At 44.7% G+C, this 65,000-nt stretch overlaps 1 protein-coding gene across 2 annotated transcripts; it reads right to left on the bottom strand.

Moving 5' to 3' along the window:
- Positions 1 to 6,393: 6,393 nt before the first annotated feature.
- Positions 6,394 to 42,639, bottom strand: LOC311235087 (tripartite motif-containing protein 16-like). 2 transcript variants are annotated; one of them, XM_084322433.1, is made up of 7 exons: positions 42,253 to 42,639; positions 32,828 to 32,923; positions 24,070 to 24,183; positions 17,171 to 17,254; positions 7,886 to 8,027; positions 7,088 to 7,147; positions 6,394 to 6,961 (listed from the first exon to the last, which is right to left on the bottom strand). In XM_084322433.1, the coding sequence occupies exons 1-7, from the start codon at positions 42,604 to 42,606 to the stop codon at positions 6,435 to 6,437; spliced, it is 1,377 nt and encodes a 458-aa protein (XP_084178559.1). In that variant the 5' UTR covers positions 42,607 to 42,639; the 3' UTR covers positions 6,394 to 6,434. The 2 variants fall into 2 exon arrangements, with proteins under 2 accessions (XP_084178559.1, XP_084178560.1); XM_084322434.1 differs by having other exon boundaries at positions 32,828 to 32,917.
- Between the last annotated feature and the right edge of the window lie 22,361 nt (positions 42,640 to 65,000).

Here is a 65,000-nt window from a genome sequence, read left to right as displayed (position 1 = left end):
CTGTATCTACTTAATTATCTTAAGTTGTACTTAAGTTATGCTTTTACATTATACTTACTTAATAAGTGAATAGTTCCAAGTCAATCAAAAACTATGAGTTTTATTTACTCAAAACATAATGCGGTTTACAGTCTGTATCTACTTAATTATCTTAAGTTGTACTTAAGTTATGCTTTTACATTATACTTACTTAATAAGTGAATAATTCCAAGTCAATCAAAAACTATGAGTTTTATTTACTCAAAACATAATGCGGTTTTCAGTCTGTATCTACTTAATTATCTTAAGTTGTACTTAAGTTATGCTTTTACATTATACTTACTTAATAAGTGAATAATTCCAAGTCAATCAAAAACTATGAGTTTTATTTACTCAAAACATAATGCGGTTTTCAGTCTGTATCTACTTAATTATCTTAAGTTGTACTTAAGTTATGCTTTTACATTATACTTACTTAATAAGTGAATAGTTCAAAGTCAATCAAAAACTATGAGTTTTATTTACTCAAAACATAATGCGGTTTACAGTCTGTATCTACTTAATTATCTTAAGTTGTACTTAAGTTATGCTTTTACATTATACTTACTTAATAAGTGAATAATTCCAAGTCAATCAAAAACTATGAGTTTTATTTACTCAAAACATAATGCGGTTTAGAGTCTGTATCTACTTAATTATCTTAAGTTGTACTTAAGTTATGCTTTTACATTATACTTACTTAATAAGTGAATAGTTCCAAGTCAATCAAAAACTATGAGTTTTATTTACTCAAAACATAAGAACACGTCACACGAACTCAAGACATTCAAGTTAGTAGAACTTTCATAGAATATTGAGTATACCCTACTCAAACTAATTGATTATTTTGAACGTGCGGGTTTACAGTGTGCTCTGTTACCCTGAACACTGAGTCTCCATCAGCAGACCCCCCCCCCCCCCCCCATTGCCGTGGTTTGTAGGCTGGTGTTTTTATTCACAGCCTCAAACCTCGCATAGAAGGAATTGAGATCATTTGCTAAGGAGATGTCACTGTTCAGTTTGAGGGAGGTGCCTTTGTAATCTGTCATTGTTCTGAGGCCCTGCCACATGCCTCTAGAGTCAGCCTGTTCAAACTGAAGTTCAACTTTATCCCTGTAACGCCGTTTTGCCTCTATTACTGCTCTCCTGACGTTGTATCTTGCCATCTTGTGTTCTTCCATGTTGCTTCTGATTTGGTCTCATTTATCTTATAACCCGACAGTTCGCCGTAATTTCTTAAATCCATCATTATGTTTGGAATTGATTCTAAGGGATTTTTGATATAAAGTAAAATGTCATCAGCAAATAACGAGATCTTGTGTGTAATGCCTTTTTGGTCATCTATTTTCCCTGTATCTGAGGGTTTGATCTAATCATCTCCGCTAGTGGCTCTATGCCAATCGCAAATAGTAACGGAGACAAAACGTCTCCTTGGCGTGTCCCTCTCTGTATCTCAAAGAAGTGAGAGCAGTGACCATTCACCCTTACTCTAGATTTAGGATTTTTATATAAACATTTTATCCAATCTATAAATGTGTTATTGAATCCCATACCTTTCAATGTTAGTTCAAGGTACAGCCAATCAACTCTATCAAATGCCTTCTCGGCATCTAAGCCGAGAAGCATTGATGGTTCTTTTCGAGATCCAGCCACTGTTTGCAGATTTAAAGTTCTTCTGATGTTGTTAGTACCCTGTCGACCAGTGATAAAGCCAGTCTGGTCTGGGTGGATCAGTTTTATTATATGTTTCTGTATTCTTTTTTTAAGTATAGATGTCAATATCTTGAAATCGTTGCAAAGGAGACTTATGGGCCTATAGGAACTACATCTTGTGGGGTCTTTACCTTCTTTATGTAAGGGCTTCCACGCCCTTATATGGGCAGCTTCCTGTCACTGTGTCCACACGCTGTCAGCCAGGATCTACCTGCACACCTGAGACTCGTCAGGTCGTCACCAGCTCTGATATGAGCCCTGCGGGTCCTGCCACTCACCGTCCGAGGGGTGCTACACCGACCCAGGGTCATCTGCCGCCCGGTCTACGCTGTCTCTCATAGACACCACCCGCCAGGACCTTCCTGTACTTCGCGAGGAGTGCTCCTGCTCTCACCTGTCACGCACATTCAATAACCTGTCTGCTCGGTACCTATATTAATCAATAACCTGTCTGCTTGGTACCTATATTAATAACCTAATCAATAACCTGTCTGCTTGGTACCTATATTAATAACCTAATCAATAACCTGTCTGCTTGGTACCTATATTAATCAACCTAATCAATAACCTGTCTGCTTGGTACCTATATTAATCAACCTATATCAATAACCTGTCTGCTTGGTACCTATATTAATCAACCTAATCAATAACCTGTCTGCTTGGTACCTATATTAATCAACCTAATCAATAACCTGTCTGCTTGGTACCTATATTAATCAATAACCTGTCTGCTTGGTACCTATATTAATCAACCTAATCAATAACCTGTCTGCTTGGTACCTATATTAATCAACCTAATCAATAACCTGTCTGCTTGGTACCTATATTAATCAATAACCTGTCTGCTTGGTACCTATATTAATCAACCTAATCAATAACCTGTCTGCTTGGTACCTATATTAATCAATAACCTGTCTGCTTGGTACCTATATTAATATTAATCAACCTAAACCGCCTCATTCTCCTCTCCCTGTGTTCTGCTCTTGGGCTCAAACTAAACGCTACCCTAACAGCCCTGTCCTATAGTCTATTCTAGTTTATTTCTAATCTATATTCCATTACATTTTATTCTATTTTAGATTTTTTTATTTACAATTATGTGTGTTTACTCTTACTTGCTTTGTAAGTGTTGATATTGATGTTGATATTCATTAATGACCAAGACAAATTCCTTGTATGTGCAAGCTTACTTAATACTTTTCTGATTTCTGACTGATTCTGAAGTGTAATTCTATCCAATCTACAGTACATCTTTGAATGAAGAATAAAAATATATATTTTGATGTGCTATTGAATGACAATTAACATTGTCACAAGATAAATAATAATAATAATAATAATAATAATAATAATAATAATAATAATAATAATAATAATAATAATAATAATAATAATAATAATAATAATAATAATAATAATAATAATAATAATAATAATAATAATAATAATAATAATAATAATAATAATAATAATAATAATAATAATAATAATAATAATAATAATAATAATAATAATAATAATAATAATAATAATAATAATAATAATAATAATAATAATAATAATAATAATAATAATAATAATAATAATAATAATAATAATAATAATAATAATAATAATAATAATAATAATAATAATAATAACAATAATAACAATAATAACAATAATAACAATAATAATAATAATAATAATAATAATAATAATAATAATAATAATAATAATAATAATAATAATAATAATAATAATAATAATAATAATAATAATAATAATAATAATAATAATAATAATAATAATAATAATAATAAATAATAATAATAATAATAATCTTCATTTATATAGCACCTTTCATACACGGAGTGCAACTCAAAGTGCTTAACAGAGACACGTCTTCTTTAAACAAGCCAAGAAGAAAAAACACAGTAAATCAAGAAAAAACAAGAATACCATAAGGTCCATAAACTCCAAATAAATCATAAATGCATGCATGCATGCAACACTCCCAGACGTACCCCACGTGAAAGTAAGGAAAAACTCACTAAAACCTAACAATAGGAAAAAATGCACCACAGGCAATGTGGAGGAGAGAAACCTTAGAAGGGCCAATTCAAGGGGGGATCTCCCTTCTTAGATGTCGGTGATAGTAGTGTTGCATGTTGCATTAAAAAGAGGCGAACAGCTGGTAAGCATGCACCCATGTGTGTAGTGAAACACAGATGAGTGCATGCGATAGCAACTGAACATTTTGAAAAATGTAATATAGAGCTGATAGTGATAACATCTGAACATTTTATAAGATAGAGCTGATAGCGGCTCTAGTTGAGGCACAGCGGTGCGTCCTCCCGGGACGTTCTACACTCTGGTCATCACTCCGAGACAGCCGAAGACAGGGAAGATGAGTGCTACTGGACGAGTATCGTCTTACTCCATTCCAATTCACTGGCTATCAAGACACGTTTCATGGTCTCATCATGAACCCACATCACACTGGTACAGTGTTTTATCAGCATTTCCAACCTGCAAACTATAGTTACTTCAGTGTGCACCCTTAATCTGCACCCTCAAAGTTCATAATTTACGACTTGAATTTTACTGTAGTTCAAGTGAACCTGCCTGCCAGTGCAGTGATCATTTACATTTAGATTTAGTCATTTAGCTGAACGCTTTTATCCAAAGCAACTTACAAATCCTGTACAACAAGTCAGCAGGAAGGGTACAACTCTGGCAGCTAAAGGTAAGTAAGCTTGTTCGTCAAAAAGTGCCGAACTTAAGTGCTACAGTCTTGAGTGCATAGTAGTATAGACATATTAGCATAGTAGGTAGTAATGTAGGCAAGGTAGATTCCTTCCTAGCAAAGTGCACAATAGTAAAAGACAGTACGAAGGTTAGTAGTTTTTTTTTTATCCACTTTTTCTCCCATTTTCTATTTTTTCTCCCATCCCAATTTCATATCATCCAATTCAACCCTCTCCTGTCACGGACGCTGTTTCTTGCCTCCCACAAGCCGGCTGCAATGTGGACTAAGTCATACATAGCACAAGTCCCCTCCGGTACTTGAGGTAACAGCAGTCGCATCTTTTCACCTGCGCAGCTCGATCTCTCAGTGGCGAGGTGTAACGCGTGGGAGGCTCACGCTGCCCCCGACACTTCCTGATTCTACTGTGCAGGCGCACCAACCGACCTGTAGGAGTCGCTGTCCACAACGCCCGATCCCCACCCATCAGTTTCCCACCCCCTAATACGGCCAATGTGTATTAGTACGGACGACCAGCTAAACTGAAAGCAAATGTGGAGCGCTGGGCTCGAACTGACGAGCCCAGCGTCTCCAGCATTTCGTGGCGAGCGCCCCACGAAGGTTAGTAGTTTTACATTTTTTATATTTCAGATATTAATTGAAGAAGTGTGTTTTTAGTCGATGGCGGAAGATTGGGTGGGTTTCAACCGTCTCTGACTATATGGTGGGAAGTTCTCGCCACCATTGTGGAGCGAGGACCGAGAATAGCCTGCTTCGCTTTGATGAACACACTTTGGATGGAGAAGGGTTTCCGATGGAAGAATGAACCCCAGTGAATAGAAGAGGATGAATTTCACTGCTAAGATTAGATCACACAACATGACACTAGAGAATGGAAACATGCCTGCGTTCCAATTTGTAGCTTTGGTGGTGGGGCTACTCATTTGTTTATGTTTAGATCATGGATTATGTCTTTAACACAAGATTAAAAATCCAGGATCAAGAGACTTCATAAGCACATTTTGTTGCCCTCCGTGGAAGAGAGTCATGGTGTCCGAGAAGCGGTACAAGGACAGAATGCATACATATTGAGTCCATCCTCACCTCCTCCATCACAGTATGGTGCGCTGCAGCCATGGGCCAAGGACAAAGGCAGGCTGCAGCGTGTCATCCACTCTGCTGAGAAGGTGATCGGCTGCAATCTGCCATCCCTCCAGGACCTGTACGCCTCCAGAACTCTGAAACGTGCAGGTAAGATTCTGGTCGACCCCTACCACCAGATTCTGAGTCACTCCCCTCTGGCAGGAGGCTGCAGTTCATCAGGGCCAAAACCTCACGCCACAAGAACAGTTTCTGCCCCTCTGCAGTGAGCCTCATCAACAAGGCTCGGAACCCTCACTGGCACCCCCCACTGTGTTACATTAACACACCCCTACTGGACTATATACTTGCCCACTGTATTGTTACTTCATTCTAACTAGTGTATATAATTGTATAATTGACCACATCTGCACAGTTGCACAGCCCTGGCCTACTCCTATTTTATTTGTACTTATAATTGTACTATATCTATTGAGCTATATTTAATTTAGTTTATATCCCACATCATTTTATTCAACCTCTTATACAGTCGTACAGCCCTGGCCTATATTTTATTTCATAAATATATTATTCTATTGTGCTTAACTTAGCTCATATGTCATTTTATTTTACTCCATCACTTTATTGTATTATCTGTCTGTTGATGTCTGTCCACTAATGTCGCACCAGTAACGTCCAAAGCAAATTCCTTGTATGTGAAAAGTATACTTGGCAATAAAGACCTTTCTGATTCTGATTCTGATATGAAGTCATGTAAAGAAATCCTAATACAAAATAGATAATCTCGTAATCAAATCCTATGAGAAAACATATTACATATTGGTATTAATTATATTTATTTATTTATTATCAATAGATACAATGGGCTCATGGTCTACCATATCTTCATCAATTCTGCTGTTGCATTATCAGGAACAAATATCCCTGGATAGAGGGCCTGTGTGAACGTGGTTTGAACTGTATGGAGGAGGGTCATGGTGTCAGAGACACTGTAGAAGGACAGAGTACCTGCCTTGTGATCCAGGTACATTCCTATCCTGGAGGACTGAGGGCCTGACACTAGAGTGTAAACACGATTGTGAATGAAAACGTAGCCTCCATTGTAGAACCATAAACACCAGGACTTGTCATTGTTTTGAAAGAGTGACTCATCACCAGCTGTTCTTTGGATGTCTTTGTAAGAGACTGCTGTCAGAACATTGGAGCCGGTCCACTCTACTTCCCAGTAACAGCGTGCAGACTGAGCCTCTCTGCACAACACCTGACTATATAGACTATAGAATCTCTCAGGATGGTCAGTGTAGCCGTGGTCGTTTAGTGAACCAGTCACCTTCCTGTTCTCCACTGACAGGGACAGGTCGTTGCTCACTGTGTTTGGGTCCAGTGAGAGGGGACAGGCATCTGGGAGAAAAATACATGACATCAAATCAGAGAAAATTAAACACACAACCTCTATTATGTCAGAGTCTGTCCGTCAGCCAACACACAACATTACAAGTGATAGAAAGAGGTCATCATGGAACTCACGTTGTAAAAAGTACTCTCTCGTTGCGGGCTCTGGTGGAAGTAGAACAGCCACTGGAGAAACTAGAGACACAACATATCAGTCACAGCATGTTATCAACATGAATGATGGCATGGATGAAACAATAGAACTTATCACTTATTTCTGATTTGCTCCTTGAGCTGCTCCTTGAGCTATTCCAATGGTCCTGACCACAAGGAGGCTTATTCTGGGTTTCTATTGTGATGTCTTTATTTATTTGTCTTTGTATGCATCTATCTCTCACTCTTTAGTTCTGTTATCTGTTGCTATTTGATTGGATTTATGTATTGGTTGATTGATTCATTCAGTTATTGGTTGATTAATTAGTTGATTGAATCATTCATTCATCCATTGATTACAATTTATATTAGATTGTCATTACATTTTTTATTAAATTCCATTTCACACAAACAAAACATTTGTTTTGTGCCTTTCCTAAAACATACTTTCATGATCATCTAAACAAAAGAAATGAGAAGAAATAGATAACATCTTACTGAAATATTGTTTGTATGTTATCATAGAACCTGCTGGAGTGTAGCCAGCATTGACAGTCATGTTTTACAACCGTGTATATATTCATCTTACCTTCTGCTGATATCTTCATGTTTACAACAGTCTATATATTCATCACCTTCTCCTGATATCTTCATGTTTTACAACAGTGTATATATTCATCTCACCTTCTCCTGATATCTTCATGTTTTACAAGAGTGTATATATTCATCACCTTCTCCTGATATCTTCATGTTTTACAACAGTCTATATATTCATCTCACCTTCTCCTGATATCTTCGGCCACGTATCCTTCAGGATGTTCTTCAGTTTGTCTCTCAGCTCAGAAACGGTCAGGATTGGGGGGTGTAGGAGACCCACGCAGACACACACAAAAAGGAGAATCTTAAAGTAACCCCAGAATCGCTGAGAGAGGGTGGGGGAAAACACAAGAATAAAATAAATATAAATACAAGCTGTAGGAAACACAAAACACCAGCAGGGGTGTAAAAGTACAGATAAATTATACTTAAGTGAAAGTATGGGTACGGCTCAAAATATTACTCAAGTAAAAGTCAGAGTGTCTGGCTTAAAACACACTTGAATAAAAGTCAAAAAGTGTCTACTTTGGAATGTACTTAAGTACTAAAAAGTCAAAGTCAAAACTCTTTTTATTGCAAGGGATAGACCAGGGCCCTCGTTTATCAACAATACGTAGAAAGTGTTCTGTTTTCGTTCTTAAGCACAGAATTTTGAATGTGTGTACGCACAGAAAAATCGGGATTTATCAAACGTGCGTACACAGGTTCTACGCACACTCTGTGTTGATAAATACCATTAAGTTCTACGCTCCTCGCTCGTGCACGATTTGAAGTATTTGCATATAGAACCGCCCGTAATTAACCATATACGGTCATGAAACACCCCCATGAAATGTGGAAAAGTGGACTAAGCCGAGCGAAGCGTGTTATGGGAGAAATACGCGACAGGCTGACAGACATGTACACGTACGGTGATGTCGGATATGATATCTATTAACCATTGCTGCCTGGGCAGCGCAAACACTAATAAAGACCGTGCTGGAATATGACTGCCTTTTCCAGTTTCGTTCGATTAATACCCAGAGATTAAAGTTCTCCTCAATTGTATTCCAAATCGCAATGGATTTTCCTTAAATTTTCTACCTGCATATGATTTGTAGAGGCATACAATCTATTTTGATGTCGGTATTAGGTAGCCTAAACAATAATACGAGAGCATACAGTATACAAGAACAATGAATCTCACTGCCATGTATGATGTAGCCTACCTATATGTGATCAATACAAACTTGAACTTGAATTCCATCATCATATTTATATGTTGTGTCTGTCCACTATGTTTGTTACTTTGTTATTCCCCCCCCTATCTATGTAAAGCGACCTTGGGTCTCTTGAAAGGCGCTATATAAAATGAAGCTATTATTATTATCATTATTATTATTATTATCACGTCTGTGCGGGAGCTCACAAATAGACTGTTAGTCTCAGAGAAGTTTCAACGGAGATCATCTATTCTAACCAACAAATTGAAGTAGAAAGCATTTCGTTGTGACCAATCTTATTTGGAAACATGACACACAAAATAATAGTATTTTGCTTTTTATTTTAAACAATATTTAATCGCGTTTGGAGGTGGGTGTTCTGCGTCAGCCCCCCCCCCCCCCCCCCCCCCCCCCCGGGCCAAACAAGCAGGCCAACCTCTTGTTCGCGCGTGAGCACGTTATAATGACACTACTGTCGCTATTTTACAATGAACTATAATGAATTACGGTTCATACAGAACACGCGCCAGTGTTGGAAGTAATGCACGGAAGCTTATTTCCGCGTTGCAATAATAATATTCTACCGCTGGGTGCCAGGTACACACTGTCGGAGCTGTGCGTAAATATATGCACAAAGTCAAGCACACGTTCAAATTTATAAGTCACACACTTTGCTTAGAAATGATCGTACGCACGGGTTACGCACATATCTGTGCGTACGCACCGTTGATAAATGAGGGCCCAGGGGTCTCAAACTCCATCGTGGGCCAAGTTTTCATTTTAACTACAGATTGCACCAGGTGAGTTAGTTGAAGAGGTGAGCCAATTAGTGAAATCATCAGCTGGTATTTAGGCAAGGCTAGAATGAAACCAAGCATACACTCACACAAGGACCAATTAGCATGGGTATGGGCGGGTTAATTTTCCATTGATGGGGATTTGATTGGCTGTTTTTAAATAAAGTGCGGCCACATGATTAATACGTTAACGTTAGTTCAGCCAGATAAACAAATATACTAATTAAAATTGTTGGACCTGCGAGATTTGTACGTTGTACTTTGTAGGTCTGCATTTTAAATGTAAGAATAGAATAGAATAGAATAGAATAGAAATACTTTTATTATCCCGTGGGAAATTAGACACTGCAAATCGCTCAACATTTAAACATTTAGACAGGACAGGTCACAAATTAGAATAATAACACAAATCAAATCAAGTTGCCTAGTATAAGAGTAGAGTAAAATAAAATAGGATAAAATGAAATGAAATAATATATACAGAAATAAATACAGTAAGAATATACTGAGCATACTGAGCATGGGGTAAACAATTTGGTCAATATAATTATAATTATAATTTAAATCTAAATCTAACTAAATGAAATATGAACTATATATTCCAGTATTCAGTGTAACTAGGTGCAGTATGCTTTAGGTAGTGTATTGTCCTCCTTGGGTTCCAATAAGACTTAGATCAATGTCTGGCAGCCGTCGCTGCCCCCTGTTGTGGAGCCTGGAGGCCACTAGTCGCATCCTCCTGCCACTATTGAGCTGCCGCTCTGTGCTCAGTGATGCAGTGAGGCACAGTGATGCATTATATAGTCTGATGGCTGTTGGAATGAAGGACTTCCTGTGCCGTTCAGTGCTGCATTTGGGTAGTGTGAGCCTAGCACTGAACATGCTCCTCCTGTCAGCCAAGTCTGTGTATAGTGGATGGGTGGGGTTTTCCCTGATGGCCTGGAGCTTAGCGAGGCTCCTCCTCTCCGCCACCCTCGCTAGAGAGTCCAGCTCAACCCCAACCATGCTGCTGGCCTTCCTGACCAGCTTGTCCAGCCTGTTTGTGTCCCCTGCTCTCAGTCCGCTGCCCCAGCAGGTCACAGCGTACAAGAAGGCGCCCGCCACCACCGACTCATAGAACATCCTCAACAAGGAGTAAAAGGTTTTTTTTCTTTCTGAAATGTAATTGAGTAAAAGGTACAAGTATACAAACCTAATAATACTTGAATAAAGTACAAATCCCCAAAAACAGTACTTAAGTATTGTAACGAAGTACAATTACTCAAGTACTGTACACCCCTAAACACCAGTATAAAATAACTGGGGGAAAAACCCAAAGTAACCACCACTGCCTACAGTTGAAAACAACAACAAAAAAACAGCACTAGAGACAGAGAAAACCCTAGAAGCATGAGCTTGGGACACTCCTCTACTATTGAGGGAAAACATGAAATGGACGAGCATCCGGGGAGCTCCAGTAGCTCACCGCGTACCTCGAGCGCTATTTCGGCGCCGGGGACAACCGTGCTCGTCACGGATCTGGGGTTTAGCAAGTTCGAATCCCGGACTGCAGCCGTGCCTTTCCCAGAGTGTCTTCCCCCCCATCTGTACCCCTTCAGCCTGTTTCTGTCGGTCATTCTTGACCAGAGTAAATGCGATAAACGCAAAAAAGAGCCAGCGGAATGGCCAAAGTTTAAAAAAAGAAATGGACGAGCATCCAAACACAGTCAACCAAACCTACTTAAAGGCGCTGCACACCTGACACCAATCAGGAGGCAATCAGGCCCACACACCTGCCATGCTGCATGGCAATTAACGATAGGTTATGTATATAACCTAGTTATATAACCTAGTTATATGAGTACTGGCTGAGCGTCTCGCTCTTTCGCCATATTGAGATATACCTCATCTCCAGTACCTACTGTACTTCTTTAACGAAAACAAAGCACCCATGCACTTGACCAGGCCCCGCCCCAGTGTCCCCCTATAAGGCACCAGGCATGGTCACACTCGCCCTTCCTCAGGAAAAAGTTTTCCATCAAGAAAAACCCCACCAAGGGACCTCAGGGCGCGCTAAGAGCAAGACGCTCAGCCAGTACTCATATAACTATGAGTATAATATAATATAATCGTTATATATTTGTACTGGCGAATCGCGTCTCGCTCTTTCGCCATATTGAGATATGGGACAGAGCAGACGCGTGGCGCGACAAATGTACCCCCTGAGGACCCGCAAGCCCTACCACCAGGGGGGAGGGGAGTGCCGTCACCCCCCCTTCCTAGTGATGAGGGAGCGGCAGTCAACTCTACCAAAGTGCGAAAAAGGGGGAACTAGAGGCCCCTAAAAACGCACAGCACAGGCGGGACCACGTGTGACACATCACCTCGTGGCACACACCCACACACCCCTGCTAACCCACCGAAGGGCGGGACGCAGGGGAGGTCCCAGACCTCAGAACCGCCTGGGAGACAGAACCCCCAGTCATGTCCATGAGGTAAAACCTAATGAAGGGACCCGGGGAGGACCAGGAGGCCGCAGCACAGATGTCCTCCATGAGGCCCCCCCTAACAAGGCGGCAGAGGACACCACCCCAGGGGGGGGCCAGCCCAGCCAACGTGTAGCAAAGGGCAATGCCCTCGCACAACCAATGTGACAGGCGCTGTTTTGACAGTGCCTTACCAGCGCGAGAGCCACCGTAACAAACAAAGAGCTGATCGGTAGCCCTGAGGTCCCGAGTCCGGCTGAGGTAAACCCCCAAAGCCCGGACTGGACACGACAGGTCAAGGCTCGCCTCTAACTCACCAGCGTGAGGAGGCGGATGAAACGCCTGAACCACAATATCCCTGGAGCGAAAAGAGCTCCGGATATTTTTTGGCACGAAGACTGGATTAGGCCTCAGAGTCGCACCACTATTGACACGAATAGACAAGCACTCAGGCCGCACCGAGAGAGCACAAAGCTCACCCACGTGCTTAGCGGAGGTGATGGCCAGCAGGAAAATGCAGTCTTGAAGACAGCTGTTCCAAAGACGCCTGCTCAAGAGGCTCAAACGGGGCCTCAGACAACCGGCCGAGGACCAGTTGGAGGTCCCAACTCGGAGACAGAGAACGTTTCACCGGCTTAAGGCGCCGAGCGCCAAGCAGGAAACTCTTCACAAGAGGGCGGCTGAACAACGTAACGCCCTCAAACCCCACATGACAAGAGGATATAGCCGCGGCATATACCCTCACCATCGAAGCCGACAGTCTATCCAAAATAGACTGAAGGAAGTAAAGGACAGCGTCCAGGGGGCAGGACCCCGGGTCCAAGCCCCCCATTCTACACCACTCTTGGAAAATACGCCACCTACCCGCGTAAACCGCGATAGTGGAGGGAGCATGCACGTTCCGGATGGTCTCGACCACAGAAGGGTCCATTCCCTCCAGACTCACCCTCTCAACAGCCAAACCATCAGCGGCTGGCCCAGCACAGGGAACTGCCACAGAGACCCGTGCACCTGAGAGAGGGCCCGTGACGACCAAGGAACATCCAGCTATCAAGAGCTGGATCAGGACCGGGAACCACACAGCTGTGCCCCGGTCCGGCGCGATCAGGACCAAGGTCCTGCGCTCCCGACGTATCCGCACCAACAACTGACCTATCAGATGTATGGGGGGAAAAACTTACAGAATCCCGGGCGGCCACGGAATCGGTCCCAGACCTGCCCGACTATGTCCGGACGTAATCCCCACTCGTCAGGGTGAGGACCGCCCCGCGACATCACACCTGCACCCACATTCACCCTGCCGGGGATGTGGAGAGCCCTCAGGCTGCGCAGATGGAGAACGCCCATAGCCAGCCGACCGTCGCCCGGTGCAGACGGGGGGAGTGTACTCCTCCCTGTCTGTCGATATACGACGCTGACGTCGTATTGTCCGTCCTGATCAAAACACCGTTTGAGGACCAGAAGGACTGCCTTCAATTCCAACACATTAAATGTAGCACAGACCGGGCAGCATGGTCTTGCCAGCTGCCCCCTACTGCGTTGGCCCGACGCGTCCCCGTCCCCCAGTGAGGGAGGCATCGGTGAAGACCGTGATGTGTGACAGCCTACTGCCCATGGAGACCCCAGAGGGCAGTAGGGCGAGACCCCAGAGGGCGAGGTCCCCCAGTACTGACACAGGAACCTTAGCCGCTTCCACTTGCCTCTCACCGGGTCTATTTCCATACTGGAAAACCACCTCCGTATCCTCCTCATGAGGTGAAGAGGAGGCCAAGAGGGACCACGGAATGAGCAGAAGCCATCATACCGAGCAGGCGCATCACGGACAGCGCCATAACTGCCCTAGGACGGAACCTCCCGAAGACGGAACCTAACATGCTCTGAGAGGGATGCCCATATAGACCTTGAGCTTAGAATAAGCCCAAGTACTCCACCCGTTGACTGGGAAGAGGAGTACTCTACTTCCAGTCTACAGCAAACCCCAGGCTGGTGAGGAATTCCACCACCTGCCTGGTATGAGACCTGACGATCTACCTTGACCGCCAAGGACCAGAACGTCGTCAGGGCAGAACACACTTCGTAACCCCTGACGACGCAGAGGCCCCAGTGCGGCCTCCACGCACTTGGTGAAGATGCGGGGAGCCAGAGAATAGCCGAACGGCAGTCTCTGGTAGTCATACGCTAAACCCTGCAAAGGAAGCGTAGGTAAGCCCTAGGATGGAAGATCGGGGATGCGAATACGCATCCTACAGGTCTATGGAGGAGAACCAGGCCCCCACCTGACAGTGTTCAACAGGTGGGAGACAGTCCAAAATGCTCAACCTTCCATGGGACAGGTCCAGCATGGGTCTGACACCCCCCCCTCCCGATTTCTCGGGCACTAGAGAATACCGGGAGGAAACGCCACGACGATGGCTTGCTTCGCCCACAGAGATTGGATCTTGTTGACCAGAGCTGTCACTGCTGGTGACCCTGACAATAGGGTCTGTACCAAACCTGAAAACGGGTGGGGTTGTGTAAACACAAGTCCCCGCCTCAGCGTTCTCTCCATCCACCTCGACATATGGTACTGCTGTATCATATGTGATGATACTCCCAAAACGCACCCGCCGCCATTTGGCACTGGTCCGCTAGGAACTGTAGATAGGCGGCCCGGTCCCACCCGCTGTGCGAAGCCAACCCTGGACCCGCTAACCGTGCGAGCAGAGCGTTCTGTGGAGTCGGGACATCGGACCCTGAGACTACCCACGAGGCAATCGCACCCAAGGGGGGGACCCTGACAGAAAGGGCCGGTTTGATACGGGGGAAGCTGACATCATACTAGGTGACAAAAGCTCCCCCACTGAACACCCCTCCAGCATGGACCGCTGAGGAGCTATTCTGCAGCTGGACATGCAAGGTGTGAGGCCCCCATGGGTTCCTACACACCGTAGCCCTGCAGTGATATTACTACCACCCAAATCACGCGTGCCTGCCAGACCACTGCGGGCTCTCCGGAGTGGGAGGCATCAACGTGATACCCGGCCTGGCGAAGGTGAGGTTGGGGGAAGCCTGCACTGTTTGCCTCAAGAGGTCTCGAGCCCCCCTGCTGACAACCCTTGTAGTTGACAGACGTAACACCAGGCTCAACCAAACACAGGTGGCGTGGGAGCCGCTTGACATCACAACATTCTCACGGACAGACCCAGTCTCAGCCATCAACTGGGTGTCAGCCCCTGTCCCCATGAGAAGCGAACGCGGGGCCGCTTGTGCTTCATTGAAGACACGCGGCCTGCAGCCAAAGGAAACAAATCAGAGCCCCTTTTCCGCTGGTGGTGGGGGAGGGAGTGACCGGAGAGCGGGCTGCACACAGCTGGACGGCAAAGTTTTTTTAGGGCGTGCTCATCCAATGTAGCCGATCCCTCGGCCGCCAAGGCTGTCGGCCTTGTGGACACCTGTTGACGTTGAGCCCAGGGTACCTCAGGCGGGGGAAACATGGCCGCTGGTCGAGGGCCTCGCCACAGCCGCTGGCAAGGCCGTGCTCTCACCTCTGTCTGCGCGGCGTGAGGCGGTGTGGGGCCTAGGTCAAATACCTCCCGCGCTCCAGCGGAAAGACCAAAGTCCCTCTGCGGAGAGGGGAGCCCTGAGGAGGGAAAAAATTATTTTTAACTTCTCACCCCCTCAAAGGGAGACAAGCGTTGACAGCATCCTAGCCCTCCCTGCGGTTATAGCTTGCGGCTAGGTCAAAGCTAATAACGTCAAAACCTGACAGAAAAACACAGCAATTTGAACAAAGTTACTAATCGCTGCTAATTCTATACCGTGGCGGTATAGGCTTAACAGCCCACCAGCTACCCGCCGGGCCGACTCACCTCATGGCGTCGGCCGGGCGGGGCACTGTTCCAACATGCCAGAGGCAAAGGACTGATGCCACCTGCTTCACAAACACGGACCACCAGTGGTGGTTGCAACCAGCAACCTCCACTGTGGTGTGCACCCATGAAGGGGTTAATGAATAAATGAACTAAAACACCACCAACACACTGCAGAATGGGCTAGCCCATACACACAACTTTAAGGGGATGCAGACCAGAGAACACCAGTCCCGCACACAATTCATAGATTCACAAAAAGCACACCAGCCCTAGGCCTCAGCCCATTCACCCATGAAAAAGGTAAACAAGCCCCCGTCAATACTCCCAACAGTAGACACCGATTGACCGTCAGCATGAATGGTTAAGAGGAGGGAAGACCTTTTTTAAAAAGACAGCCCTCAGCGGGGAATCAAACAGAAACAGTAACCCAGCATCATAGCATAGCGTCAGCCGCGCGCTCCAGGATAGCCGGGAAAACAACAACGTTTACCCAGATAAATGGCTGCCCCTTGCGCCAATACACAACTCGGTTGTCTCCCGGGACAACTCGAGCAGCATCACTAATGCCAGCATTGTTATGCCTAGTGGCGCAGATCCTACCTGGGCGCGACCTAGCCACGACAACTAGCCACCGCGCGACGTCCCTCGATCCGCTGTCAGAAGACGAGGAAACCCCAGGACAGGCCCGATGCGCTGTCAGAACGTGCCAAGAAGATTCCAGGGGCTGGCAAATCTCTGGCGAAAACCCAACATTGTTCAATTTCTCTTTGCATTTCATCAACAGCTAGTTACATGGGATGCAATGCACGTCCATGATGGAAAACGGAAAAGAGGAAGGGCGAGTGTGACCATGCCTGGTGCCTTATAGGGGGACACTGGGGCGGGGCCTGCTTTGTTTTCGTTAATGAAGTACAGTAGGTACTGGAGATGAGGTATATCTCAATATGGCGAAAGAGCGAGACGCGATTTGCCAGTACGAATATATAACTGGTGTCTGGTGATTGACAGCTCACCAGAGAAACCCAAAAATAACCGGTGTCTGGTGATTGACAGCTCACTAGAGAAAACAAAAAATACATCCAAAGCACACTAGAATAAACTAAAATAAAAACCCACATAAACCGTGATCCATCACAGAAACAGCATCACTCACATTCCTGAAGTCACGTCGTAGAGGATGGACAGCGATACTGGGTAAATCTGGAGATACACTGGGACTGGAGAAGGACTGGAACCCCTGGATAGAGAGACATTATATTAAACAGTCAGACTCATTCGGAAATCACCTACAGTAGAACTGTATTATTTCTGTGGTTTTGTTTCAGATGCACACATGGCTGTAGAAATACTATAGTGAATCACTATAGAAATAACCATATACATAGTATTTCTATGGTAAAACCACAGGAATACTACAGTGATTAATCATACATTTTTATTGACTTTCCTACTGCAAATAGTACATGGGCAGTCACAGAAATGTAAAAGTAGATCTATATGGTTTAAATTAGTGCTGGCAGGCGATTAAAATAATTTATCTAATTCATTACAGGATTTGTAATTAATTAATCTAATTAATCGCATTTTAATCACATAACCATTTTAGGCCTGATATTTTATATTCTATAATCATATTTCAAATGGCATGTGTCCGGATGGCAGAATTCAGTACTGTATCTACAAAACCTTCTGTTTAATCATCTTCCCTTTATTCATTTGCTTAGATTTTTCAGGTCTGGTCAATTTGAGCACGGTGTTATTCACAGTCAAAAAAAAGTATTGAATTGATATTCTCATCTGGTTCATTACAATTTCCTCAAGCCTAGTAACAGACACAGTATTTCTGACATGGGAATACATTCCCTGAAATCCATAGATGTCCCTAGAATCAGATACCAAGAACATGCAAATGGACCATTTAAAAAAAAAGTTTGTAAATATTTATTGTACGTTCTTATGGAATGAATGAGATAAAAAAATGTATTACATTTATTTATTTTTAAATTAATTTTGAGTTAATTTTCATAACGCAATAATTTGCTGTGTAATTAATTAATCTAATTAACGCAATAAACTGACAGCCCTAGTTTAAATATGAAAGGCATATTCAGTAGAAACAGTTAAAGTTTAATGTTTGTGGTTTTATATTTAATTTTAACAATTTTTGTGTGTGTTTGTATTTTTAATGTTTGGACCCCAGGAAGAGTAGTCTCACTTTGGTGTAGTCCAAACAAAAAAAAAAAAAAAAAAAAAAGTTAGTCCTAATGCTATCTATACGACTGAGGCTGCGGTTACACTAGGCCCGGTTTTCGTTTCAGTTTTCAGTTTCAGTTTCGTTTTTCAGAATGCTACGTAATGGCAGGCAAGTTAGACATCGTTTTGCCACCTGAGCACAGTGATGTATATACATGTAGTACAATGCCAAAGCAGTAGGTGGCAGTAGGTGGCGATGTAGTTCAAACATGAAGGCCATTTTCAACCAATCAGAAAAGTTGAACATGCCAATACACTTCCTGCTAAAAATCAACAATCCACCATCTTTAAATGCCTCGCGTGAGCCATTTAGCCAACGTAGCATTTATTTTTCAACAAAGAAAGTGCAATAAAAGTGCAATAAACAAAACGGATACATTCACTGTGTGTTCTGCCTCTCATTTGTTGATGAAACAAAACCAACATCAACACAATTTACCACCATGAGCGGATAGTTTCACAAAAAGATCTCCGATGTTGTTAGCTACATGCTAATGTGAATGGCATTCTCCATGTATATAGTTAGCATTGAGGCTATTAACACTTTGACTGCCTAAAAACGATTTACAACGTCTTTGCTGGCGATGCTAAAGTTGCCGGGGGACGCTGTACGTCGTCTTTATATCAATATTTCAAAAATCTGCGATCTGATCCATAATGTCCCTCCGCTGGCCTGAGAACCACCAGCAGGACCCACTGAGCTCTCTGGCGGTTCAGGAGCGCCATCTGGTGGCCGATCGCGCAACCGCTTAACAGGAAGCACAGTGGAGGTTGTGCTAGATGTCCGTATTGCTTCCGGCCACTCGGGATAGGTTCCGGCACTCTAGCTCGTCACACTACATAACGATCGATTGCCAATAACTCGATAAACAACATGATTTGGACGTATATACCATTATACAAGCTGGAGATGGACCGGGTAATAATATATCCCATAATGATAAAATTTCTACTCGACGATGATCGCCCAACGGCGCGCGGACACTGGGGTGAGTTTCAGCGTGTAACGTTACCGTCTTCGATAATAACTGATATTATCAACATTTGACCCACATTAGATGATTGGTATAACGCTGCCCACGGAATTATAAACGCCCCCTCGCCCATCCGGTCAACATCAGATGACGTGTAGTAACTTCTAGAAGTACGTCTAGTTGGAATTTTTTATATCGCGCGGATTGCCATCAAACTGTATTTCATCATCAATATAATGCATTTGGGGCTATATATCACGTTCTGGAGAAAGCTGCAGAAAGAGATGAAAACATACTTATACATTAGACCATACTTTACTATGAATATGTGAATGAAAAAGTTTAACGTTGCTACACAATGAACAATACATATAGGACTTTGAATGGGCCCTAATAATGGCAATGTAGCAATAGAATTTAAAAAGTTATAGCCCTGCAAAGAAGGGGACTTTCTCCATAGACAAATAGCGCTGGCAATCTATGGTATATCATTAATTTAACCCATGGCAGCCAAAGTGTTAACGTAGTAATGTTTTTTTTTTTTTTATCCACTTTTTCTCCCATCCCAATTTCGTATCGTCCAATTCAACCCTCCCCTGTCTCGAACGCTGTTTCTTGCCTCCCACAAGCCGGCTGCAATGTGGACGAAGTCATACATAGCAGGAGTCCCCTCCGATACTCGAGGTAACAGCCGTCGCATCTTTTCACCTGCGCGGCGCGATCTTTCAGCGTCAGGGGTCTGCGCTTTGGAGGGGCGCCGCCCCCATCGCTTCCTGATTCTACTGCGCAGGCGCACCAACCGACCTGTAGGAGTCGCTGTCCACAACGCCCGATCCCCACCCATCAGTTTCCCACCCCCTAATACTGCTAATGTGTATTAGTACGGACGACCAGCTAAACTGAAAGCAATGTGGAGCACTGGGCTCGAACAGGCGAACCCAGCGTCTCCAGCATTCGTGGTGAGCGCCTGGCCCACTGCAGAACGTAGCCGCCCATTAACGTAGTAACGTTAACGCTATTAGAAATGGATGAAAACTTTATTTAACAGATTGCAGAATGGGTACAATACAATACGGCTCAATACACACAATTGTTAAGTGCAGACTGTTGTAGTTTTGGACTGGGCTCCTTATAACAATAACTTGACAACACATGGTAGCTACTTGGGACAGCTCTGCTGTAAACACTGGAAATAACCGTGCGGGTCTCTACTGCGCATGGGCATTGGGCAGAACGGCTCCGTATCCGGCTCGCGCAAATTACATGGCACCATTGTCGGCGAGTGTCGGCGAGTTTCCAAAACGAAAACACCTTTTCAGCGTTCCCGCTAGGGGAACGCGTTTTCCTGCCAAAACTGCGTTTCTTTTTAACTTGGACATGCAAACGTAATCATTCAGCAACAAAAACAAAAACCCCAGTGTAACCATGGCCTGAATAGCTAGTGAGGTCGGAGCTCCCGTGCACGGGAGAACAATAGGTTGTGCACGGGAGAACAATAGGCTCCAAAAGGTGTGAAAACGTCCTCATCTCTGCTGAGAGGATTTTTCATGAATGCCGAAAATGTTGCGCGATTCAAAATTAGGTAAAAATACTTATATTCGCAATTTCTAGTGCTTTGAAATGTTCTCTATCTGTTTCCTTATTTGCTAAATGTAATACCACTTGTAAATGTGTAAATTATTGTTAACTTATCCGGCTGTATGATTTCCTGTTTCCTGTTTTAACAGTCATGTATGTCATAAATGTCATGATTAGATTAGATTAGATGAGTAGATTAGATTCTTATATCTGTATATCCATATCTTGTGTATGTCATAAATGTCATGAATTGAAAATGGTACCCTGATGTAAACAAGACGAAAGTCTTTCTCTGGTCTGCATCCCCTTAACAATTGTGTGTATTGAGCAAACTTTCAATCAATCAATTAATCAACCAAAGCAAATTCCTTGTATGTGAAAAGTATGTAATGTATATGCCAGTAATGCGTGTCTGTTAACGTCTGTCCGCTAATGTCGCACCAGTAACATGTAGCGAGAGAGAGAGAGAGAGATAGAGAGAGAGAGCGAGAGTGAAAGAGCCCCCCCCCCTCATCCGCATGCGCCTCAAGCCCCGCCCATCCGAGCTCAGACCCCCGAAGCCCCGCCCATCCGAGTTCAGACCCCCGAAGCCCCGCCCATCTGAGCTCAGACCCCCGAAGCCCCGCCCATCCGAGCTCAGACCCCCGAAGCCACGCCCATCCGAGCTCAGACCCCAAGACATTGGGCAGTGCGGCTCTGCAGATATACCCTACTCACTTGTTTGGGGATAAAGCTTGTGCTTGTTGCATGTTACGGAATTCCACCCAAAGGAGTTTCCGCCCGAAGTTGAAATTAAGATTTGTAACAATTTTGTGTTTTATGATTGTAACTTAGCTTGTTTCACCTGTTTGATTATCTCATCACTTATTTTGTCTCCAATCAGTGCTATGATTCCATAGATGGTTGGGTTAGGCCCATGTTAGACTAGTGTTTTTGTGGTCGTTTTTTTAATACGTTTGAATACGTTTCATGTCCCTTTTACACAGAAATGCGTTTTTTGGCGTTTTTTGGCGGATACGTTGTGGCCCCTACTGAAACGCAAAATTGTGTTTTTCGTTTTTGAGCAGCGCCAAAACTCTGCGCAGTAGATACCATCTGCGTGCCCTTCCGGTGACAACAGAGTGTGTGTGTGTGTGTGGGTGTGTGTGTGTGTTTGGGACAGAGCTCCGTGTCCCAAATAGCTGCAGCTACCATGTGTTGTCAAGTTATTGTTATAAGGACCTCAGTCCAAGCTACAACAGTCTGCATTCCCTTAACAATTGTTTGTATTGAGCCGTATTGTATTGTACCCATTATGCAATATGTTAAATAAAGTTTACATTACCGATTGGTTGAGCACTGCCACTGGCTAACATGAGCTAGCGTTAGCTATCAGACCCTGTTAGCTCAAAGCTCCTCTTTCAACTTAACAAGCATTAAACAAAATGGCCCAGTCATCTATTCACCTTTGTTTAATACACAGAGCGTTGTCTCTAATGTTATCTAGCTACTGATAGCTCCCGATATCATCAGTTTGGTGCTGGCTAACTAGCGTGAGCTAACAATGCTAACAATGCTATACTGTTATAATGGCATATTCCATTGATGTTAGCATGTAGCTAACAATGTAGCTACCGATCTTTTTTTAGACTAAACTATCCGCTCTTGGTGGTCACTTGTGTTGATGTTAGTTTTGTTTCATCAACAAATGACAGGCAGAACACACAGTGAATGTATCCGTTTTGTTTATTGCACTTTTATTAGACTTTGCTGAAAAAGAAGTGCTGCAATGGGTAAACAGGCAAAGATGGTGGCGCCCGGCGCCGCCTTGTTGACATTTTCGTTGCAGGAAGTGTATTGGCACATTCAAGTTCTGATTGGTTGAAATTGCCTTCATGTTCGCCACCTACTGCCACCTACTGCTTTGGCAGTGTACTACATCACTGTGCTCAGGTGACAAAAACGAAAGTGTGACTCGAGGCTGCTACGTTGCGGCGAAAGCTCATCTGACAATGAAACGAAAATGAAACGAAAGTCTAACCGCAGCCTTAGGGCCCTTTCTCACTCACTCATTTGTCCGTTCCGGTCGCGTACCGCCCTCCTTCCGGGTCAGAGTGCGAACCCCCCCCCCCTCTCCCCCCTCTAGTTTGTGTACACACTGCAGTCTTGGTTCGCTTCGGGTTCTGTTTACGGTTAGCCTTTTGAGCGTTTATGCTTGCCGTAGGCGATGATGTCACGTTCGAAAATGTAAACAGGAATGTCTTAACAAGACTGCGGACTCTGGATGCTGATATAAAATGAACAAATTGCCAATAAATATGAAGTTATATTTGAACCTCTGTTGTCAAGCCTTGTCAATATAACCCACCCCATTTTATCACGAATGGATGGTGTTGTAGAGTCCGCTTTTGAGTGTTTTAACGATAGCGCTAAGCTAACGGCTAAACGCTAGTTAGCTTAGCCTTTACTAGTAACATTGCTGCATCGATTATATGCATTATATTGAATGTCATTGATCTACTGGTCGACCACGGCCGACTGGTTGGGCACCACTGGTCTAATAGAAATAATGCATTCGAACAAGAAAGTATAGTATACAGCAATGGCTAACGCTAGTTAGCTAGCCTGTTCAGAAGCTAACATTATCCCATCGCTTGTGGTAATTATATTGCATGTCATTGATCTACTGGTCGACCACGGTCTAATAGAAATAAATGCATTCGAACAATGTATAGACATAGCAATGGCAAACAAAATTGCCAGGCCTAACCGCCCCCACTAGCGTGCACCTGAGACCACCTATTTCATCGGTCCAGGTTCAGCGCCCCCGGGGACGAATCAGCGGGGGGCGGGGACGGGGGACAGCGTTCTCACTCAGACAGACACACCCTTTTCTGATGTGAGCCGGGTCTGATTCGACACAGAGCAGTGAGTGAGAAAGGGCCCTTAGTGTTGCATAGAGTCATTGAGCTGATGGCCTGGGGATAGAAGCAGGGGTCACAAGTCGTTAGACTAACAAAGGGCTGCTCTCAGACTGGATGTGTCAAGTCAGGCGGGGGGGGGGGGGGGGTTACATTGCTTTCTGGGTAAATGAGTCATTATACATGACAAGAGAAATGGGTTGGGTTTCTTTGAAGCCCTGTAGCTCAGAAAATAGTTGTGTTATAAGCATGATTCATAAGCCTCATGGTTCAAAGACATATGAAAGGCATATTCATCAGAAAGAGTTACAGTCAGTCCTATGGATAAGACTGAATATCTAGTGAACCTGAATGAAATGGATGTGGTCGTCAGCGTGCTCCAGCTGCTCCAGCTCCACCCCTCTCCTCCTCAGCTCCTCTATCTCCTGGTCCAGTGGCTTCAGGACCCCTTCAGCCTGACTCTGTTAAGACACAAAGACATGAATGGACTGCATCTTTATAGCACACACACACACACACACACACACACACACACACACACACACAGGCATGTGCACACATAGAGGCCAAGGGGTGCTTGAGCACCTGCCTTTTTGAGCCTCATCAAAAAAGTGCCCTTTTTGAGAAAAAGAAATTAAAAAAAAATTACCGTTACGCATATAGACTGCCCTTCCAACTGAAAAATGTCAGGATAGAATCAAAATATTAGGTAAAGAGAGAGAGATGCCCCATATTCCATTGCAGTTTGCACGGCCTCCTCAGCGTGCCTCTCCGCGGACCTATATATTTTATGCATAGCGTGGGTGGTGATGATGATGATGATGATAGAAACCGCTGTGGCGCATACAGTTGAACGCTGGTATTATACTCATTGAGGGACACGAAGAAGTCAAGTCCGATGGGATTTGGTAATCTCAAATACAAATCGGGATTGGAATAAAAAATGCATTTATATTAAACAATACAGAATATACAGCACTTCTTGGGGTCTGTAGGGTAAGCACTTATTCCCTCCCCCCTGAACATTTATGGAGATGCATGGGCCTTTTAAGTCAGTGATAAAAGTGTCTTTCAAGGATAAGTGAGCTCCTGCACTGATTATTATAGTTCAATATTCAATATTTGATCACCAAAACCCCCCAAAAAGCATAAAAAGGGGGCCCCCCGCCCCAAAAAGAACCCTTAAAAATTGCGCTCGCGCGCTCGGTTAATATATACACACAAGTGTAAAGCCCTTTTCAGCCTTTGAGCACCTGCCCCTCTAAAGTCCTGTGCACATCCCTGCACACATACACACACACACACCGAAGGCTGAGGTTAACATGCAAGGCACTAACCAGCTCGTTGGTTCCATCAGTGTCTTTTTCTTTATTAACCTGTTAAGCCCGGAGCCCTATTTTCTGAAAATCCACCTAAAAATACATACCTAAGTAAACCGAAGATTGCTCCACTTCTTCTACAAGGTCCATTAGCATATTCTTGGTATCTAAGGACATCTATGGATCTCGGGGAATGTATTCAGAAATATTGTCTCTGTTACTAGGCTTGAGTAAATTGTGATGAAACAAAGGATAATATAAATTATGATCTTTCTTTGCATCTTTGCCGGTGAATAACACCATGCAAAAAAATTCCAGACATGAAAAACGGCCACTGAGCTCGTTCAGCACCTTCTTGAGATCACATGTACAAAAAATCTAAGCAAAGGAATAAAGGGAAGATGATTAAACAGAAGGTTTTGTAAATACAGTACTGAATTCTGCCATCCGGACACATGCTATTTGAAATATTATTATAGAATATAGAATATCAGGCCTATTGTGAGGTTTTTGTCCGTTGCTCACCTACTCGCTCTGTTCCTTTAAGCCTACTCGCTCTGTTCCTTTAGTTTTCTGTTTATCAATTGCATTCCCCTATTCACACGCTTCTTCCCGTAGACGCCGTTTGATTGGTGCTCCCCCAACCTCACGCTTGTCAATCTCATCCCGCAGCTGTCACAGCTTGTCAATTAAGCATTCCTCTGATTATTTAAACCCCGTTTCCCCATTCAAGTTTTGTTGGATCGTTTTGATATTTCATTAGCATTCGCCGTTCCTTCCTTGCCTGCTGTTTTTCCCTGTGCTTCGCTTCCAGGATATTCAAGAAGTATTCCGCTTGGACAACCAGTTCCCCGTGGCGACGCGCTCGCCCCTTTGATCCTACTCTCTTTACGCACAGCGCCTGGGTGAGTTTTTATGACTGTCTTTGCTCCTATTCGTTTTTCGTGTGTTTAAAGACACTGAAGATATCCTGCTTTTTATCAGACTGTCACTCACCCAGTGTCAGCTTTTTTGGATTGTTCATTGGGATAATATTTGGCCTTAACATCGCCCACTGTGTGTATTCACACCGAAGACATTATCACTTGGAATTGTATTGGGACTTCGCTCACTGTGTGTTTTTCACACCGAAGATATTGTCACTTGGATAATTATTGGGACTTCGCTCACAGTGTTTATTTGCACAGAAGATTCAATCACGCGGATTTGTGTTTGGGACGTTACTCACAGTGTGTATATACACCGAAGATTCTGTCACTTGGATAACTCTGTTTTTGGGACAAGTCACTTCTCCTGTCACCTGCTCTGTTCCCCACTGTACTCTGAGCTAACCCGCTCCCTCTCTCCCTCTCGGTCCCGTTTACCACCTCGGAGATTCTGCCGAGAGAAGTCTGCAGAGCGGCTCTGACGTCACCATCTGCTTCCCCAGACGAACCATCCCGGGGGAAGCTGCAGAGCAGCAACATTCATCTATGCTTGTATCCCAGTCTTTGTTTGTTCTCTACCAGGTTTTTGCTGTTTATTTAGTGTAAATAAACAAGCCCTTGTTTTTGGCAACTCTGAATCAACTCTCTTGTGTCGTTGCGTTTGGGGTCTGTGTCAAACCATAACATTACGATCCAACCAGAATGACGACCCCAGCCGACACAGAGAGAGTCAGAACAGCACTAGCTAATCAGATCGAGTTGACCAAGGATCACAGTCACCAACTAGAGAGGGCTGCGGCTGCGGTGCATGATCTCAGGGAACAGGTCCTGCCCATTCAAGGGTCCCTGGCCGCTCTGGCTGGACAACAGTCAAGTATACTCGGTCAGCTTCACACGCTGAGCGACACCGTTAACGCTTTAATTCCCTCACTTCCTTCAGGAACATTCCCCGCAGCCCCAGCAGTTCCCACGCTTCCCGATCCCGCACCTCGGGAACCCCGTCTCTCCGTCCCACGGCTGTTCGACGGCAATCCCGAGGAGTGTGCCACATTCATCATGCAATGTGAGTTGGTTTTCCGTCATCAACCCAGTCGATTCACTTCTAGAGGAGCCCAAGTGGCCTATATGACAAACTTGCTTTCAGGCCGGGCTGCCCAGTGGGTCACTTCCTCCTGGGCAATGGATGCAGATTTTTGTTTCTCCTATCCAGACTTCGTGGCTGAGCTCTGCAGGGTGTTCCACCATCCAGCCCGTGGTCTGGACCCTGGAGCCCGGTTGGGTACCTTCCGACAGGGGGGCGGCGGGGTAACTGACTACGTCCTGGAGTTTCGACTGGCGGCGGTGGAGAGTGGATGGAACGACCCTGCACTTCGCCTAACCTTCTTGAGGGGACTCAGTGACGCAGTCAGGGACCAGCTCGCTACCCGGGAGGAGCCTGACTCCCTCGAGGACCTTTTTAGCCTCGCCATCCGCATCGACGGACGCCTCCAGGAGAGAAGGCGTGAGAGGACCCGACTGTTACCTCCTGAGGGACCCCGGACCCCCCGTACTCATGACGTTACTGCTGGTCGCCCTGCCTTCAACACGACTGGTGGTAGCGTACCCTCCCGTTCGGTTCGCGAGGAGGAACCCATGCAGCTGGGACGCTCTCATCTGAGCCAGGCTGAACGTGAGGCGAGGTTCAGGTCCGGTCTCTGCCTCTACTGCGGAAGGGAGGGACACCGAATCGCCAACTGCCCCACCCGGCCAAAAGACCAGGCTCGCCGAGACCCCGGGAAATCCTGGTGAGCCGTTTTTCCCATTCCCAGAGCCGCGCACCACCTGGCCATCTGATGAGCGTCACCCTGGCCTGGGCGGACCAACGAGTCACGGTGGAGGCACTCATCGACTCTGGGGCAGACGAGAATTTCCTCGACTTCGAGTTTGCTACCCGAGCCAACATTCCACTTGAGGACCTTGTGAGGCCTTTGGAGATCTTTGCATTGGACCAACACCGCCTGGCCGACATCTCTCAACGCACCTGCCCAGTCGTGCTGACCATCGCTGGGAACCACGTTGAGAAAATCCAGTTCCTTATCACCCGATCCCCTCTAGTCCCGGTGGTCCTGGGTAGGCCCTGGCTCGCGCTGCACGAGCCCCACATCGCCTGGTCCTCCGGTACCATCAAGGGCTGGAGCTCCTCCTGTCACGCCCTGTGTCTGCAGGCGGCGTCCTGTCCCCCGCCCCGGAGGCCCGCTGGTGAGTCGCCTCCGGACTCTTCATCCATACCTCCCGAGTACCACGACCTCTTGGAGGTTTTTAGTAAGTCCAGGGCTCAGGCCGTTCCACCCCATCGCCCTTACGACTGCGCCATCGACCTCCGCCAAGGGGCTCCCCTTCCCGGCAGCCGCCTTTACAGTCTGACCGTTCCGGAGAAGAAGGCGATGGATCAGTACATCTCTGAGTCCTTGGAAGCAGGACTCATTCGGCCTTCCTCCTCCCCGGTGGCGGCCGGTTTCTTCTTTGTTGGGAAGAAGGACGGGGACCTTCGACCCTGCATCGACTATCGCCAGCTCAACGAGATCACCATCAAGAACAAGTCCCCCCTTCCTCTCATGAACTCCACCTTCGAGCCACTCACCCAGGCTACCGTCTTTACCAAGCTGGACCTCCGGAGTGCCTACCATCTTGTCCGTATCCGTGAGGGCGATGAGTGGAAGACCGCCTTCAAGACCCCCAGGGGCCACTACGAGTACCTGGTGATGCCGTTCGGCCTCACCAACGCCCCGGCAGTATTCCAGGCACTCATGAACGACGTCCTTCGTGACATGCTGGAGGTGTTCGTGGTGGTGTACCTGGACGACATCCTCATCTTCTCCAGGACCCTCGAGGAGCACATCCAGCATGTCCGCCGTGTGCTGGAGCGCCTCCTCCACAATCGGCTCTTCGTCAAGGCGGAGAAGTGCCGTTTCCACTCCGACTCCGTCGACTACCTGGGCTTCATCGTTGAGAAGGGCTTGACCCGAGCGGATCCTCGCAAGATCCAAGCTGTGGAGGATTGGCCTGAACCCACCACTCGGAAGGAGTTACAGAGTTTCCTCGGGTTCGCCAACTTCTACCGAAGGTTCATCCGGAACTACAGTCAGGTGGCGGAGCCGCTTACCAGACTGACCTCTGCCGTTCGACTGGTCCCCAGCGGCATGTGCTGCGTTCCGCTCCCTCAAGAAGAGGTTCACTTCCGCCCCTATCTTGCTCCACCCTGACCCCAAGAGACAGTTCATTGTAGAGGTGGACACCTCGGATACTGGACTGGGGGCTGTCTTATCCCAGCGTTCGCCTACGGACCAGAAGGTACATCCTTGCGCCTTCTACTCGCGTCGGTTCCTCCCTGCCGAGAGGAACTACGACACCGGCAATCGGGAGCTGCTGGCGGTCGTGGCTGCGTTGGAGGAGTGGCGTCATTGGCTTGAGGGGGCCGAGGAGCCTTTTACCATCTGGACGGACCACAAGAACCTGACGTTCATCCGCGCTTCCAAGCGCCTCAACGGTCGGCAGGCGAGATGGGCCAGTTTCCTCAGTCGGTTCGACTTCTCGCTGACGTTCCGTCCTGGTTCCCGCAACACGAAGGCCGACTCCCTGTCCCGGTTACACTCCAAGGGGGCTCCACCCTCTGAGGACCCGACTCCCATCCTCCCGGAGGCCAAGGTGGTTGGAGCCATCACCTTGGGCATCGAGGGGGTGGTTAGACGTGCCCTACGCTTCCAGCGTGCTCCAAGCAACGTTCCGATTCATCGACTCTTCGTCCCCGACTCTGTCCGGTCCCGGGTGCTGCTATGGGGCCATACCAGCCGGTTCGCCTGCCACCCGGGCGTCCATCGCACGTTCTCCTTCCTGGCTCGTCGTTTCTGGTGGCCCACCATGCGGAACGACGTCAAGGAGTTCGTATTGGCCTGCGCGGTCTGTGCCCGCAGCAAGGCCTCGCACCAGGCACCCTCCGGGCTTTTACAGCCACTTCCCGTTCCTAGCCGTCCTTGGTCACATGTGGCGCTAGACTTCGTCACAGGTCTTCCCTCCTCCCAGGGGAACACTTGCCTTCTGACCGTGGTGGATCGATTCAGCAAGGGGGTTCACCTCGTGGCCCTTTCCAAGCTTCCCTCGGCGGCCGAGACGGCGGACCTCCTGACTCACCACGTGTTCCGCCTTCATGGTTTTCCCCAGGACATCGTCTCTGACCGGGGGCCCCAGTTCACCTCCCAGGTATGGCGGGCTTTTTGCAAGGGATTGGGGGCGACGGTCAGTCTTTCCTCTGGTTATCATCCCCAGACTAACGGACAAACGGAGAGGATGAACCAGAGCGTGGAGTCTGCTCTTCGGTGTGTGGCAGCCGAGAGACCAGCTTCCTGGAGCCGTTTCCTTCCCTGGGTTGAGTACTCCATCAATTCCATGGTCAGTTCCGCCACCGGCCTCTCACCATTTGAAGTTTCCCTGGGCTACCAACCCCCTCTTTTCCCCGCACAGGAGACGGAAGTGGCAGTTCCCTCCGTGCAGGTCCACCTCGACCGCTGCCGACGGGTCTGGGAGATCACCAGGACCGCGCTGCTCCGGACATCAGAGCGCGCCTGTCGTGGGGCCGACCGGCGCCGGGTTCCTGCGCCGATTTACCACCCTGGGCAGAGGGTGTGGCTCTCCGCGAAGGACCTCCCGCTTCGGTCCTCGGCCAAGAAGCTTAACCCCCGTTTCGTCGGACCTTTCGAGGTCCTGAAGGTACTCAGTCCGGCGGCCCTGCGTCTGAAACTTCCTGCGTCCATGCACATTCACCCCGTTTTCCATGTCTCCCGGGTTAAGCCCGTCTCCCTCAGTCCCCTGATGCCTCCAGCTCCTGATCCTCCGCCTCCCGTGATGGTGGATGGTCACCCCCAGTGGCAGGTCCGCCGGTTGATGGGCGTTCGACGGCGGGGTCGGGGGTTCCAGTACCTGGTGGACTGGGAGGGTTACGGCCCTGAGGAGCGGAGCTGGGTCTCCCGACGGCTCATCGTGGATCCCGGCTTGATCACTGACTTCCATCGTGCCCATCCTGACGGGCCGGGTCGGCCTGGTCGCCGGGTGGCTCCCGTGGAGGTGGGGGTACTGTGAGGTTTTTGTCCGTTGCTCACCTACTGGCTCTGTTCCTTTAAGCCTACTCGCTCTGTTCCTTTAGTTTTCTGTTTATCAATTGCATTCCCCTATTCACACGCTTCTTCCCGTAGACGCCGTTTGATTGGTGCTCCCCCAACCTCACGCTTGTCAATCTCATCCCGCAGCTGTCACAGCTTGTCAATTAAGCATTCCTCTGATTATTTATACCCCGTTTCCCCATTCAAGTTTTGTTGGATCGTTTTGATATTTCATTAGCATTCGCCGTTCCTTCCTTGCCTGCTGTTTTTCCCTGTGCTTCGCTTCCAGGATATTCAAGAAGTATTCCGCTTGGACAACCAGTTCCCCGTGGCGACGCGCTCGCCCCTTTGATCCTACTCTCTTTACGCACAGCGCCTGGGTGAGTTTTTATGACTGTCTTTGCTCCTATTCGTTTTTCGTGTGTTTAAAGACACTGAAGATATCCTGCTTTTTATCAGACTGTCACTCACCCAGTGTCAGCTTTTTTGGATTGTTCATTGGGATAATATTTGGCCTTAACATCGCCCACTGTGTGTATTCACACCGAAGACATTATCACTTGGAATTGTATTGGGACTTTGCTCACTGTGTGTTTTTCACACCGAAGATATTGTCACTTGGATAATTATTGGGACTTCGCTCACAGTGTTTATTTGCACCGAAGATTCAATCACGCGGATTTGTGTTTGGGACGTTACTCACAGTGTGTATATACACCGAAGATTCTGTCACTTGGATAACTCTGTTTTTGGGACAAGTCACTTCTCCTGTCACCTGCTCTGTTCCCCACTGTACTCTGAGCTAACCCGCTCCCTCTCTCCCTCTCGGTCCCGTTTACCACCTCGGAGATTCTGCCGAGAGAAGTCTGCAGAGCGGCTCTGACGTCACCATCTGCTTCCCCAGACGAACCATCCCGGGGGAAGCTGCAGAGCAGCAACATTCATCTATGCTTGTATCCCAGTCTTTGTTTGTTCTCTACCAGGTTTTTGCTGTTTATTTAGTGTAAATAAACAAGCCCTTGTTTTTGGCAACTCTGAATCAACTCTCTTGTGTCGTTGCGTTTGGGGTCGGTGTCAAACCATAACACCTATAAATGACCTTATTATAGCCAAATTGCACATCAATGCATCAGGCCAAATCTACTCTTTCCAATGACAGAGTTCAATTTGGATTTAGTATCACCAGGCGTGCAGGAAGAACCATGAATGAAATCTACTGTAAATAGTTATGTTTATTATTATGGAGACTGGTCCGCCATTTTGAATCGGTTTGCAACGCGGATTTTTGCTAAACGTTCACAGAAGGTAGATAAACGAACTGCGTTCTAATTTATGCCATTAACGTTCAGTTTTGTGGTAGATAATCCCGAAAAATAAGAGACATTTTTAATATTCATCCACAAGTAATCCAAAAGTAATTTTAATCAGGGTAAAGAGGTTAAAACCATGATTTATTATTATTAAGAGAGTATTTGTTCTTTATTTAGACAGTAAGATGGTAGAGAGGGATGCAGAATAGGGGAGATACAGGAAAGAAGGCTCTGGTAGGATTAGATCCCAGGCTAACAGGGGTACATGTGGTTCCAGAGGTAGGGTCCTAACCACTACACCATCTCTGGCCACATTGTGTCTTGTTCAAGGACACTTCGGCATGGTTCCAGGAAGAGCTGGGATCGAACCGGGACCCTTCAGATTACCAGACGACTGAAAAATAAAAAATGACCTCACCTTCAGTGTCTCCACAGCCAGTCTGAGTGCTTTCAGCTCCTTCTCTCTCTCCTGGACTCTCTCCTGGACTTTAAAAAGACTCTCCCCCAGCTGTTTCTGGAACAAATCCACATCGGAAGGAAGCGTTTTAGTTAGGGACTTAATTTAAAGCTACACTAGACAGCTTTATCTATAGTGTAAGATTGGCACCCTGTGGCCATGAGAGGTAATTGCATATTTTTTAAACATGGCGGATGAGAGAAAACAGTAACAGACTAGAATGGGTGCTTGTTGGAGCACATATGTCTGCGACATGCTATATAGTTGGGAACAAATATGTCCCCCCCAATGAGTGAAGGAGGTATGGCATGTATACATACGTTTTTATTTTGTTGTGGTTTTCATTGGGATTGATGCCATTACATTACAAAAGAGGGTACTACGAGTGCTGTCATGGTCCGGGTATCGAGCGCCCTCAAAGCCTCTTTTCCATCGTTTTGGTCTCCTGAGGCTCGCTGAATTTAACATTCATCAAAACGCATCAATTATGTATCAAGTTGTCAACAACATGAATCACAGACTGTCTGAGCTTGTCCCAGTCTGCCAACCACTGCACATCCACAACACAAGAAACAAGCATCTTATATCTGGCAAGAGGAGAAGGCTAAATTGTGCTAGCCTAAGCATAGCATGCAGGGGTCCACAGATCTGGAACAAGCTTGATGAAAATCTAAAAATGACTAATACCTTTAAAACCTTTAAAAAATCACTGAAAGAGGAACTGCTAAAATCATATCTCTAATTAAAATTATAACTTAGGAATAAAATTGTCTGTATTATGTATCTCTGTTATATGTCAGTTAGTAGGTAGGTGTGTAAACCTACCCACGTTGTATTGTTTTGTTTTGTTTTTGTTTTTTTTGTTTTTGTTTTTTTTTGTTATTGTTTTGTTGTTCATATTCTGTTTGTATCTGTGTTCAGGCTCCCTCCAAAAGCTTTAAATAGCTTCTTGGGAGACCTGGCACATGCACACAATTTGCGACATGTTATCACATGAGGATACTCGCATGTAAAATGTATTGTGTGTGTGTGTGAATAAAAAATGCATTCATTCATTCATTGATTCATTCAATTCATTCATTAGCATACACAAGTTGCTTCCAATAGAAAACGCTAGCGTTTACTCTGACTGCCCAACCATGTCATTATTTCTCAAAGCGCAACTGAGTAACAATAGCTTGTTACTGGAAAATGAAAGATGTGCTGGCAGCCTATCCGGCAAACTATCATTACACCTGGGGAAAACAGAGTCCATTCTCTTCGGTTCAAATAACAAACTCAGCAAGACCGACGGCTTCTCAGTTACAGTGAATGAATGAATGAATGAATGAATGAATGAATGAATGAATGAATGAATGAATGAATGAATGAATGAATGAAAACTTTATTTAACAGATTGCAGAATGGGTACAATACAGTACGGCTCAATACATACAATTGTTAAGGGGATGCAGACCTGAGAAAGACGTTTGTCTTGTTTCCATCAGGGTCCCCCATTTTCAATTCATATAGACATTTATGACATACACAACATACATGACATTTATGGCATAGGGACATATAGGTATTTAGTACTGATACATTTGTGACATAACGGTATTCAAATATACAGTACTGTTACCCCTAGATCCTGACAGAGTATATACATATGATGGGGAGGGGACTGTACATTAGGAGGGGGTGGGTGGGTGGGAGGGAAATATACATACGGCGGGGAGGGAATATATACATGCGGTGGTGAGGAGACTGTCTATTAGGAGGTGGTGGGGGTTTTGGGCATTTACGGTGGCCAGTTTCGAATTGCAGCCTCCCGTAGGTGCTCTTTAAGAGCGGTTTTGAATGTGGGCAGGGATTCACATTCCTTTACAGCTTTGGGTAGGGCGTTCCACATTGTTGTGGCATAATTGCGAAACGTGTTTAGTCCCTTGTTTGAGCCGAATCTGGGTTTAACATGATTTGTTGAGCTTCCTCTGGTGTAGTGGTTGTGGTATTCACTGACCTTTGGGAAGTATTTTGACATGTACATGGGCACCCCGGTCGTATAGTGTATCTTGTAGACCAGGCCCATTGCAAGTTGCTGTACTCTGTCGTCTACTCTAAGCCATCCTAGGTTGGCAAAGTGGGCAGGGGTGAGGTGGGTTCTGGGGTTCAGGTCAAGTAGTAGTCTGACCAGTTTGTTTTGTGATGTTTGTAATTTTGTTTTAAGCGCCTTTGAGGTGCTTTGGTACCATGAGGTGCACGCATAGTCATAGTACCCTTGAATGTGGGTGACAATATTGTCATAAGGAAAGATGAAATTACATACCTGGGTTCCATCCTACAGGCAAATCTTTCCTGTGAACCCACCTCACCCCTGCCCACTTTGACAACCTAGGGTGGCTTAGAGTAGACGACAGAGTACAGCAACTTGCAATGGGGCCTGGTCTACAAGATACACTACACCACTCAGGTACCCATGTACACTACCCACCTTCAAAAACCACTCTCAAAGAGCACCTACGGGAGACTGCAATTCGAAACTGGCCCCTGTAAAGGTCCCCCCCCACCCGCCTACCCAACCAACCCCGGCACCCACCCAACCACCTCCAAGGTACAGTTCCCCCCCCCCACCTACCCAACCCCCCCCCCCCCCCCCCCCCCCTCCAATGTACAGTTTCTTCCCCCTCAAATATATATACTCTCTTTTTAGACTCTTTTGTACTCATAAACAGTACTGTATTTGTAAATCTGGTATTTCATAAATGTGTAGATGTAACAGTAGGCCTACTGTCTATCTGTATGTCATGTATGTCATATGTTATGATAAATTGAAAATGGGGGACCCTGATGTAAACAAGACGAAAGTCTTTTCTCTGGTCTGCATCCCCTTAACAATTGTGTGTATTGGGCTGTACTGTATTGTACCCATTCTGCAATCTGTTATACAATTTTCAATCAATCAATCAATCAATCAGCCTTTGGCCACGCTGTTCACATCACAAAATGAACTCCTCACTCCCCAAATTATTATAATTATCAAATTTATATTGTAATTTTCAAAATGATAATCATTGCTCAAGCTGTCGCAAAAGTAAAACAATTGGGCTGTTGATGAGATTGCACTGGGTGAGGCTTGGCCATTGGGTTCCATTCCCTCCCCGCCGTATGCATATTTCTCTCCCACCCACCCACCCCCTCCTAATGTACAGTCCCCTCCCCATCATATCTCATATGTATATACTCTGTCAGGATAATAATAATAATGGATTGGATTTATATAGCGCTCTTCTCTGACTGACTGTTGCTCTGACTCAGAGCGCTTCACAGAGTCCATTATTCGTTCATACACAGTCATACCGGTGGTGGTAAGCTACAATTGCAGCCAGAGCTGCCCTGAGGCAGACTCACGGAAGCGTGGCGAATAATCAACGCCTACGGCCCCTCCGACCACCACCAACATTCATTCACATGCATACACATTCATACGAGGCAAGTAGGTTAAGTGTCTTGCCCAAGGACACAACGGCAATGGGATGGACATGGGCTTGAGCGGGATTCGAACCACCAACCCTTCGATCATTGGACGCCCCGCTCTACCCCTGAGCCACGCCGCCCCTAGGGGTAACAGTACTGTATATTTGAATACCGTTTATGTCACAAATGTATCAGTACTAAATACCTATATGTCCCTATGCCATAAATGTCATGTATGTTGTGTATGTCATAAATGTCTATATGAATTGAAAATGGGGGACCCTGATGGAAACAAGACAAACGTCTTTCTCAGGTCTGCATCCCCTTAACAATTGTATGTATTGAGCCGTACTGTATTGTACCCATTCTGCAATCTGTTAAATAAAGTTTTCATTCATTCATTCATTCATTCATGCTGACCCATGTGAATGCAGAGCAAAAGGCGTTGTTGTCGCCCTCTGGTGGTAAAAAGGTGTACCATAAACTCTCCACAGAAGGACTAAATAAAAGTCAATGGAGAATGCTGGATGTTGCCTGACGTGAAACATATTCCCACACGAACATCCTTGCCTCTGTAACGCTCTGCGCCAGAGCACAGGCCGATCGGCCCTATAGTTTGTGAGATATTGTGTGGATTCAGACACACACACACACACAGATGCTACGGATCCTAATTCCTTATTGCCCATATTTATTGTAACATATAATATAACTGATAGGCCATACAGACCCTCATCTGCACCTTTGATTACACTTCTCATATTCATATACTCAGAGAAAATTATATTGTTTACACTGTTTATTTGTATTATAATTCCATTGCCTATATTTATGTCTGTCTACACAGTAAATCTTGCAGTGTCAAATGAACACTATTCACGAGTGTATTTGTTCCCAACTACAATTAGTGTTAAATTGACTCTTGCTGTTAAGTTTTACTCTATTAGTCAGGTTCACTATATACTTTCGTCGGATTTTCTTGGGGATTTGCAATACTATACATTTTTGGAAAGGGAATTGTATAAGGAATCAGAAAATCCATGTTTACATTTGCCCAGATGTCTATAAGGCGGCCATATTGGAATTTCCAAAATGGCCACCATAAAATGTAGGTTTTGTAATATCTCGGCTTCTAAATGAGCTAGAACATTGATTTGAACTTCTAAACCTACATTTTCAGGGTCAAGGAATCCAATGGTGGTAGTTACAAAGCTTCTACATTTTACATTAACCCTTCGATGCATGAGTGGGTCGAAAATTACTGGGAGAAATGCTAAATGCATGATTTCTTTTTAAGTATACAAAAACAAATAGATTTTATTATCTTTCATCAAATAGTCTATAATAAATCATTATCATATATACATGTAAAATATCTATAAATTCAGCAAAAGGCCAATACAAAAGGCCAATACAATTATAATCTGATGCGAGCCCCACCCTCAAAGGTGCAAGGCCACACCCTATAGCAATGGCCTTGTTCTTCAGACTTCTCTTCAGATATTCTCCTAATATTTGTTGTGGACCACACATAGCCTACTATATGTGAAGTGTCATCCCTCAACATTATTCTACCCAGCATTTGATACATGTACCTTTGACATGGCCCTCTATGAGAAGGTGGTGCAGCTCCTAGATGCCAGACCTGACCTGAAACAGATGTTTGTTCCCAGACTGGGTGAGCTGCATGTCGTCATGGCTGCCCTCAGAGCTCTTGGTGCCTCCATGGAGAATTCGGGTATAGATGATGCCTGGATGGAAGCAGATGTGTATGGTCCTGCCACAACAAGGCAAATCCTGAAATGCACACACTACAAGCGAGCTCTCCATGCCCACATCTACTCATATGTAGCACTCTATGAAATGGCTCTAGAGGAATTCTTCAAGGACAACCCACAACTGAAACGTGTGTGCCTGAAGACAACAGAGGGAGTAGAAGCTGCCTGCTCGGTAGGTATAGACATCAAGGCTGAATCTGTGAAGCAAGTCAACAGCACCCTCATGGAAGCCTTGACCACTGCTGAATTCATCACAGCATTCCAAGAATGGGAGGAACAAAAATCCAGGCATGCAATGTTCAAGGCCATGATGAGCTACCTACATCGGGTGGAAACAATCCTGTTCTTCGTAGCAGCAACTCGGAATGCTGACCTTGAACTCCATCTGCAGGCTGGAGAAGCACTGAGCAAGCTGTTCTTTGCAATGGATCGCATCAAGTACAAAAGACTCTGGCCAAGATACATTGCAGACATGCATGACTTGAGGCTCAATCACCCTCAGACCTGGGAGGAACTACGGGCAGGTAATATATCAGTCACCAAGAGTGTCATTCCCTTTGTGTCTGTTGGGGCAGACCACGCATGCGAACATCTGAACAAGCTGATGAAGATTCGCTCTGGGATTATTGGCATCTCTAACAATGCCAATGCCAGGCAGAGATTTTTCTTGGTCACACCAGAACTTTCACATCTGTCGAAAGAGTTCAAGAGTCAATTTGACATGGAAGCTGACAGAACCACGCAGCACCATGAGCTTGGGCCAAGTGCAGTCAAGAGGGCACATGGTACAATCGACAAGATCAAGGCAGCCATACTCAGTCATGGAAACCCCTTTACTACTGAAGGTGACAGGCTGCACAATGTAATCACGCACGCCTACATCCCAGATGAGTATGTACCACATATCTTGAATGCTGATGTCACTGGCCAGAAGTTGTATGAAGACTATGTGTCAGAGCGGATCAATGGAGATGTCAGCTTCTGGGCCCCTGTAAAAAAAGAGAACAATAAGATGTTCCTGTCTGGGAACAAGAAGATTACAGTGAAACTCAGAGACAATACTGTGGATTTGAAGGAGACCAAGGACCTGTTTGCAAGGCTGATGGTACTTGCCAGGTCAAACCGAGACATCAACCAGAAAGAGGCCATAGGAAACTATGAATTCACTCTGACACCAAGGGCATTGTTCGCTCCTGATGGAACAATCCTGCCATGCTATGACAAGTCCAAGTTAATCCATCTCCTTGAGAAATTGACAAGAGAAGATATGCCCCATGAAGATCCTCAGCTTCCTCAAGCTCGAAGTACTACCCACCAGGATGCAATGGATACAGGATTCACAGACCCCACATCTACTGATCAGCCAATTCGAAAGATAGCACTGATGGATGGCATGGTGCTTGTGCAGAGGCTGAGCACAAAACTAGCCACTGTAGTGACAGTCAAGGATCTGAGTGGCTGCTTCAATGACAGACTGATGTCACTAACACGAGATTATGATGAAATAATCCTTGTATTCGACACATACAGGACAGATTCTCTGAAGAGCGCAACCAGAGATAAACGAAGACAAGGAAAAGCTATCCAATACCAAGTCAGAGATGACACCAACATCAAACACATCCCACTGAGCAGGTTCCTCTCTCATGACCAAACAAAGGCCGATCTGACTGACTATCTTGCAGCCAAAATGCTAGAATACAACAGGGGATCCTCCAAGCTGATCATCACGTCAGCTTCTGGGCACACTAGGAGCAACAAAGACCTACTCTTTGAAGGAAATAACCATGAAGAAGCAGACACACTGCTGATCCACTAAGCTGTGCTGGCAACACACCGGAACCCAGCTGATGCACAGTTGATGTTCTTCTCACCAGATACAGACGTTCTAGTGCTAGTCACAACAAACTATGATCTCTTGCTGAAGAACACATTGATTTCGATGGCCTCTGGTGTTGTGCAGATTGAACCACTGTGGCGCACTCTAGGAAAAGAAAGAGCAAAGGCTTTGCCAGCTTTCCATGCATTCACTGGGGCCGATAACACAGGGAGGTTCTCCCGTATAGGCAAGGCAACCTGGCTGCAGATCTATCTCAAAGCAGATGAAGACATTATCAATGGTTTTCAGATGCTTTTGGATGAAGCAGAAGTGACAGAAGGAATGCTGTCCACACTGGCTTCCTTTGTATGTGCAGCCTACTCACCCAAGGGTATCAACATCAAGACAATCCCTGAACTGCGATGGCATCTCTTCTGTAAACACAGGGCAGAGAGTGACAAGCTCCCTCCAACACATGGAGCTCTGAAGCAGCATATCTTGAGGGTCCATGTACAAACCAGGGTATGGGCACAGGCAGCCATTGCTCTGCAAGATCTGCAGCTGGACCCCCTGCACAATGGGTACTTCAAAGATTCAGATCATGAAGCCAACAACCACAGAGGTCCTCCCAGCCCCGAAGGCCATCATTGAGATGTTCCAATGCAGATGTAAAACGAACTGTTCTTCTGGAAGATGTTCCTGCAGAGCTAAAGACTTAGCCTGTACTGACATGTGTCAGTGCAGTAGCCAGTGCCAGAATGACGATGATTCCTATGCCGTGATGGATGAAAGTGATGATGATGGTGATGATGGTGTATAGATGTGTATACATTCACATAATCTATCACGTAATAGTCTAATGAAGAAGGTTACTTCTTTTCTGTGGTCATGATACTGAAGTTGATGTCAGTTGCCAATCAGTTAATGTCAATTATCTGTTAAGTCCTCAATAAAATGTTAACATGCACTTTGGTGAGTTCTACCTCGTTTTTGTTGGCACCATTGGATTCATTGACCCTGAAAATGTGGGTTTAGCCGTTCAAATCAATATTCTAGCTCATTTAGAAGCCGAAATATTACAAAACCTACATTTTTGGCGGCCATTTTGAAAATGCACCCGGGCAAATGGAAACATGGATTTTCTGAATCCTTATACAATATCCTTTCCAAAAATGTATAGTATTGCAAATCCCCAAGAAAATCCGACGAAGGTATATAGTGAAGCTGACTACATAATTTCCGACCCACTCATGCATCGAAGGGTTAATGTAAAATGTAGAAGCTTTGTAACTACCACCATTGGATTCCTTGATCCTGAAAATGTAGGTTTAGAAGTTCAAATCAATGTTCTAGCTCATTTAGAAGCCGAGATATTACAAAACCTACATTTTACGGTGGCCATTTTGGAAATTCCAATATGGCCGCCTTATAGACATCTGGGCAAATGTAAACATGGATTTTCTGATTCATTATACAATTCCCTTTCCAAAAATGTATAGTTTTGCTAATCCCCAAAAAAGTCCAACGAAAGTTTAAATCACTTTATAATGAACCTGACTATATTTAGAGTCAATTTAACTCTTACACAAGAGCAAGAGTCAATTTAACACGAATTGTAGTTGGGAACAAATACACTTGGGAATAGTGTTAATTTGACACTGCAAGATTTACTGTGTACTATTACCCTACCCTGTAAACCTACCCCCAAAATAATCAATAAAAGGAATATCTTATCTTATCTTTGGGCATTGTTTTACATTTGTGTCACACTATATGACCTAAAATTGAGAGACTGTAGCATTTTATGAATTTCATGGCACTGGCCGTTCGCATTGGACAGGACAAACTCCCTGTGTTTCATGTATTACTGTATTTTCTCTTGTCTTGCCCAATAGCTTGATTTCGTTTGCTGAAGACTCAGTATTTTTCCATGGAAAAAGTTACATAGTGCATATTTAAAGATGTCAGTTGTTGCAGAGTCAGGTAACTAAAGGAAAGTGAATTAAAACCTGCTGAATTCATCAAATATTATTCTATTTTACACCTGTGTGCAAATTCCAAGACCTCGTCCTTCAGTATGTTTTATTGTACAACTGCTTTAGAAGTAGGTCAACATGCAGATCAGGCTGATCTTCGGACTGGGCGGGAGGCCTGCACTGAGAACATATTGCAACATACTGCATCTCTTGTTAGGTTATGTTCTTAATCTATTTTCCTCAGTAATCATTAACTTGTTTCACTTGTGTTTCGTGATCTAATAAACACCTTTGTTCACTGTGGGCCTTCCTCATTCTTTAAATGTGATCTTGGTCATGAAGTAGATGTTCTGGTCCTACCTGTTTCTCAGTCCTCTCTGCTGCAGCTGACACCGTGTCGTGGCCTTTATGTTCCTCCATGGTGCACAGCAGACAGATACACTGCTGGTCCGTACGACAGTAGACCTCCAGCAGCTTGTCGTGACTAGAACACATCTTGTCCTGCAGTCGGGCCGTGGTTTTGACCAGCTTGGGCTTCTTCAACACAGGGATACTGTGGTGAGGTTGGAGGTGGGTCTCGCAGTGAGAAGCCAGACACACCAGGCAAGACATGAGGGCCTTGTGGCGTCTGGTTCCAGTGCAGAAATCACAGGCCAGGTCTCCTGGTCCGGCGTAGGTCAGAGCAGCAGAGGCAGATGTTTGCTGTTGGGCCATTTTAGCCACCGTCGCTCTCTCAGACAAGAGACAAAACAACAACACTTTTGTTTTCTCTGAAGAGGCCGTGGAGAGAAGGGGAGGGATTTCCTCCAGGGGGTGGAATTTAAGAATGTCTTTGGGGCGGTTTTAAATAATATAGGATGCAGACAGTAAAGACTCAACTTAATTGTTCCATTATTTATATAATTTACTTGGTTTCTTACACCTCCAAGTGTGACAGATCGTATGGTACTCCTCTTGCGTTGTGTCATCTGTCGATGCCCCAAGGGAGAGTCGAACCCAGGTCTCCCACGCCGTGGGCGACAACACAGACCGCTGCACTAAGAGGTGAATTCACTCCTGGGTACCGTATCTGTGTGTCTATTAACCCTGTTGTGGGGAAGTGAGTTTAACTCCTGGGTACCGTATCTATGTGTCTTTTAACCCTGTTGTGGGGAAGTGAGTTTAACTCCTGGGTACCGTATCTATGTGTCTTTTAACTCTGTTATGGGGAAGTGAGTTTAACTCCTGGGTACCGTATCTATGTGTCTTTTAACCCTGTTGTGGGGAAGTGAGTTTAACTCCTGGGTACCGTATCTATGTGTCTTTTAACTCTGTTATGGGGAAGTGAGTTTAATTCGCAGCCCGCTTACTGCCACAGTCACTTCTCAACACACACGTTCATCGTGACGGTGGATATTACTCACAGACCTCCGCTACACAAGCACCACATTTAATGTAATATATACCGAGAACAAAACAGTAGTAGATATAGAAGAACATAACAAATGACTGGTGTTCAGGTGTGGAAAAAAGGTTCACTATGTTCCTTCTGCCTCCACCTTGTTTCATTTATATTATATACACTGTGTTCCTTCACTGTCTCCACCTTGTTTCATTTATATTATATACACTGTGTTCCTTCACTGTCTGCACCTTGTTTCATTTATATTATATACACTATGTTCCTTCTGCCTCCACCTTGTTTCATTTATATTATATACACTGTGTTCCTTCACTGTCTCCACCTTGTTTCATTTATATTATATACACTGTGTTCCTTCACTGTCTGCACCTTGTTTCATTTATAGTATATACACTGTGTTCCTTCACTGTCTGGTTACACCTTGTTTCATTTATATTATATACACTGTGTTCCTTCACTGTCTGCACCTTGTTTCATTTATATTATATACACTGTGTTCCTTCACTGTCTGCACCTTGTTTCATTTATATTATATACACTGTGTTCCTTCACTGTCTGCACCTTGTTTCATTTATATTATATACACTGTGTTCCTTCACTGTCTCCACCTTGTTTCATTTATATTATATACACTGTGTTCCTTCACTGTCTGCACCTTGTTTCATTTATATTATATACACTGTGTTCCTTCACTGTCTGTCTGCACCTTGTTTCATTTATATTATATACACTGTGTTCCTTCACTGTCTCCACCTTGTTTCATTTATATTATATACACTGTGTTCCTTCACTGTCTGCACCTTGTTTCATTTATATTATATACACTGTGTTCCTTCACTGTCTCCACCTTGTTTCATTTATATTATATACACTGTGTTCCTTCACTGTCTGCACCTTGTTTCATTTATATTATATACACTGTGTTCCTTCACTGTCTGTCTGCACCTTGTTTCATTTATATTATATACACTGTGTTCCTTCACTGTCTGCACCTTGTTTCATTTATATTATATACACTGTGTTCCTTCACTGTCTGCACCTTGTTTCATTTATATTATATACACTGTGTTCCTTCACTGTCTGCACCTTGTTTCATTTATATTATATACACTGTGTTCCTTCACTGTCTCCACCTTGTTTCATTTATATTATATACACTGTGTTCCTTCACTGTCTGCACCTTGTTTCATTTATATTATATACACTGTGTTCCTTCACTGTCTGCACCTTGTTTCATTTATATTATATACACTGTGTTCCTTCACTGTCTGCCTCCACCTTGTTTCATTTATATTATATACACTGTGTTCCTTCACTGTCTGCACCTTGTTTCATTTATATTATATACACTGTGTTCCTTCACTGTCTGGTTACACCTTGTTTCATTTATATTATATACACTGTGTTCCTTCACTGTCTGCACCTTGTTTCATTTATATTATATACACTGTGTTCCTTCACTGTCTCCACCTTGTTTCATTTATATTATATACACTGTGTTCCTTCACTGTCTGCACCTTGTTTCATTTATATTATATACACTGTGTTCCTTCACTGTCTGCACCTTGTTTCATTTATATTATATACACTGTGTTCCTTCACTGTCTGCACCTTGTTTCATTTATATTATATACACTGTGTTCCTTCACTGTCTGCACCTTGTTTAATTTATATTATATACACTGTGTTCCTTCACTATCTGTCTGCACCTTGTTTCATTTATATTATATACACTGTGTTCCTTCACTATCTGTCTGCACCTTGTTTAATTTATATTATATACACTGTGTTCCTTCACTGTCTGCACCTTGTTTCATTTATATTATATACACTGTGTTCCTTCACTGTCTGCACCTTGTTTCATTTATATTATATATACTGTGTTCCTTCACTGTCTGCACCTTGTTTCATTTATATTATATACACTGTGTTCCTTCACTGTCTGCACCTTGTTTCATTTATATTATATACACTGTGTTCCTTCACTGTCTGCACCTTGTTTCATTTATATTATATACACTGTGTTCCTTCACTGTCTGCACCTTGTTTCATTTATATTATATACACTGTGTTCCTTCACTGTCTGCACCTTGTTTCATTTATATTATATACACTGTGTTCCTTCACTGTCTGCACCTTGTTTCATTTATATTATATACACTGTGTTCCTTCACTGTCTGCACCTTGTTTCATTTATATTATATACACTGTGTTCCTTCACTGTCTGCACCTTGTTTCATTTATATTATATACACTGTGTTCCTTCACTGTCTGCACCTTGTTTCATTTATATTATATACACTGTGTTCCTTCACTGTCTGCACCTTGTTTCATTTATATTATATACACTGTGTTCCTTCACTGTCTGTCTGCACCTTGTTTCATTTATATTATATACACTGTGTTCCTTCACTGTCTCCACCTTGTTTCATTTATATTATATACACTGTGTTCCTTCACTGTCTGCACCTTGTTTCATTTATATTATATACACTGTGTTCCTTCACTGTCTGCACCTTGTTTCATTTATATTATATACACTGTGTTCCTTCACTGTCTGCACCTTGTTTCATTTATATTATATACACTGTGTTCCTTCACTGTCTGCCTCCACCTTGTTTCATTTATATTATATACACTGTGTTCCTTCACTGTCTGCACCTTGTTTCATTTATATTATATACACTGTGTTCCTTCACTGTCTGCACCTTGTTTCATTTATATTATATACACTGTGTTCCTTCACTGTCTGCACCTTGTTTCATTTATATTATATACACTGTGTTCCTTCACTGTCTGCACCTTGTTTAATTTATATTATATACACTGTGTTCCTTCACTATCTGTCTGCACCTTGTTTCATTTATATTATATACACTGTGTTCCTTCACTATCTGTCTGCACCTTGTTTAATTTATATTATATACACTGTGTTCCTTCACTGTCTGCACCTTGTTTCATTTATATTATATACACTGTGTTCCTTCACTGTCTGCACCTTGTTTCATTTATATTATATATACTGTGTTCCTTCACTGTCTGCACCTTGTTTCATTTATATTATATACACTGTGTTCCTTCACTGTCTGCACCTTGTTTCATTTATATTATATACACTGTGTTCCTTCACTGTCTGCACCTTGTTTCATTTATATTATATACACTGTGTTCCTTCACTGTCTGCACCTTGTTTCATTTATATTATATACACTGTGTTCCTTCACTGTCTGCACCTTGTTTCATTTATATTATATACACTGTGTTCCTTCACTGTCTGCACCTTGTTTCATTTATATTATATACACTGTGTTCCTTCACTGTCTGCACCTTGTTTCATTTATATTATATACACTGTGTTCCTTCACTGTCTGTCTGCACCTTGTTTCATTTATATTATATACACTGTGTTCCTTCACTGTCTCCACCTTGTTTCATTTATATTATATACACTGTGTTCCTTCACTGTCTCCACCTTGTTTCATTTATATTATATACACTGTGTTCCTTCACTGTCTGCACCTTGTTTCATTTATATTATATACACTGTGTTCCTTCACTGTCTGCACCTTGTTTCATTTATATTATATACACTGTGTTCCTTCACCTCCACCTTGTTTCATTTATATTATATACACTGTGTTCCTTCACTGTCTGCACCTTGTTTCATTTATATTATATACACTGTGTTCCTTCACTGTCTGCACCTTGTTTCATTTATATTATATACACTGTGTTCCTTCACTGTCTGCACCTTGTTTCATTTATATTATATACACTGTGTTCCTTCACTGTCTGCACCTTGTTTCATTTATATTATATACACTGTGTTCCTTCACTGTCTGCACCTTGTTTCATTTATATTATATACACTGTGTTCCTTCACTGTCTGCACCTTGTTTCATTTATATTATATACACTGTGTTCCTTCACTGTCTGCACCTTGTTTCATTTATATTATATACACTGTGTTCCTTCACGGTCTGCACCTTGTTTCATTTATATTATATACACTGTGTTCCTTCACTGTCTCCACCTTGTTTCATTTATATTATATACACTGTGTTCCTTCACTGTCTCCACCTTGTTTCATTTATATTATATACACTGTGTTCCTTCACTGTCTCCACCTTGTTTCATTTATATTATATACACTGTGTTCCTTCACTGTCTCCACCTTGTTTCATTTATATTATATACACTGTGTTCCTTCACTGTCTGCCTCCACCTTGTTTCATTTATATTATATACACTGTGTTCCTTCACTGTCTGCACCTTGTTTCATTTATATTATATACACTGTGTTCCTTCACTGTCTCCACCTTGTTTCATTTATATTATATACACTGTGTTCCTTCACTGTCTGCACCTTGTTTCATTTATATTATATACACTGTGTTCCTTCACTGTCTGTCTCCACCTTGTTTCATTTATATTATATACACTGTGTTCCTTCACTGTCTGCACCTTGTTTCATTTATATTATATACACTGTGTTCCTTCACTGTCTGCACCTTGTTTCATTTATATTATATACACTGTGTTCCTTCACTGTCTGCACCTTGTTTCATTTATATTATATACACTGTGTTCCTTCACTGTCTGCACCTTGTTTCATTTATATTATATACACTGTGTTCCTTCACTGTCTGCACCTTGTTTCATTTATATTATATACACTGTGTTCCTTCACTGTCTGCACCTTGTTTCATTTATATTATATACACTGTGTTCCTTCACTGTCTGCACCTTGTTTCATTTATATTATATACACTGTGTTCCTTCACTGTCTGCACCTTGTTTCATTTATATTATATACACTGTGTTCCTTCACTGTCTCCACCTTGTTTCATTTATATTATATACACTGTGTTCCTTCACTGTCTGCACCTTGTTTCATTTATATTATATACACTGTGTTCCTTCACTGTCTGCACCTTGTTTCATTTATATTATATACACTGTGTTCCTTCACTGTCTCCACCTTGTTTCATTTATATTATATACACTGTGTTCCTTCACTGTCTGCACCTTGTTTCATTTATATTATATACACTGTGTTCCTTCACTGTCTGCACCTTGTTTCATTTATATTATATACACTGTGTTCCTTCACTGTCTGCACCTTGTTTCATTTATATTATATACACTGTGTTCCTTCACTGTCTGCACCTTGTTTCATTTATATTATATACACTGTGTTCCTTCACTGTCTGCACCTTGTTTCATTTATATTATATACACTGTGTTCCTTCACAGTCTGCACCTTGTTTCATTTATATTATATACACTGTGTTCCTTCACTGTCTGCACCTTGTTTCATTTATATTATATACACTGTGTTCCTTCACTGTCTGTCTGCACCTTGTTTCATTTATATTATATACACTGTGTTCCTTCACTGTCTGTCTGCACCTTGTTTCATTTATATTATATACACTGTGTTCCTTCACTGCCTCCACCTTGTTTCATTTATATTATATACACTGTGTTCCTTCACTGTCTGCACCTTGTTTCATTTATATTATATACACTGTGTTCCTTCACTGTCTGCACCTTGTTTCATTTATATTATATACACTGTGTTCCTTCACTGTCTGCACCTTGTTTCATTTATATTATATACACTGTGTTCCTTCACTGTCTGCACCTTGTTTCATTTATATTATATACACTGTTCCTTCACTGTCTGCACCTTGTTTCATTTATATTATATACACTGTGTTCCTTCACTGTCTGCACCTTGTTTCATTTATATTATATACACTGTGTTCCTTCACTGTCTGCACCTTGTTTCATTTATATTATATACACTGTGTTCCTTCACTGTCTGCACCTTGTTTCATTTATATTATATACACTGTGTTCCTTCACTGTCTGCACCTTGTTTCATTTATATTATATACACTGTGTTCCTTCACTGTCTGCACCTTGTTTCATTTATATTATATACACTGTGTTCCTTCACTGTCTGCACCTTGTTTCATTTATATTATATACACTGTGTTCCTTCACTGTCTGTCTGCACCTTGTTTCATTTATATTATATACACTGTGTTCCTTCACTGCCTCCACCTTGTTTCATTTATATTATATACACTGTGTTCCTTCACTGTCTGCACCTTGTTTCATTTATATTATATACACTGTGTTCCTTCACTGTCTGCACCTTGTTTCATTTATATTATATACACTGTGTTCCTTCACTGTCTCCACCTTGTTTCATTTATATTATATACACTGTGTTCCTTCACTGTCTGCACCTTGTTTCATTTATATTATATACACTGTGTTCCTTCACTGTCTGCACCTTGTTTCATTTATATTATATACACTGTGTTCCTTCACTGTCTGCACCTTGTTTCATTTATATTATATACACTGTGTTCCTTCACTGTCTGCACCTTGTTTCATTTATATTATATACACTGTGTTCCTTCACTGTCTGCACCTTGTTTCATTTATATTATATACACTGTGTTCCTTCACTGTCTGCACCTTGTTTCATTTATATTATATACACTGTGTTCCTTCACTGTCTGCACCTTGTTTCATTTATATTATATACACTGTGTTCCTTCACTGTCTCCACCTTGTTTCATTTATATTATATACACTGTGTTCCTTCACTGTCTCCACCTTGTTTCATTTATATTATATACACTGTGTTCCTTCACTGTCTGCACCTTGTTTCATTTATATTATATACACTGTGTTCCTTCACTATCTGTCTGCACCTTGTTTCATTTATATTATATACACTGTGTTCCTTCACTGTCTGCACCTTGTTTCATTTATATTATATACACTGTGTTCCTTCACTGTCTCCACCTTGTTTCATTTATATTATATACACTGTGTTCCTTCACTGTCTGCACCTTGTTTCATTTATATTATATACACTGTGTTCCTTCACTGTCTGCACCTTGTTTCATTTATATTATATACACTGTGTTCCTTCACTGTCTGCACCTTGTTTCATTTATATTATATACACTGTGTTCCTTCACTGTCTCCACCTTGTTTCATTTATATTATATACACTGTGTTCCTTCACTGCCTCCACCTTGTTTCATTTATATTATATACACTGTGTTCCTTCACTGTCTGGTTACACCTTGTTTCATTTATATTATATACACTGTGTTCCTTCACTGTCTGCACCTTGTTTCATTTATATTATATACACTGTGTTCCTTCACTGCCTCCACCTTGTTTCATTTATATTATATACACTGTGTTCCTTCACTGTCTGCACCTTGTTTCATTTATATTATATACACTGTGTTCCTTCACTGTCTGTCTCCACCTTGTTTCATTTATATTATATACACTGTGTTCCTTCACTGTCTGCACCTTGTTTCATTTATATTATATACACTGTGTTCCTTCACTGTCTGCACCTTGTTCCATTTATATTATATACACTGTGTTCCTTCACTGTCTCCACCTTGTTTCATTTATATTATATACACTGTGTTCCTTCACTGTCTGTCTCCACCTTGTTTCATTTATATTATATACACTGTGTTCCTTCACTGTCTGCACCTTGTTTCATTTATATTATATACACTGTGTTCCTTCACTGTCTGCACCTTGTTCCATTTATATTATATACACTGTGTTCCTTCACTGTCTGCACCTTGTTTCATTTATATTATATACACTGTGTTCCTTCACTGTCTCCACCTTGTTTCATTTATATTATATACACTGTGTTCCTTCACTGTCTGCACCTTGTTTCATTTATATTATATACACTGTGTTCCTTCACTGTCTGCACCTTGTTTCATTTATATTATATACACTGTGTTCCTTCACTGTCTGTCTCCACCTTGTTTCATTTATATTATATACACTGTGTTCCTTCACTGTCTGCACCTTGTTTCATTTATATTATATACACTGTGTTCCTTCACTGTCTGCACCTTGTTCCATTTATATTATATACACTGTGTTCCTTCACTGTCTCCACCTTGTTTCATTTATATTATATACACTGTGTTCCTTCACTGTCTCCACCTTGTTTCATTTATATTATATACACTGTGTTCCTTCACTGTCTGCACCTTGTTTCATTTATATTATATACACTGTGTTCCTTCACTGTCTGCACCTTGTTTCATTTATATTATATACACTGTGTTCCTTCACTGTCTGCACCTTGTTTCATTTATATTATATACACTGTGTTCCTTCACTGTCTGCACCTTGTTTCATTTATATTATATACACTGTGTTCCTTCACTGTCTCCACCTTGTTTCATTTATATTATATACACTGTGTTCCTTCACTGTCTGCACCTTGTTTCATTTATATTATATACACTGTGTTCCTTCACTGTCTGCACCTTGTTTCATTTATATTATATACACTGTGTTCCTTCACTGTCTGCACCTTGTTTCATTTATATTATATACACTGTGTTCCTTCACTGTCTGCACCTTGTTTCATTTATATTATATACACTGTGTTCCTTCACTGTCTGCACCTTGTTTCATTTATATTATATACACTGTGTTCCTTCACTGTCTGCACCTTGTTTCATTTATATTATATACACTGTGTTCCTTCACTGTCTCCACCTTGTTTCATTTATATTATATACACTGTGTTCCTTCACTGTCTGCACCTTGTTTCATTTATATTATATACACTGTGTTCCTTCACTGTCTGCACCTTGTTTCATTTATATTATATACACTGTGTTCCTTCACTGTCTCCACCTTGTTTCATTTATATTATATACACTGTGTTCCTTCACTGTCTGTCTCCACCTTGTTTCATTTATATTATATACACTGTGTTCCTTCACTGTCTGTCTGCACCTTGTTTAATTTATATTATATACACTGTGTTCCTTCACTGTCTGTCTGCACCTTGTTTCATTTATATTATATACACTGTGTTCCTTCACTGTCTGCACCTTGTTTCATTTATATTATATACACTGTGTTCCTTCACTGTCTGCACCTTGTTTCATTTATATTATATACACTGTGTTCCTTCACTGTCTGTCTGCACCTTGTTTCATTTATATTATATACACTGTGTTCCTTCACTGTCTGCACCTTGTTTCATTTATATTATATACACTGTGTTCCTTCACTGTCTGCACCTTGTTTCATTTATATTATATACACTGTGTTCCTTCACTGTCTGCACCTTGTTTCATTTATATTATATACACTGTGTTCCTTCACTGTCTGCACCTTGTTTCATTTATATTATATACACTGTGTCCCTTCACTGTCTGCACCTTGTTTCATTTATATTATATACACTGTGTTCCTTCACTGTCTGCACCTTGTTTCATTTATATTATATACACTGTGTTCCTTCACTGTCTGCACCTTGTTTCATTTATATTATATACACTGTGTTCCTTCACTGTCTGCACCTTGTTTCATTTATATTATATACACTGTGTTCCTTCACTGTCTGCACCTTGTTTCATTTATATTATATACACTGTGTTCCTTCACTGTCTGCTCCTTGTTTCATTTATATTATATACACTGTGTTCCTTCACTGTCTGCACCTTGTTTCATTTATATTATATACACTGTGTTCCTTCACTGTCTGCACCTTGTTTCATTTATATTATATACACTGTGTTCCTTCACTGTCTGTCTGCACCTTGTTTCATTTATATTATATACAGTGTGTTCCTTCACTGTCTGCACCTTGTTTCATTTATATTATATACACTGTGTTCCTTCACTGTCTCCACCTTGTTTCATTTATATTATATACACTGTGTTCCTTCACTGTCTCCACCTTGTTTCATTTATATTATATACACTGTGTTCCTTCACTGTCTGCACCTTGTTTCATTTATATTATATACACTGTGTTCCTTCACTGTCTGCACCTTGTTTCATTTATATTATATACACTGTGTTCCTTCACTGTCTGCACCTTGTTTCATTTATATTATATACACTGTGTTCCTTCACTGTCTGCACCTTGTTTCATTTATATTATATACACTGTGTTCCTTCACTGTCTCCACCTTGTTTCATTTATATTATATACACTGTGTTCCTTCACTGTCTGCACCTTGTTTCTGTTATGGTTTGTAACCGACCCCAATCGCACAACACAAGACAGGTATGATGGTTTGCCAAGAAACAGATATTTATTTAGAACAGGGAAAAAGGGCACTGTCCCTTTAAGGGAGAAAACACAAAACACTGGAATAACACAAGAGGGGAAGGTAAAGTGCCTTTAAGAGGCGGGCAGGAAAAGGGAACACTATGGGAAGGTAAAGGGAACGCCTAAGGGAAGGTTAAGGGAACGCCTTGGGAAGGTTAAGGGAACGCCTTGGGAAGGTTAAGGGAACGCCTTGGGAAGGTTAAGGGAACGCCTTGGGAAGGTTAAGGGAACGCCTTGGGACAGAGGACTAGGGACTAGGAGAGCTAGGGATAGAGGACTAGGGACTAGGAGAGCTAGGGATAGAGGACTGGTACTGGGGAAACATAGGGAACAGGTTCTGGGGAACAGAGGGCCAGGTTCTGGTGACAGAGGGAACAGAGGCCCGCGGAGGCGGGCTGGGGAACAGGGAGGAACTGGGGACTGGTGGGAAAACATCTGGGCCGCTCTGCAGAACAGAGGAGAGGGTTAATATTCAAAGGGAAAAAACAGAGCAGATGCAGAACAGTCCAAATAACAAAGTAACAAAGTAAATACTATCTTCGTGTGAACAAACACACAGTGGGAGATGGAATGTCCAAAATAATATCCACGAGAGAACAAAACAGAGTGGGAGATGAAATGTCCAAACAAATAACTAAGTGAGAACTAAAGGAGGCAATACGCTGGGGAACAGCAGCGGGACGAGGGCAAGGGGCATTACGCTGAGTGAGTGACATCACAATCAAAACTCACCCAGGCGTATGCGTAAAGGTACAGGGACAGCAGCGGGAACGGGGGCAAGGGCACTACGCTGAGTGAGTGACATCACAATCAAAACTCACCCAGGCGTATGCGTAAAGGTACAGGGACAGCAGCGGGAACGGGGGCAAGGGCACTACGCTGAGTGAGTGACATCACAATCAAAACTCACCCAGGCGTATGCGTAAAGGTACAGGGACAGCAGCGGGAACGGGGGCAAGGGCACTACGCTGAGTGAGTGACATCACAATCAAAACTCACCCAGGCGTATGCGTAAAGGTACAGGGACAGCAGCGGGAACGGGGGCAAGGGCACTACGCTGAGTGAGTGACATCACAATCAAAACTCACCCAGGCGTATGCGTAAAGGTAACAGGGACAGCAGCGGGGCGAGGGCATCGCCACCGGGTGGCTGGCTGTCCGAGCCGAGGAACAGAGTGCTGGAACAGTGGCGGTGACGAGGGCATCGTCCACCGGGTAGCCGCTGTCGGAGCCGAGGAACAGAGTGCTGGAACAGTGGCGGTGACGAGGGCATCGTCCACCGGGTAGCCGCTGTCGGAGCCGAGGAACAGAGTGCTGGAACAGTGGCGGTGACGAGGGCATCGTCCACCGGGTAGCCGCTGTCGGAGCCGAGGAACAGAGTGCGCGCCACACCTTGGTGTGCGCGTCGGAACAGGGAGCTGGAACAGTGGCGGTGGCGAGGATGTCGTCCACCGGGTAGCCACTGTCGGAGCTGAGGAACAGAGTGCGCGCCACACCTTGGTGTGCGCGTCGGAACAGGGAGCTGGAACAGTGGCGGTGGCGAGGATGTCGTCCACCAGGTAGCCACTGTCGGAGCTGAGGAACAGAGTGCGCGCCACACCTTGGTGTGCGCGTCGGAACAGGGAGCTGGAACAGTGGCGGTGGCGAGGATGTCGTCCACCGGGTAGCCACTGTCGGAGCTGAGGAACAGAGTGCGCGCCACACCTTGGTGTGCGCGTCGGAACAGGGAGCTGGAACAGTGGCGGTGGCGAGGATGTCGTCCACCAGGTAGCCACTGTCGGAGCTGAGGAACAGAGTGCGCGCCACACCTTGGTGTGCGCGTCGGAACAGGGAGCTGGAACAGTGGCGGTGGCGAGGATGTCGTCCACCGGGTAGCCGCTGTCGGAGCCGAGGAACAGAGTGCGCGCCACACCTTGGTGTGCGCGTCGGAACAGAGAGACGCCTCGGGGTGCGTCTGCGAGGAGGAGTGTGCCAAGCACGAAGGTCTGGAAGATGCGCGTCGGCGCGCTGAGGTCTGGAGAGCGTGCCAAGCTCGAAGGTCTGGAAGATGCGCGTCTGTGCGCTGGTACGGAGGAGCGTGCCAAGCTCGAAGGTCTGGAAGATGCGCGTCAGTGCGCTGGTACGGAGGAGCGTGCCAAGCTCGAAGGTCTGGAAGATGCGCGTCTGTGCGCTGGGACGGAGGAGCGTGCCAAGCTCGAAGGTCTGGAAGATGCGCGTCTGTGCGCTGGGACGGAGGAGCGTGCCAAGCTCGAAGGTCTGGAAGATGCGCGTCTGTGCGCTGGGACGGAGGAGCGTGCCAAGCTCGAAGGTCCGGGAGATGCGCGTTGGTCTAGATGTGCGTCAGGACGAACAGCTGCGCTGGGGTCTGCAGTGGAGCGCTGGGGTGCCTCCCGTGGAAGTTACAGGGAGCGCAGAACAGTCTCCTCCACAGGCTACGGCGACAGCAGACGAAGGCTGGAGCAAACATCTCAAGGCTGGAGAGATCCATCTTACAGCATTGGTAGACCAGAGGATCTCCCGAAAGAGTCTAGATGTTAGAGAATATGACTCAGCATGAATACAACACGACCCCACGCCGAAACGAGGGGAAGCGCCCTGGTATTTAAAGCCCACCGGGGAACTAATTAGCCTGCCACCACAGGTGCGAGAGGATAATTGATAATAGTCCAGGTGTGGCCACTGAGAGTAAACGAGAGTAAAGAACGAGAGGGTGGGGGCTAGAGAGAGTGAGTGAGAAGGGAATTTCTAACAGTAGGCTTTAAAGAAACAGAGAAAAGGTGGTGAGCAGCGGGCAAAACCTCACAGTACCCCCCCCTCAACGGGAGCCACCCGGCGACCCAAAACAAATACAGACAGAGTGGCAGGGGGCAAAACAAGAGGTACTGGCCAAGCCAGCAGGGGAAGCCACCACAAGAGTGGGGCTAGCAAAAGAAACAGGGTCGCCGAGGGGTAACTAGGGTAGCAGAGGGGCAACTGGTCTAGAGGAACTGGGTCTAGAGAACTAGTCTAGCGAACTGGGCAAGAGAACTGGTCTAGAGAACTGGTCTAGAGAACTGGTCTAGAGGAACTGGTCTAGAGGAACTGGGTCTAGAGAACTGGTCTAGAGGAACTGAGGGGCAAGCAGGGTAGCTAAGGGGTAACCATGGAAGCACCGGGAAAGGGCTAGCAGAGGGAAGGTTAGCTGCCAGGGCACTGATAGCTACAGGGCCTATGCTAGCTGTACTGCTACATCAACATAGAGGCTGCGCAAGCTGCCGGAGCCAGGCTAGCAGAGGGAAAGGGTAGCTGCCAGGGCACTGATAGCTACAGGGCCTATGCTAGCTGTACTGCTACATCAACATAGAGGCTGCGCTAGCTGCCGGAGCTAGGCTGGCAGACAGGGCTGGACCAGCATGAGAGCACAAGCTAGCTGGAAGGACAGTCCTAGCTGTGTGAGAAAAACTGACCTTGCTAGCTGAAAGGGCAGTCCTAGCAGTGGGATAAACTACACAAAAAAGTGGAGGCCATGCAGAGGGACCGGGTTAGCTGCTTGGGCCTGGCTAGTAACAGGGCCTATGCCAGCTGCAAGGCTGCATTAACAAAGAGGCTGTGCTAACAGCCGGGGCCAAGCTAGCAGACCGGGGCCATGCAGAGGGAAACTGGGTTAGCCGCCAGGGCAAGGCTAGCTACAGGGGGGTCAAACAGGGCAAAACGGGAAGCAAACAGGGGAGCTAACCGGGGAGACTAACAAGCTAAACAGGGGAGTAACAGGCTAACAAGGGAGCTAGAGGGAACAAGAAAAAAAAAAGGCAAACTCAACATACACCGTCTGTGCTGGCTGGGGTCGTCGATTTGGTGGGGTCGTACTGTTATGGTTTGTAACCGACCCCAATCGCACAACACAAGACAGGTATGATGGTTTGCCAAGAAACAGATATTTATTTAGAACAGGGAAAAAGGGCACTGTCCCTTTAAGGGAGAAAACACAAAACACTGGAATAACACAAGAGGGGAAGGTAAAGTGCCTTTAAGAGGCGGGCAGGAAAAGGGAACACTATGGGAAGGTAAAGGGAACGCCTAAGGGAAGGTTAAGGGAACGCCTTGGGAAGGTTAAGGGAACGCCTTGGGAAGGTTAAGGGAACGCCTTGGGAAGGTTAAGGGAACGCCTTGGGAAGGTTAAGGGAACGCCTTGGGACAGAGGACTAGGGACTAGGAGAGCTAGGGATAGAGGACTAGGGACTAGGAGAGCTAGGGATAGAGGACTGGTACTGGGGAAACATAGGGAACAGGTTCTGGGGAACAGAGGGCCAGGTTCTGGTGACAGAGGGAACAGAGGCCCGCGGAGGCGGGCTGGGGAACAGGGAGGAACTGGGGACTGGTGGGAAAACATCTGGGCCGCTCTGCAGAACAGAGGAGAGGGTTAATATTCAAAGGGAAAAAACAGAGCAGATGCAGAACAGTCCAAATAACAAAGTAACAAAGTAAATACTATCTTCGTGTGAACAAACACACAGTGGGAGATGGAATGTCCAAAATAATATCCACGAGAGAACAAAACAGAGTGGGAGATGAAATGTCCAAACAAATAACTAAGTGAGAACTAAAGGAGGCAATACGCTGGGGAACAGCAGCGGGACGAGGGCAAGGGGCATTACGCTGAGTGAGTGACATCACAATCAAAACTCACCCAGGCGTATGCGTAAAGGTACAGGGACAGCAGCGGGAACGGGGGCAAGGGCACTACGCTGAGTGAGTGACATCACAATCAAAACTCACCCAGGCGTATGCGTAAAGGTACAGGGACAGCAGCGGGAACGGGGGCAAGGGCACTACGCTGAGTGAGTGACATCACAATCAAAACTCACCCAGGCGTATGCGTAAAGGTACAGGGACAGCAGCGGGAACGGGGGCAAGGGCACTACGCTGAGTGAGTGACATCACAATCAAAACTCACCCAGGCGTATGCGTAAAGGTACAGGGACAGCAGCGGGAACAGGGGCAAGGGCACTACGCTGAGTGAGTGACATCACAATCAAAACTCACCCAGGCGTATGCGTAAAGGTAACAGGGACAGCAGCGGGGCGAGGGCATCGCCACCGGGTGGCTGGCTGTCCGAGCCGAGGAACAGAGTGCTGGAACAGTGGCGGTGACGAGGGCATCGTCCACCGGGTAGCCGCTGTCGGAGCCGAGGAACAGAGTGCTGGAACAGTGGCGGTGACGAGGGCATCGTCCACCGGGTAGCCGCTGTCGGAGCCGAGGAACAGAGTGCTGGAACAGTGGCGGTGACGAGGGCATCGTCCACCGGGTAGCCGCTGTCGGAGCCGAGGAACAGAGTGCGCGCCACACCTTGGTGTGCGCGTCGGAACAGGGAGCTGGAACAGTGGCGGTGGCGAGGATGTCGTCCACCGGGTAGCCACTGTCGGAGCTGAGGAACAGAGTGCGCGCCACACCTTGGTGTGCGCGTCGGAACAGGGAGCTGGAACAGTGGCGGTGGCGAGGATGTCGTCCACCAGGTAGCCACTGTCGGAGCTGAGGAACAGAGTGCGCGCCACACCTTGGTGTGCGCGTCGGAACAGGGAGCTGGAACAGTGGCGGTGGCGAGGATGTCGTCCACCGGGTAGCCACTGTCGGAGCTGAGGAACAGAGTGCGCGCCACACCTTGGTGTGCGCGTCGGAACAGGGAGCTGGAACAGTGGCGGTGGCGAGGATGTCGTCCACCAGGTAGCCACTGTCGGAGCTGAGGAACAGAGTGCGCGCCACACCTTGGTGTGCGCGTCGGAACAGGGAGCTGGAACAGTGGCGGTGGCGAGGATGTCGTCCACCAGGTAGCCGCTGTCGGAGCCGAGGAACAGAGTGCGCGCCACACCTTGGTGTGCGCGTCGGAACAGAGAGACGCCTCGGGGTGCGTCTGCGAGGAGGAGTGTGCCAAGCACGAAGGTCTGGAAGATGCGCGTCGGCGCGCTGAGGTCTGGAGAGCGTGCCAAGCTCGAAGGTCTGGAAGATGCGCGTCTGTGCGCTGGTACGGAGGAGCGTGCCAAGCTCGAAGGTCTGGAAGATGCGCGTCAGTGCGCTGGTACGGAGGAGCGTGCCAAGCTCGAAGGTCTGGAAGATGCGCGTCTGTGCGCTGGGACGGAGGAGCGTGCCAAGCTCGAAGGTCTGGAAGATGCGCGTCTGTGCGCTGGGACGGAGGAGCGTGCCAAGCTCGAAGGTCTGGAAGATGCGCGTCTGTGCGCTGGGACGGAGGAGCGTGCCAAGCTCGAAGGTCCGGGAGATGCGCGTTGGTCTAGATGTGCGTCAGGACGAACAGCTGCGCTGGGGTCTGCAGTGGAGCGCTGGGGTGCCTCCCGTGGAAGTTACAGGGAGCGCAGAACAGTCTCCTCCACAGGCTACGGCGACAGCAGACGAAGGCTGGAGCAAACATCTCAAGGCTGGAGAGATCCATCTTACAGCATTGGTAGACCAGAGGATCTCCCGAAAGAGTCTAGATGTTAGAGAATATGACTCAGCATGAATACAACACGACCCCACGCCGAAACGAGGGGAAGCGCCCTGGTATTTAAAGCCCACCGGGGAACTAATTAGCCTGCCACCACAGGTGCGAGAGGATAATTGATAATAGTCCAGGTGTGGCCACTGAGAGTAAACGAGAGTAAAGAACGAGAGGGTGGGGGCTAGAGAGAGTGAGTGAGAAGGGAATTTCTAACAGTAGGCTTTAAAGAAACAGAGAAAAGGTGGTGAGCAGCGGGCAAAACCTCACAGTTTCATTTATATTATATACACTGTGTTCCTTCACTGTCTGCACCTTGTTTCATTTATATTATATACACTGTGTTCCTTCACTGTCTGTCTGCACCTTGTTTCATTTATATTATATACACTGTGTTCCTTCACTGTCTGCACCTTGTTTCATTTATATTATATACACTGTGTTCCTTCACTGTCTGTCTGCACCTTGTTTCATTTATATTATATACACTGTGTTCCTTCACTGTCTGCACCTTGTTTCATTTATATTATATACACTGTGTTCCTTCACTGTCTCCACCTTGTTTCATTTATATTATATACACTGTGTTCCTTCACTGTCTGCACCTTGTTTCATTTATATTATATACACTGTGTTCCTTCACTGTCTGCACCTTGTTTCATTTATATTATATACACTGTGTTCCTTCACTGTCTGTCTGCACCTTGTTTCATTTATATTATATACACTGTGTTCCTTCACTGTCTGTCTCCACCTTGTTTCATTTATATGTTTAAAGATAAATATGATTTATTCCATTCATGTCTTGATTATATTAGATCATTATTTCTATCACAAAAGACTAATAAGACTTGTATTGATAAATGTGATCTAGCAGGGGTAAATGGCAAATATTAACCATTATGCTGTCTAGATTGCTTGTAATTGAGATAAAGTTAACATCTGGGTTTTCTTTTACATCTGTCATGTATTCTACATGAATTGCCATCTTTAGATAATATACATTAAAAAATATACATTGTTCCTCTGAAAACTTTAATAAACAGAGTTATATGACTTCTACTGCCCTGGGTCAAACTCAGATGTGTAGTAACACCTTGATCCACCAGGTGGTGGCACAACACAACTGACACCAGAAGACTGTCTGTCTGTCTGTCTGTCTGTCTGTCTGTCTGTCTGTCTGTCTGTCTGTCTGTCTGTCTGTCTGTCTGTCTGTCTGTCTGTCTGTCTGTCTGTCTGTCTGTCTGTCTGTCTTTCTGTCTGTCTGTCTGTCTGTCTGTCTGTCTGTCTGTCTGTCTGTCTGTCTGTCTGTCTGTCTTTCTGTCTGTCTGTCTGTCTGTCTGTCTGTCTGTCTGTCTGTCTGTCTGTCTGTCTGTCTGTCTGTCTGTCTGTCTGTCTGTATGTCTGCCTGTCTGTCTTTCTGTCTTTCTGTCTGTCTGTCTCTCTGTCTGTATGTATATGTGTATATGTGTATATGTGTATATATGTATATTTGTACTCTCGTTGGGGCCTCTTGGACCATATCAATGTTTTATCTGGCTAAATAAAGGTTAAATAAATAAATAAGAAACTGATGATTTGGTCCTGTTACAGTAACTTTGAATTTTCTATGGGGACTGCCCAGATCCCTCTCATGGACCTGGACCTCACTTTAAAAACCTCTAATCTAGTTCTTCAGTATTCGTCTCTAATTACTCAAAAATTACGTATTTCAAACAAAAAACTAAAAATAGTCTCCCCCCCCGGGCGATAGCCCCCAATGTTTTCTGACCATAAAAACGCCCCTGACACACGTGCACACACACACACACACACACACACCTACACACACACACACACACACACACACACAATCATTCCTATAGCTTCACCCTATGTCATAATCCCTGGGAACCAATGAGTGCTCTCCAAAACAACTAATCCCCCCCCCCCCCCCCAAACTCAACTCTCCCTCCCTCTCTCTCCTAACACCCCCTCCCTCCCCCTCCCCTCCAAGCTAACCACTTGTAACTGTCTCCTGCTTTAAAAGACTCCTCCTCCTCTTCCATCTTCTCTCCTCTCTCTCTTTATTCTGTAATTCTCTCTTTATTCTCTCTGCCTCCTGTTTGTTTTCTCTTTCTCTCTCTTTCTCTCTGGCTCTCTCTCTCTTTCTCTCTCTCTCTGCCTCTCTCTCTGCCCCTCTCTCTCTCTCCCTCTCGCTCTCTCTCTTTCTCTCTCTCTCTCTCTCTCTCTCTCTCTCTCTCTCTCTCTCTCTCTCTCTCTCTCTCTCTCTGTCTCTCTCTCTGTCTCTCTCTCTGTCTCTCTACCACCTCTCACTCTCTCTCTCTGCCTCTCTCTCTTAATTCAATTCAATTCAATTCAAAGGGGCTTTATTGACATGGGAAACATAAGTTTACAGTGCCAAAGCCAGTGTTAAAACAAACAAAACAAAGCAAAACAATCAAACAGAGAAATCAGAAGAACAGTACAGTACAGAAGGATTTGTTTGTGTGATTGACAGTCTTTATGGTGGTTGTATTCCGTTGGATGTCCTTTTCTTGTCACAGCAGCTCACAAATCTTGCTGCTGTGTTTGCACATTGCTGTATTTCTCCCAGTAGATATGGGAGTTTTGAGTTATTTGCCATGTTTTCAAAGTCTCTTTGGGTGTTTGCAATTTGTGGGAAGTATATGTCTCTGATGTCTTGGTATAGTGGGCAGGTTGTTAAGAAGTGGAGCTCGGTTTCCACCTCATCTTGTGTGCAGTGGGTCTTCTCTTGGGAGCCAGGTCTGCCTATGGCGGCCTTTCTCAATGGCTAGGCTGTGCTCGCTGAGTCTGTACCTAGTCAAGGATCTTCTTAGTTTTGGGTCAGTCACAGTGGCGTTATTTCTAAACCTAGCCGCATTTCTGGCAAGGCGCTCTCTGATTGGCCGACGCCTGTTTCTACACTGGTTAAGCTTAGGCACTCTTTCGAAGTTGGTTAAGGTTAGAGTTTGTCTTAGAGCATGGCGATAGAACGCCAGGTAGTTTGCAGGCTGTTTGACGTGGAAATGGGCAAAGACACAGCTCGTCACACGATTGGGCAAACGCGTCAGTGGCCAATCAGAGAGCGTCAGTCAGAAATGCGGCTAGGTTTAGAAATAACGCGTCACAGTGCTCAGGTATTCTGTCGCTCTCTTTCTCTCTGCCTCTCTCTCTCTCCCTCTCTCTCTGTTTCTCTCTCCCTCTATCTCTCTCTCTTTCTCTCTGCCTCTCTCTCTGTCTCCCTCTCTATCTCTCTCCCTCTCTCTCTCTCTATCCCTCTCTCTCTCTTTCTCTCTCTCTGTATCTCTCTCTCTCTCTGCATCTCTCTCTCTCTATCTCTCTCTCTCTCCCTCTCTCTCTCTCTCTCTCTTTGATTGATTGATTGATTGATTGAAAAGTTTATTAACAGATTGCAGAATGGGTACAGTACAGTACAGCTCAATACATACAATTGTTAAGGGGATGCAGACCAGAGAAAGACTTTCGTCTTGTTTACATCAGGGTCCCCCATTTTCAATTCATCATAACATATATGACATACATGACATACAGATAGACAGTACTGCTACATCTATACATTTATGACATATCAGATTTGCAAATACAGTACTGTTTGTGATACAAAAGTGTCCAGAAAAGGAGTGTATATACATTTGGCATAGAAACTGTACATTGGAGGAGGTTGGTTGGGTGGGGTTGGGTGGGTTGGGTGAGGGCTGTACATTGGAGGTGGGGGGGGGGGTTGGGAAGGGGACACACACACATTTTACACTGTACATTGGGATATTGACAAAGCCTTACTTGGTCATTTACTGTACAACTAGGTTAGGACATTTGTAGGGGCCAGTTTCGAATTGCAGTCTCACGTAGGTGTTTTTTGAGAGTGTTTTTGAAGGTGGGTAGTGATTCACATTCCTTTACAGCTTTAGGTAGGGCGTTCCACATTGATGTGGCATAATTGCGAAACGTGTTTAGTCCCTTGTTTGAGTCGAATCTGGGTTTTACATGATTTGTGGAGCTCCCTCTGGTGTTGTGATCGTGGTATTCACTGACCTTTGGGAAGTATTTTGACATGTACATGGGTACCTTGGTCGCGTAGTGTATCTTGTAGACCAGGCCCATTGCAAGTTGCTGTACTCTGTCGTCTACTCTAAGCCATCCTAGGTTGTCAAAGTGGGCAGGGGTGAGGTGGGTTCTAGGAGTCAGGTCAAGTAGTAGTCTGACTAGCTTGTTTTGAGATGTTTGTAATTTGTTTTTTAGTGCCTTTGAGGTGCTTTGGTACCATGAGGTGCAAGCTTAGTCGTAGTACCCTTGAATGAGTGCTCCTGCTAGAGTCTTCAGGGTATTCTTGTTTACCAGAGAGGAGATCCGGTACAAGAATCGCGTTCGTTGGTTGACTTTTTTTATTACATTGGATGCCATTTTGTCACAGGAAAGATTAGCCTCTAGGATGGAACCCAGGTAGGTAATTTCATCTTTCCTTGTGATAATATTGTCACCCACTGTAACCGAGAAGCCGTCGGTCTTGCTGAGTTTGTTATTTGAACCGAAGAGAATGGACTCTGTTTTGCCCATGTGTAATGATAGTTTGTTGTCGGCGAGCCATATGCAGATTTTGCCTAGTTCCGAGCTGAGGGCTTTTTCAACCTGTAACTTGTTCTTGTCAGAGACCAGCAGGGCTGAGTCGTCCGCAAACAGGAACAAGTTGCAGTCACAAGCTGACGACATGTCATTTGCATAAATTAGGAATAGTAGCGGTCCTAGTATGCTTCCTTGTGGAACACCACAGCTCACTGTGAGGGGGGGGGATAGGGTACCGTTTACTTCCACCATCTGTTCCCTCCCCTCCAGGTAGGATTGTATCCAGCTCACTGATAAACCAATTGCTTTTAGCTTGTCAATCAGAATGGTGTGATTGACAGTGTCGAAGGCCTTTTGTAGGTCCAGCATGACCATGCCGCAGTATTTGCCCGCGTCCACCTCTTGTTTGATGTGGTCGTTCAAGTAGAGAAGGCATGTGTCAGTGGAGTGGGATGTTCTGAAGCCAGATTGGAATTCGTAGATTCGATTTTTTTCCGCGAG

Source organism: Notolepis coatsorum, assembly GCF_963971535.1.
Source record: "Notolepis coatsorum genome assembly, chromosome: 1".
In the NCBI taxonomy this organism is placed as follows: domain Eukaryota; kingdom Metazoa; phylum Chordata; class Actinopteri; order Aulopiformes; family Paralepididae; genus Notolepis; species Notolepis coatsorum.
Note: the sequence above shows the minus strand (reverse complement) of the source record. Positions and strands in the feature narration are given on the sequence as shown.

Excerpts from the sequence above, each read along its gene's own strand:
- LOC311235087 (XM_084322433.1), bottom strand. The coding sequence starts at position 42,606 with ATGGCCCAACAGCAAACATCTGCCTCTGCTGCTCTGACCTACGCCGGA. Across the intron at positions 24,184-32,827 it reads TGGCTGTGGAGACACTGAAG|AGTCAGGCTGAAGGGGTCCT; the intron begins GTGAGGTCATTT and ends GTGTCTTAACAG. Across the intron at positions 7,148-7,885 it reads GCCGAAGATATCAGGAGAAG|TTTCTCCAGTGGCTGTTCTA; the intron begins GTGAGATGAATA and ends TTGTGTCTCTAG.